At 40.8% G+C, this 72,089-nt stretch overlaps 4 protein-coding genes, 1 long non-coding RNA gene and 5 other non-coding genes across 10 annotated transcripts in view; 6 read left to right on the forward strand and 4 right to left on the reverse strand.

The window, feature by feature from the left end:
* Window positions 1–21,655: 21,655 nt before the first annotated feature.
* LOC122031768 (EPIDERMAL PATTERNING FACTOR-like protein 1) lies at window positions 21,656–22,078 on the forward strand. The gene is made up of 2 exons (XM_042590900.1): window positions 21,656–21,772; window positions 21,857–22,078. Exons 1-2 carry the CDS (start codon window positions 21,656–21,658, stop codon window positions 22,076–22,078), a joined length of 339 nt encoding a protein of 112 aa, XP_042446834.1.
* Window positions 22,079–24,605: 2,527 nt separating this feature from the next.
* Window positions 24,606–31,897, reverse strand: LOC122032181. Its single transcript, XR_006125984.1, has 3 exons — window positions 31,622–31,897; window positions 29,821–30,210; window positions 24,606–26,261 (listed from the first exon to the last, which is right to left on the reverse strand). It is a non-coding gene; the product is annotated as an uncharacterized LOC122032181 (long non-coding RNA).
* A 265-nt stretch (window positions 31,898–32,162) lies between these two features.
* Window positions 32,163–32,235, forward strand: TRNAR-ACG. The gene has a single exon. It is a non-coding gene; the product is annotated as a tRNA-Arg (tRNA).
* Window positions 32,236–32,313: 78 nt separating this feature from the next.
* Window positions 32,314–32,386, forward strand: TRNAR-ACG. The gene has a single exon. It is a non-coding gene; the product is annotated as a tRNA-Arg (tRNA).
* Window positions 32,387–32,796: 410 nt separating this feature from the next.
* Window positions 32,797–32,869, forward strand: TRNAR-ACG. The gene has a single exon. It is a non-coding gene; the product is annotated as a tRNA-Arg (tRNA).
* Window positions 32,870–32,959: 90 nt separating this feature from the next.
* TRNAR-ACG lies at window positions 32,960–33,032 on the forward strand. The gene has a single exon. It is a non-coding gene; the product is annotated as a tRNA-Arg (tRNA).
* Window positions 33,033–33,117: 85 nt separating this feature from the next.
* On the forward strand, window positions 33,118–33,190 carry TRNAR-ACG. The gene has a single exon. It is a non-coding gene; the product is annotated as a tRNA-Arg (tRNA).
* A 9,243-nt stretch (window positions 33,191–42,433) lies between these two features.
* Window positions 42,434–43,527, reverse strand: LOC122032008 (PLAT domain-containing protein 1-like). The gene is made up of 2 exons (XM_042591251.1): window positions 43,353–43,527; window positions 42,434–43,249 (listed from the first exon to the last, which is right to left on the reverse strand). The coding sequence occupies exons 1-2, from the start codon at window positions 43,452–43,454 to the stop codon at window positions 42,758–42,760; spliced, it is 594 nt and encodes a 197-aa protein (XP_042447185.1). The 5' UTR covers window positions 43,455–43,527; the 3' UTR covers window positions 42,434–42,757.
* Window positions 43,528–46,047: 2,520 nt separating this feature from the next.
* Window positions 46,048–48,391, reverse strand: LOC122032007 (probable trehalose-phosphate phosphatase 6). Its single transcript, XM_042591249.1, has 11 exons — window positions 48,004–48,391; window positions 47,781–47,921; window positions 47,609–47,680; window positions 47,433–47,528; window positions 47,284–47,340; window positions 47,113–47,214; window positions 46,916–46,993; window positions 46,749–46,818; window positions 46,564–46,634; window positions 46,382–46,474; window positions 46,048–46,263 (listed from the first exon to the last, which is right to left on the reverse strand). The coding sequence occupies exons 1-11, from the start codon at window positions 48,265–48,267 to the stop codon at window positions 46,195–46,197; spliced, it is 1,113 nt and encodes a 370-aa protein (XP_042447183.1). The 5' UTR covers window positions 48,268–48,391; the 3' UTR covers window positions 46,048–46,194.
* A 22,860-nt stretch (window positions 48,392–71,251) lies between these two features.
* The window catches only part of LOC122031559, a 1,715-nt gene continuing 877 nt past the window's right edge, over window positions 71,252–72,089 (reverse strand). The window contains exons 3-4 of the mRNA XM_042590657.1: window positions 71,647–71,874; window positions 71,252–71,389 (exon numbers count right to left, since the gene is read on the reverse strand). Coding sequence (XP_042446591.1) covers window positions 71,252–71,389; window positions 71,647–71,874 — 366 coding nt within the window. The remainder of the gene's footprint in view (window positions 71,390–71,646; window positions 71,875–72,089) is intronic.

Consider the following 72,089-nt stretch of genomic DNA (forward strand, 5'->3'; position numbering starts at 1 on the left):
GATCTGATAATCTCCCGGCAAAACAGATCTACCAATTGATCCAGGAAATCAGTCTTCCGGATCGCTAACGAGTACGCGGATTTGGTTAATCGATCAACGATTACCCAAATCGCGTCATGGCCTCGTCGTGTCCTCGGCAACCCTACCACAAGTTCATGGTAATGTGTTCTCATTTCCACTCAGAAATAGGAATCTGCTGAAGTAAGCCGACAGATCTCTGGTGCTCGGCCTTCACTTGCTAACAGACAAGACATCTAGCTACAAAATCTGCGATGTCTTCCTTCATGTCGTCCTTCATGTCGTTCCACCAATAGAAACACCTCAAATCTTGGTACATATGGGTACCGTCTAGGTGAATCGCAAATCGAGAGCGATGAGCCTCCTGAAGTAACTCCTGTAAGACCGAATGAAACTGAGGTACGCATAATCTGCCTCGGCAATGTATAACACCCTCCTCGTCTCGTGTGAACTCGGTCTGCTGCCCGGAAGCTATCTGGCTGCAAATAAATTGCAAATACTGATCAGCAGCCTAGGGCTCTCGTATCCTCGTCCTGAACAACGACTGAGCACCCATGGTAACCAGAGTATCCTGATCTGTCTGTCCTTACCCCTCAAGGCCCAAATCGGAGGAACCTTAAATCAAGTCTGTGACCACAACTCGGTGGCAAGCTAAAGTCCCTCCGGACTTCCTGCTAAGCGCATCGGCAACCACATTAGCTCTCCCCGGGTGATAGCTAATGGTACAATCATAATCCTTCAGGAACTCCATCCATCTTCTCCGTCGGAGATTAAGTTCCTTCCAAGTAAACAGATATTTGAGACTCTTATGGTCAGTGAGAATCTCAAATGTAACGCCATATAAATAATATCGCCAAATCTTCATGGCAAAAATAATGATGACTTGCTCCAGATCATGTACAGGGTAGTTCTTCTCATGTTCCTTCAATCGACGAGAAGGATAGGAGACTACCATATCGTGCTGCATCAGAACAGCGCTCAAACCCTGAATAGATGCGTCGGTGCAGAGGACATATCCGTCCTCTCCAGAAGATAAAACCAAAATCGGAGCTGACACTAGTCTCCGCTTCAACTCCTAGAAGTTGGTCTTGTCATCCTTAGTCCAAGTGAACTTCACGTCTTTCCAGGTCAGACGTGTCAGTGACATAGCTATCCAAAAGAAACCCTCAACGTATCTCCGGAAATATCGAGCCAAACAAAGGAAGTTGCGAGCCTCTTCTATAGACTCTGTCTACTTCCAACGGTAACAACCTCAATCACCTGTGAAACCACGGTATACTCCTACTGGTGACCGTGTGTCTCAAACATCTCATAGAAGACAACCAAAATACACACTACTGAACTTCACATATAGACGTTTTCATCGAAACATCTCCAGAACTATGCAAAGATAAAGTGCGTAACTCACTGTGGATCCGAAATAGATCACAACACCGTCAACAAAGACAATGGAAACCGATCCAAACATCCTGGGAATACCAAAATCATCAAGTCTCTGAAAACATCTAAGGTTTCCCAAACCCTAGTGGTAAAATCATGACCCATAATGTCCATATCACAGACATTTCTAACCATAAGATCCCTGACAATAAGTCTGAAAATGATCACCAACGATATAAAACATCTAAGCATAGATCCTCCAGTGTGAGAGCAACGCTCCATCACAGAAAATACCACATATGTGGAAGCAACGCTCTACCACAGAAATCCTCAATATGTAGGAGTAACACTTCACTACAAATAATATGAAATATGTATCGCAATAAATATAGGGGCAATGCTTCACTACAAGCAATCCGTAATATGTGGGAGCAACTCTCCACCACAAAATAATACATAAGTACCCCAAGAAACCTAACTATCCAGCTAGAGAATGTACAAGATCTCTCTACCACAAATCACTGTGGTTAGCCTAGGCTATAACAACCTAGTAAACTAATCAAATCCATCATCAACTCTATAGGATGTGGGTCATCCACTGATAGGAGAATTAGTTGATGAGTGAATCCAACAAATGATATAATGTAGACACTCCACATCCTATATTTAACATAGGTAGAATCATCATGATGCTACCCACTATACATCTGTCACAGAAGCACACACAACATATGTATGATCGACATAATCCTCCAATTAGTAACACCAAACATACTCACAACATAGGTATAAATCATCGTGATACCTCCAACAATGCACACCGAACCCGTGTGCATATACCAACATAGGTATAATCGACAAAACACCTCAAACAACACTCACATGACCTATATACACCTATGCCAAGAGTATAATCAACATAATACTTCCAACAAATCATAATCGACACAAGTATACTCTCAAAACAATCATATAATGAACAAGATACCTCAAATATTACACCCAACACATCTGCACATATCACAACTCAGATTAGATCGATAAGATACATCCAATAAAACACTCAAACATATGTGCACATTCCACAACATAGTTTTTAATTGACAAATACCTCCAATAAACAATCAGACATGTATGTCTAACCACTCGGGTATAATCTACTAGAAACCCACAATAATCATATGTATAAAGGTATACGACCCAAAAGATAAAGTCAGAATTCAAGAACACCAAAACACTCTCATTTTTTTATCCTCAAAAATATCAGATGAATAAGGCTCTATTCCCCATGAGAGCAAGTTAACATTCAAAACATCAAATCATTATTTATCAACATAGTCCAATATCAGAGGAAGTAAACATCAATTTTATCATCTTGTTAACTAACCACAACTAACCAGATTTATAAAAATCTCATAGGCACTCTAAACCATAAACTCTCTAACACCCGATTTATAATCTGATCACCAACTATAAACATCAAACCTGTGAATATCATACATGACACTCACTATGTCACCATCAACAACAACCCAAATAATATATCATCAAAATAGTTATCCACATAACATTTACTCTCATAATTCATTAAAAATCAACACATCACAATATCTGATCTCCCAATATCCCTCAACCTCAAATCATTCTCAACAATGATCAAACATGATAACTCTCCAATGACCAATTTTCATCGTATCGGATATCCTAATATCCAAAAGATACGAGTATAAAAACTCTACTGGCTAAGTCCACAGGAATATATAGGTATCATCCATTACCCAGCTAACAATAGCAGAGGCTGATATGTGCCTCCATCTCCTAATAGTAGTAACAGAAGCTAAAACTAATGGTGTTAAGATATATAAAACCACCAGAGACTATAATCCTTGATCTTTATTAGGGTCGACCAAGATCAGTGGTTAACCCATCATATGTAATATGGGCTACAACAACCAGACAGGTACTAAAGATAAAGTGCTAATACATGTCATAACTATCAAATTAAACATCATACCTATATGTCGTCTGGAGATGTTCCGTCGCTGTCGAGTCCCGAACATCTGACCTCAAAATTCCGAATGAGAAAATCGTCGGAAATCCAAATAAATCCGAAACGGAAATCCGAATATAACCACAACAGAAATCCGTATAAATCCAGAATAAATGCCCAGTTTGACTCGCAAACCTGGCTAACCAAATACCCAGAATACCAACAACAGGTATCCGATAAATCTCCAGAACACCCAAAAGCAGGTATCCATAACCTGCTCTGATACCAATAAATTGGTATCAGATAAATCTCGAAAATCCAAAATACAAAAATCCAACAAGTATCGCCAAACTTGGCGCTCTGATACCAAGTAAATAAATTGGTATCAGGTTATTCCAAACATCAAAAATATGAAAACAAAAGATCGTATACCTGTGCTCTGATACCACTAAATTGTCACGCCCCAGAGGAGTCCCTGTCCGAGAAAATTTCGGCAGCATCTCCCCTGTACGGTGGACAATCTAAAACTTTTCTACATCTCACAAATACCTCAGCCACAGGCGGCTGGAATAATAACAACAAAATAAAACATCACCACGCAGTTATATATAATCAAACAAAGTAGTAATACTCTGACTCAAAAACCACCCTACTCAACTACACTCGTAAAGCTCAAAACCGATGAACTCACCTCTTCTGCCGTCCAGGCAGGCACGTAGTAAAAAAAAACACATCAAATAAAAATCCATCATCATCACAAAAATCCATACAACAACCAAGTATCCAAACAAACCAAGTCCACACATAATCAATAAATGCAAAACAAAACTAAACGATATATAAACCATCGAGGTCTGCAGAGATCTAGCACTACGTGCTGTGGGGACTAGCGACTGGAACTCCCTCCTGATAGCATCAACCTAAAAATAACAACAATGGAGGCGGGGTGAGTCCAACACTCAGCAGGTACAATTGATATGCAAAGTAAAGAAATAACACCTAGTACTAATCATGCGTACAGTCTCCTGATAAAAATAAAGGTAAATGCAAACCGAAGAAGACAAGAGAGAATCTGTACTAACCAGGACCCGGTATAAGGACAAACAGTCCGAAAGGTATAGAAGACCTGTATGCATGTCAAACATAGGTATCCAAACAATATGCAACATATAAATGCAACAATCACAATCACAAACAATAAATGCATCATGCATATGATGCCAATGTCATGGTCACCCCTGACGCCAGTCAGCCAACTCACAACATAAGTGGGACCAAGTGGGTAGGGTTGTGACGACCGTGCACTCAGCAACACTACTCCTGATGAGTGATCGAGTGGACGGATGCTGTACATATCATTCTACCCCAAATCATAAATGGGGAGGGCAATGCTCTCATCTCCCGACACATGACGGGAGGAATCTCTAACGTGCTACACGCTGCGTCACACTACCCATGAGCGGATCAACGGAGCACCGGAAGAGTCAAACTGACGTGCTACCACGCTGTGTCACGCTACCCATGAGCGTCACAACGGAGCACCGAACAGTGATAAAAACTGGCAAAGTGCTCGACAATAATGGAGCAATCTATCGCATAGCATGCGATCATGCAAATGGTGCATGTTACTAAGCATGGTAATATACTAAACCAACCTCTGGACATATAACAATGGGCACCATAGTGAATAAATCATATCAAGATATACTGATCAACCAGGTATCAAACCTAGGTCCTGAACATGTGAAACATGGTTATATCACTACCCATGAGCATGATAGATCAGGTACAAGATCAATACGAGATGCAAACAAACAATCAATCAAACAGGTAGCATGTATTGGGCAGTGATTAACCGAAACAAATAGGAAACACAATTAATGCAACATATTATTTTCATTACTAAGCATATCAAAGACAATAAGTCAAAAGTACCCGCCTCCAAAATAAAGGTCCAATCCTATCAGGTCCAAATCTGACGTCGAGATACTCGTCTCGCGTCAAGTCCTATATCACCAACATAAATATATTTTATTTAGCTACAATTCTCACAAATAGCTAAACAAACCTCTAACTCTAAATGAGTATAAAACCTTAATCATACTATTAGATTAAAATAAAATCCTAATTCCTTTGACACAAACACTATCTGAAATAATTGAATCAAAACCATGATTCATAACATATATCAAATGTCCTACACCTTACCTTATTTCTCAGCCTTATTGATTTCTGGAACAAGGGGTGCTGTTGGTCGGAATTTTCTGCTAGAACCAAGTAAGCCCACAGAACACAAACTCCCTGCTGAAATCCTTCCCACTGATCAGATCAAGTTGAGATCAATAATAAGGAATCACAAATCAAACAACAACCCATCTTACAACCTAATCTTACCTCAGATGTGCCAATCTGTTGACAGGGGTGTGATGGCTGGAATCAAGCAGGGACAGCAACAACTATTAATGTTGTGATAGTCGGAACCAACTAGGTGCCTTCCAACAATCAAATCCAAAAATCACACTACGAATGCATCAACTACCCAATCAAATACAAGTGCACAACTAAAATTGAAACCTGATCCTTACCTTCATCCAGTAACTCACTGGAATAGAGAACGGAGGATTTAGGGCTCCGGTGTTGTTTCCAGCAAGGGGCTACTGAGGCAGTAAACTAGAGCAGAGGGCAACGACGGCATACAGATCCCAAACGGTGGCCACGGCAGAACCCTTACCGACGACGGAAGCAGAGGTTAGGGCAGAGGTTGTAAATCGACAGTGACTTTGAGCGTTGGCAGCCGGTTATCCACTAAGAGGGGCTAGGGCACGGTGGGAGCTCTCGACCGCGTCTACTGTGGGGGCGTCGTCGTTGTCCCGTGTGGTGGTGGCGGCAACGGAGCAACGCTAGGGAAGACGACAGTGGGTCGACAGTGGCTCACGCGACGCCGATGCTTGGACAAGAAGGAAGAGGAGAGGAAGTAGGTTGTCTCGATGGCTGGCGGCTAGGGCACAGGGAAAGGGGTCGGCGGCGGGCTGACGCTAGGGCACAGAGGCAGTCTCTGGAGCTCTTGTGACCGGTGCTCGGCGTCGGCTGTGGTGGTGGCAAAGGAGAGGAGAAGAGGAGATAGGAGAAGAGAGGCGTCGGCGCCGGTTAGGGCAAGGGAAGAAGTCGGGCGCGCGGGTGGTTTCGGCGTCAGGTGCACGGGAAAGAAATAAGAGAAAAAGAAAAAGCAAATGGAAAAGAAAAATAAATCTTTTCCTCATTAAAACAGGGTAACCTAAACAGGCTTTTCCGGACCCCGTTTTTTATCCCCGTCAACTCGTCCGTACGAGCTCCGAAAAATTCCCGAAAAATGTCCAAAAATTCCGATAAATTCCCTTATTCATATTCGCCTATTTCTGGTATTTTACAGTGAGAATTCATCCATTGTCAAGTCACACTTGGACTTACGTTGCCAAGACTACATGCTTGAACTTACACCGCCAAGACTTACCCTTGGACTTTCTTCCTTTGCCAAGATCATACTTGGACTTTCCTTGTTGTACATGTATCTTGCACAGTCACAATACATATCAAATACAACAATAAACTTAACTTAAATCTTTGCCCAAACATTAAAACCTATAGTATCTAGATTGCTCCAACATGTGGTGTGTGTAGGCCCGTGGGTACCATCAGTAAGCCCTATTCTGCACAAAGGTGGAGAGCCTGCATTGAATCCTCTGGCCCTAGGTCAAAATCTTCTACCCATTAGCGTTCCTACCCTTGTCACCGGCTCCCACCATTTGACTCAGCTTCCGAACGAGATCAGTTATCATTCCACATACAGTTGAAACTGTACAACTGGAAAGAGTAGTTGACCATTATATTTCCATGTCCCCTACAATTCAATTGGAAGGTACATAGACTCAAATAGAGGTATTCTCTCATAAGGTTAAGCATAACTCCCAACCACCTCAAGATCATATGTCACTAAAGAGATCCATTAGAGAATGGAGATGCACGATATCTCGTGATTATGTTATGTATATATCTAAGAACATGAATTTAACATTAGGCCGAAAGATGATCCTATATCGTTCTAAGAAGTTAAACAATGCTCTCATCCAGAAAAAATGGATCTAAGCCATGAAGGAAGAAATAAAGTCTATGGCGGACAACGATATTTGGAAACTTATATAATTGCTTGAATATGTGAAACCTATTGGTTGTAAGTAGATATTTAAAATCATACGGGATTCACATGACAATATTAAAAAGTATAAGGCATGCCTAGTCACTAAGGGATTCACTGAAAAGGAGGGCATTGATTATAAGGAGACCTTTTCACTGGTTTTGACAAAAGACTTCGTAGGGTAATCATGGAACTTGTAGCTTATTATGATCTAGAGCTACACCAAATGGATATTAAGACTACATTTATCAATAAAAATATTGAGGAAACTATATACATGGTGCAATCAAAGAACTTTGGGTCGGGAGATTCGAACTACCTAGTATGTAAACTAAAGAAATTCATTTATGGGTTAAAGCAAACATCTCGTCAATGGTACCGTAAGTTTAATCAAGTGGTTTCTTCATATGATTTTAAGGAGAATCCAGTTGATTAATGTTTATATATCAAGTTTAGTGAGAGCAAGTTTATTATATTTATTTTATATGTGGATGATATGTATTTTTTGCAAGCAATGATAAAGGTCTTTTGCTAGAAAACAAGTCATTTCTATCTAGTGAATTTGAAATGAAGGATCTTGGAGATGCATCCTTTGTCTTAGATATACAAATTGTATATGGTAATTCAAGGTACACACTTGGACTATCACAAAAGGCCCATATAAAAAAAGATGCTCATTCGGTATAGCATAGAGAATTGCACTCCCGACAACACTCACTAAGCTTGCAACAATGTCCATGCTATAAACTTGAGATTAAAGAAATACAACAATTCCCTTATGCATCAACAGAAGGGAGTTTGATGTATGTTCAAGTATGTACGTGTCCAAATCTTGAGTAGATTATGAGGATGCTGGGTAGATATTTGAGTAACTCTGAACTAGAGCATTGGAAAGCTGTAAAGAGGGTTATGCAGTATTTGCAAAGAATGAAGGATTACATGCTCACATATCGGAGATTAGGTCATCTGGAGATCATTGGATATTCAAATTTTGATTTTGTTGGATGCTTAGATAGCAAGATATTCACCTCAGGTTATGTCTACATAATAGCAAAAGAAGTTGTATCATGGAAAAATATCCAACAGATGCTAATAGTCATTTCTACTATAGAGATAGAGTTTATAGTCTGCTATGAAGCTTTCAACCACAGGATATGGATGTAACACCTTATCATAGGTTTACAGATCATTAGGAGTATTAATAGACCATTAAGGATCAACTATGATAATAAAACTATATAATTGTATTTCAAGAATAAGCCCAGTTCATCGAAGTCTAAGCACATCGACTCAAAGTTTTTGATAGTTTAAAAAAGAATTGTAAGGATAGATTCTATTGTTGGAGTGTATACTGAAAGCCTAAGCTTTGTAAACATTCATTATGAATAAAGAATCATATTTGGTCAAATTGTCTACATTTAGTTGTAGTTGTTCAATTAATTTATATTGTAGATAACATAGTATGTGGTGTCACATGCAGAAGATAATGTTATCAGTACCTTATAAATTATAAACAGTAGCTCGCGACCAAAATGGAAAGGAACAAACCATTAGAAGGTCGTAGTGTAATTAGGTATCAGTTTATCTTGACTGTATAATTACACTAGTACACTCAGAGTGTATTGAGTAGGACCATTTGAGGTCGTTTCTTTTATACTGACTTTATAAAGAAACAAAGACCTCGGTTATTATGGAAGTGTGTGCTCTTAATCCTAATATAATAACAAGCACATATATTTGATATTTATTTCTTTAATTTATCAATGGGTGAGATTTAGTTCGATGAATCAATAAGCCTGATAAATTGGGAAATTGTATCACTTATAGTGTGTGTTGTTGATTATAGAAGGAAACTGTGTCCTAGAGATACTAGGTTGATAATGTCCTCAAGAGGAGCTCATAAGGATTGTCATGTTAAACCCTGCAGGTGGACTTAGTCCGACATGACGATAAAGTTGAGTGGTACTACTCTTGGACTAAGATATTAATTAAATGAGTTGTCAGTAACTCACTTAATTAGTGGACATTCGATATCTTAAACACAGGGAGACTAACACACTCATAATAAGAAGGAGCCCAAAAATGTAATTTGGGATTGGTGCGGTAGTTCAATAATAGTTCTCTAGTGGAATGAATTATTATTGATAAAATTAAGTTGTGTGTTCAGGGCGAACACGGGATGCTTAATTTTATCGGGAGACCAAAACCAATTCCTCCTCTCGGTCCCTATAATAGCCTCTTATTTATAGAGTACTATACCCACCTATACCCACTTTCTATACCCACCAATAGGGGGCCGGCCAAGCTAGCTTGGGAACCGGCCTAGGTATAAATTGGGGTGGCCGGCCCTAGCTTAAACCCAAGCTAGAGGGGCCGACCATATTAATTTAAAAAAGGATTTTAATTTTGATTTTTATTATGTGGGAGATATAATTTATTAAAGAGAATTAAAATTAAAATATCTCTCTTGTAAAAGATCTACAAAAGATTAAAGAAAGAGATTAGATCTCTTTCCTTATTTGTAGATTGGTGAGATATTTTATTTTCTCTTTAAAAATTATTCACATGTTGTAAAATTAAAATTATAGAAATTTCCTTTTATCAACAATGAAGAGATTTTTAAAGAGAAATTTTATTTTTAAAAATTTCCGGAAACAAATTAGAAAGTTTTAATTGTTGATTAAAACTTGTCTAATTTATCTCTTTTAATGTGGCCGACCATTAGAGATTAAATTGGGAAATTTTATTTTATTTTTCTCAATTAAATCATGTCAAGGAAATTAAGGAAATTTTATTGTAATTAAATTTCCTAATTTGCCTAGGCCAAGGAATATAAAAGAAGGGGTGAGGGTGCCTTCACAAGACACAACCTCTATTATTTCTCTCCCTCTTTTATTCCTTGGAGTGGCCGGCCATCCTCTTCCTCTCTCCCTCTTTGTGGTGGCCGAAACTCTCAAAGGCTTGGAGCTCTTGTGGCGGCCAGATACTACTTGGAGAAGAAGAAGAAGAAGGAGAGAAAGCTAGCATCTCTTGGAGCCTGGTTGGTGTTTTGTTCTTCATCCTTGGTTAAGCTTTTTGTGGCCGAACCTAGCTAGGAGGAGAAGAAGGTGGTTGGTGGTTTCTCATCTCGGAAGATCGTTGCCCACACAACGTCCGAGGTTAGAAGAGGAATACGGTAGAAGATCAAGAGGTCTTTCTAAAAGGTATAACTAGTAATTTTTCTTTCCGCATCATACTAGTTATTTTTGGAAATAATACCAAATACAAGAGGCTTACGATTCTAGAATTTCGAATATGTTTTTCGATGTTGTGTTCTTTTGTTTTTTCTTTTCCTTGTGATTTGATTGTTCTTTTCGGTTAACCTAAAGTTATTTTAGGAAATTAAATATTAGCTTTCTATAAAAGGTTTTGTCTAGTCGGTGGTGGTTGCTCCATATCCAAGAAGGTCATGTGCCTCGCCACGTCAGTACTGGGAACCGATTATGGAAATTAATATTTAATGGAATTAATAACTTAAGGTGATTTGGGTCGAACGTGTTAAGTTCCGCAGGAGACCCAAGTCAAAACCTAAAAGAACAAATAGATTAAGTTTTGGATCAAACGTGTTAAGTTCCGCAGGCGATCCAAGATTTAATTTAAAAGAACACATGGTAGCTAGGAAAAGGTTCAGACCTTTGTACAAAATTTTTGTACAGTGGAACCTCTAGGTTTTCCGAGTAGCAACCAACAATTGGTATCAGAGCTAGGGTTTTGCCTCTGTGTATTTGGTATTAGTTTAATTATGCACATGTCATATATAATTTAGGCAGGTTAATAGTAGGATGTGCTAACTTTGTGGATGCAGGATCTAACTATTATGGCTTTTAGTTATTATGTGTGTGATTGGACCCTTGGACATGTCAAGGGCATTTATATGTGTGTGCATGATTGTATTAAAATACAGCAGGAGCTGTATTTAGTTTTATTAGGATTTTATTTTTGATCTAGATACATGTACATTCCTTTTATGGAATATAGGATCAAAATGTAAATTCTATTTATGTCATGGATCAAATCTTGCAAAGCGTGGAACCTTCTAAGGACCAGAGGCGCACTGGGAGCAAGATGGATGCGATACTAGACCCGGTGGCGGTGGCCAAATATGACAGAACTTGGGATGACAACACATGGAGGATAACTAGAGATAAAAGCCATAATAGTTGAAAATTAGATTTTCTATTTATTGCTTTTATATCTGGGTGTGCATGTTAGTTTACAAGTTTAGTAGGCTAGCATAGTTAAAATTCCTCATTTATAAATAACTAAGTGGGAGAGGGATTTTAAGTAAATCCCATGGTCTCCATTATTGGTTTGTAAGTGATGCAAACAAGCTTGCGCGTTGGCTCGAGTGCCTTCCTCCATAACGGATGAGCTTGTTTGTGGATCACTAGAACAGACTTCCATTTTGGATGACTATAGGAAGTTAATTAAGAGCGTGTGATCTTCCCCAACGAAGGGGCATAATCTTATCAATGGACTTAGTGTCAAGTAATGGTATACACTTAGACACATCTAATAGTATCCTCCCATCTGAGTCACTGCTATTATTTGTGTGACCAAATGATACCAACTATTAATTTTATTTGTCAAAAAGTTAGGTTGACAAGATAATAAAATTAATGGGTTAAAACCCTCCTTTTACAAATGTTGAATTTGTATACGTCCACACTAACGTGGCATACAAAATTCAAGGTGTTTGAGGTGTTGGTGAATTTAAATAATATTGTTTGAGGAATCAATATTTTTTTAAATTCAAAAGTTTTTGACCAAATATTTGATCAAAGACAGATCAACTATTAATTTTATTCGTCATAAAGTAAAGTTGACGAGATAATAAAATTAATGAATAAAATCTCTTCTTCGATTTTGTATACGTCCACACTATCGTGGCATACAAAATTCATGGGGATTTTTAAGAAGTTGATCTTGACCAAGTATTTTTTGTGATTCTTAGGATTTAAAATGTTTGTCAATCCCCTAGTAGTCATACTATATGAAAGACTTAGTAATCCCAATTGTAATGATTGGAAATAGAACTTGGACATTAAGGTAGACTGTCTTCTTAGAACTAAGAACAATATAGGTGTATTTAATGTTGGGATCGTTCGTACTCGGCTAGAGAGGGGGGGTGTGAATAGCCGCCCCAAATTCTCGCATTCTTCCTACAGTTAGGGTTAGTCGCAGCGGAAATACAAGGAAGAAACTAAGGAGAAGAAAAAAACAAACCTCAAACAAACCGATGTAACGAGGTTCGGAGATTAGGGCTCCTACTCCTCGGCGTGTCCGTAAGGTGGACGAGTCCAGTCAATCCGTCGGTGGATGAGTCCCCGGAAAATCGGCTAAAAATAACTCCTTATGGGTGGAGAAACCTCGCCACAATACTCTTGCAACAGCAAGATGAATGTACAAGAAATACAAGAACGCAGAAGACAATACAAGTGTAAAAGCAATCTTGCCTTCTCGTCGACTGGAAGAAGCAACAGCTCCAAGCACCTACAACAGCAGATGATCCAGCCGGAAGCTCACGCGAAGCTTTGGAGGAGCTCAACAAAGCTCAAGCACAGCAGCACTTAGGGACAGGAAGAAGGAGAAGGAAAAGAGGAGAGGCTCGCAGCAGCAGCCCTCCTTTTATATCCTGCGAAGAAAGCGAAGAAACACAGAAGAAATCTAGCCGTTGCGTCGCAACGGCTAGTTCCTGGATCGGTCCACAGACCGATCAGGCTCCATGTGGATCGGTCCACAGACCGATCCATTCCCTAGCCTTTGCTTCTGTTCCGTCTCTGATCGGTCCATGGACCGATCAGGGAACCTCCTGATCGGTCCACAGACCGATCAGGCGTCTTTCTCGCGGCTACTGATCACCTTCTGATCGGTCTGCAGACCGATCAGATACCGATCAGTAGCACACTGATCGGTTACTGATCGGTCACCAGACCAATTAGATAACTAGTGACTTGGTTTTTGCCCAAACCAAGTCCCAAGCCTTCCAAACCAACATTCGGTCAACCTCGACCTGTTGGTACTTCATTCCTAGCATCTGGTCACTCCCTTGACCTGCTAGAATTCCCCGCCAAGTGTCCGGTCAATCCCTTTGACCTACTTGGACTTTCCTCAACACCAGATGTCCGATCATCCCTGATCCATCTGGATTTTCCCTTGCCTGGCTTCACTCACCCGGACTTTCACCTGGCTTCACTCACCAGGATTTCCACACTGCCTAACATCTCAGTTAGGACTTTCTCACTGCCTGGCTTCACTCACCAGGACTTTCCAACTGCCTAACATCCCAGTTAGGACTTTCCCACTGCCTGGCTTCACTCACCAGGACTTTCCACACTGCCTAACATCCCAGTTAGGACTTTCCCACTGCCTGGCTTCACTCACCAGGACTTCCACTTTCACCTAGCTTCACTCACTAGGATTTTCACCTGGCTTCACTCACCAGGATTTCCCGACTGCCTGGCTTCACTCACCAGGACTTCTCCGACTGCCTAGCTTCACTCACCAGGACTTTTCCCCGTGTCAAACTCCCTGTTTGGACTTTCCCCGTGCCAAGTCTCCATACTTGGACTTTCCGCGTGCCAAGCTACCTGCTTGGACTTTTCCCCGTGCCAAGTCTCCGTACTTGGACTTTTCCCGAATCAGGTCAACCAGATCAACCTTGACCTAAGGTTGCACCTACAATCTCCCAAACACCTATTCTTGTCAAACATCAAGAATACAACTCTCTTCTCGGCAAACATCGTCAAACATCAAAACACAACTCGAGTCAGGTCAACTCGAGTCAGGTCAACCTTGACCTAAGGTTGCACCAACATTTAATTCATTAGTTAAAGCATGTTTAGTGGTGTTATCTACCAGAGCCTGGAGTGTAGATACAGATGCCATTAATCATGTCCGCAATTCATTGCAGGGTTCCAGGAAACCCGACAACTAAATGAAAATTAAAACACCGTCTACATGGGCACTACTGTAAAAATGGTAGCTGTTGCAGTGGGAGATGTTTATCTTTTGATAAGAATAAAATATGAATTTTTGAGTAATTGTCTTTACGCACCAAGTTTAGAAAGAACTAGTTTTCAGTTTCTAGACTATTCAAAGAACTGGATACTCTGCCTCTTTTAAATAACAAAGTTGTTATTAAGAAAAAGAGGGAAGTTATCTGTTCTGGTACGTTGGTTGGCAATTTATAAATCCAATAACTCTCACGATGCAACAAATGGAAATTAGTAACACATCTTCTAACTTTAAGAGAAAGTAACCTTCGAAAATGAACCAATTATATCTTTGGCTTCTAAGGCTAGGTTATATTAACTTGAGTAGGATTCATTGGTAGCTGATGAACTTTTGGGTTCATTAGTAGTGAAAATCTTTCCAACCTACGAGTCTTACTTGGAAGAAAAAATAACCAAGAAGCTTTTAAGTCTAAGGGGTAAGGAGTCAAAGATATATTGGAATTGGTTCATTCTGATTTGTGTGATCCTATGACTATCCATACAAGAGGTAGTATTGAATATTTCGACAACTATTTAAGATACAAATAAATTTACTTAATGTACCGCAAGACTAAGTACTTTGATTAGTTCAAAGAGTACAAGACTGATGCGGAAAAATGTTAAAGTAAAAGTCACTATGGTAAGATCGTAGTGGCAAGTACCTCTTGGGAGAATTTAGGAGTCACTTATCAGAAGTAGGGATTCAATCCCAACTAACTGCACCTGGTACACCCCTTCAGAATGGTGTAGTAGAAAGAAGGTATAAGACTCTTATAGAAATAAGGAGATTGATGATGAATTACCAAATTCATTTTAAGGATATGCTCTGGAAACGGAAGTGAACATAGTACCTTCCAAAGTCATAACTCTCTACTCATATAGAATTGCTGAATAAGCGTAAGCCTATTTTGAAGCATATTCGGATTCAGGTAGTCCAGCACATATGCTGAAGAGAGACAATGATAAGTTGGACAGGAATTCACTTGTTTGTGGGTTATCCTAGAGAAATGAAAGTAGGTTTACAGTCTTAAAAATCAGAAGGTCATTATTAGCATCAATGATCGATTTTTAGAAAAGGACTATGTAATAAACCATGTGCCCATAAGAAAATTTGTTCTTAAGGAAATAATAAAAGACGTGTCTAATCTAGTACCAACTGTACAAGATGAGATACCACAAGGAAACTGCAACACGTATCACAAATGATACACAATTGCAGAAAGTGCCTTGTCGTAGTGGGAGGGTTGTTAGGCAACCTAAAAGGATTCATGTTTTGGGAGAGTTTTTTGGACTCGATCCCTGGAGGACATGAACCTGATCTCCGGACATATGACGAAGCACTCCAAGATAAAGATGCAACATCTTGGAAAAGAGTAATGAATAATAGAATTAGAATATATGTATTCCAATAAAATCTGGAAGCTTGTAGAAACACCAAATGGTGTAAAAGCCTTTGGGTGTAAAAAGGTCTATAATAGGAAAAGAGGGATAGACAGGAAGGTAGAAACTTTCAAAAGCAAGGCTTGATGAAAAAGGAAACTTTTTCAGCCATGCTTAAGTCTATCCGGATTCTTTTATCTATTTGGCAAGTGGATGTCAAGACAGCATTCCTTAATGGAAGTCTTGATGAAAGCATCCATATAAAGCAACCAGAAGGGTTCATTGCAAAGGGCTAAGAGCATATTGTGTGCAAGCTCAGTCAGTCTATGGACTGAGGCAAAGCTTCAAGGTCTTGGAATATCTGGTTTATCAAAGTAATCCAGACCTATGGATTTATTGAGTAAACAGATAAGTCTTGTGTATACAAAAGGTGTGATGGAAACGTGGTGGTATTTCTTGTACTATACGTAGATAGCATTTTTGGTAGTTGGAAACAATATCAAAATGTTGTCAGAAGTAGGGGTATGGTTATCCAAATAATTCAATATAAAGGACTTGGGAGAATGTATATATTCTTGAGATCAAAGTAATAAGGGATCGCAAGAAAAGAATATTTTACTTATCCCAAGCTTCATACATCAGAAAAATCCTTGCTCGTTTTAAGCATGCAAAACTCTAAGAAAGGTTTCTTACCTTTTCAGGATGGAGTAACTTTATCTAAAGATATGTCTCTGTAGACATCAAAGGAGATAAAGGAAATAAAGGCAGTTCTTTATGCTTCGACTGTCGGAAGCCTAATGTATGCTATGCATGAGATTAGAAATCTGCTTTACCAAGGGCATAGTTAGCAGATATCAAAGTAACCCTGGACAAGGACAGTGGACTGCAGTAAAGCATATATTGAAGTACCTTAGAGGCACTAGAGATTATATGCTAGCTTACAAGGCAGTTAATTTAGTCCTTGTGGGTTGCACGGATTTTGACTTCCAATCGGATAGGGACAATAATAAGTCAACCTCGGGGTTTTGTGTTTACTTTAGGAGGTAAAGTCATAACTATGGAAGAGTGATAAGCATAGGTGTTTTTCTGGACTCCACCATAGAAGCTTAGTATATGGCAAGCCTCTGAGGTAGCCATAAAAGCTGAATGACTCAATAACCTCAAGATAGACTTAGATATGATTTCTGGTTTGTCCAAAGATTATTACAATTTATTGTAATAATGTTGGTGCAGTAGCAAACTCAAAGAAACCATAAGTTTATAAGGCAAGTAAACACAATAGAGCGCAAGTACCACCCAATACGAGAAATCGTATAAACGAGAAGAAGTTGTTGTCGCCTAGATTGCATCAGGTGATGACCTATAGATCCTTTCACTAAGGTCCTTAAGGCAAGAGCTTTTGATGGGCATGTTGAAGGGTTGGGAATCAGATGTATGGCAGCAGATATGGCAGCTTAGTCTTTTAGTATAAGTGGGAGATTGTTGGAGTGTATACTGAAAGCCTAAGCTTTGTAAACATTCATTATGAATAAAGAATCATATTTGGTCAAATTGTCTATATTTAGTTGTAGTTGTTCAATTAATTTATATTGTAGATAACATAGTATGTGGTGTCACATGCAGAAGATAATGTTATCAGTACCTTATAAATTATAAACAGTAGCTCGCGACCAAAATGGAAAGGAACAAACCATTAGAAGGTCGTAGTGTAATTAGGTATCAGTTTATCTTGACTGTATAATTACACTAGTACACTCAGAGTGTATTGAGTAGGACCATTTGAGGTCGTTTCTTTTATACTGACTTTATAAAGAAACAAAGACCTCGGTTATTATGGAAGTGTGTGCTCTTAATCCTAATATAATAACAAGCACATATATTTGATATTTATTTCTTTAATTTATCAATGGGTGAGATTTAGTTCGATGAATCAATAAGCCCGATAAATTAGGAAATGGTATCACTTATAGTGTGTGTTGTTGATTATAGAATGAAACTGTGTCCTAGAGATACTAGGTTGATAATGTCCTCAAGAGGAGCTCATAAGGATTGTCATGTTAAACCCTGCAGGTGGACTTAGTCCGACATGACGATAAAGTTGAGTGGTACTACTCTTGGACTAAGATATTAATTAAATGAGTTGTCAGTAACTCACTTAATTAGTGGACATTCGATATCTTAAACACAGGGAGACTAACACACTCATAATAAGAAGGAGCCCAAAAATGTAATTTGGGATTGGTGCGGTAGTTCAATAATAGTTCTCTAGTGGAATGAATTATTATTGATAAAATTAAGTTGTGTGTTCAGGGCGAACACGGGATGCTTAATTTTATCGGGAGACCAAAATCAATTCCTCCTCTCGGTCCCTATCATAGCCTCTTATTTATAGAGTACTATACCCACTTATACCCACTTTCTATACCCACCAATAGGGGGCCGGCCAAGCTAGCTTGGGAACCAAGCTAGGGCCGGCCTAGGTATAAATTGGGGTGGCCGGCCCTAGCTTAAACCCAAGCTAGAGGGGCCGACCATATTAATTTAAAAAAGGATTTTAATTTTGATTTTTATTATGTGGGAGATATAATTTATTAAAGAGAATTAAAATTAAAATATCTCTCTTGTAAAAGATCTACAAAAGATTAAAGAAAGAGATTAGATCTCTTTCCTTATTTGTAAATTGGTGAGATATTTTATTTTCTCTTTAAAAATTATTCACATGTTGTAAAATTAAAATTATAGAAATTTCCTTTTATCAACAATGAAGAGATTTTTAAAGAGAAATTTATTTTTAAAAATTTTCGGAAATAAATTAGGAAGTTTTAATTGTTGATTAAAACTTGTCTAATTTATCTCTTTTAATGTGGCCGACCATTAGAGATTAAATTGAGAAATTTTATTTTATTTTTCTCAATTAAATCATGTCAAGGAAATTAAGGAAATTTTATTGTAATTAAATTTCCTAATTTGCCTAGGCCAAGGAATATAAAAGAAGGGGTGAGGGTGCCTTCACAAGACACAACCTCTATTATTTCTCTCCCTCTTTTATTCCTTGGAGTGGCCGGCCATCCTCTTCCTCTCTCCCTCTTTGTGGTGGCCGAAACTCTCAAAGGCTTGGAGCTCTTGTGGCGGCCGGATACTACTTGGAGAAGAAGAAGAAGAAGAAGGAGAGAAAGCTAGCATCTCTTGGAGCTTGGTTGGTGTTTTGTTCTTCATCCTTGGTTAAGCTTTTTGTGGCCGAACCTAGCTAGGAGGAGAAGAAGGTGGTTGGTGGTTTCTCATCTCGGAAGATCGTTGCCCACACAACGTCCGAGGTTAGAAGAGGAATACGGTAGAAGATCAAGAGGTCTTTCTAAAAGGTATAACTAGTAATTTTTCTTTCCGCATCATACTAGTTATTTTTGGAAATAATACCAAATACAAGAGGCTTACGATTCTAGAATTTCGAATATGTTTTTCGATGTTGTGTTCTTTTATTTTTTCTTTTCCTTGTGATTTGATTGTTCTTTTCGGTTAACCTAAAGTTATTTTAGGAAATTAAATATTAGCTTTCTATAAAAGGTTTTATCTAGTCGGTGGTGGTTGCTCCCATATCCAAGAAGGTCATGTGCCTCGCCACGTCAGTACTGGGAACCGATTATGGTAATTAATATTTAATGGAATTAATAACTTAAGGTGATTTGGGTCGAACGTGTTAAGTTCCGCAGGAGACCCAAGTCAAAACCTAAAAGAACGAATAGATTAAGTTTTGGATCAAACGTGTTAAGTTCCGCAGGCAATCCAAAATTTAATTTAAAAGAACACATGGTAGCTAGGAAAAGGTTCAGACCTTTGTACAAAATTTTTGTACAGTGGAACCTCTAGGTTTTCCGAGTAGCAACCAACATCTATGTTAGCGGATCTACTCACCAAGGGCATGTCACCCAAGGTGTTTCATCAACATGTGTTGAGTATGAGGGTTCTTCTGTGTTCATGAAGGACCCATTATGTAGGAATATGTCTTTTGTGTAATATTTTATATTCATAAACACACATTTTGGCTCATTGTATATATTACAGATTTTCTATATATATGTATGGTTTTGACTTTCTCTAACATATGGATATCATATTTATTATTACGATTTTATATTTAGTTGTGATAAATATGATGTGGACTCTATTTAAAGTCATAAGGTTGAATTATGATTTACCACTTTAGTTTAGCATAATGTTTTGGTAAGTATGATTTGGATATGTTTTGGATCATAAGGACTTTTGAAAATGGACATGTGCAAATCACATTTCATGTCATTTTCATACTACACATATATCCACATTTGATCTATGTAAATAATGATATTAACATTGTGATTACTGTTGAATCTTAATACAGTTATAGTAACTCTGACTTCTTTAATGATGTACTAATTGATTTAATAGATTAGGTTGTTTAAAGGGGTATTTAACCCATAAAGTTTGACATGTTGAGCTCAACTAAGGGATTGTGTGATGTATAAGAAATCAAGTATAGCCCAAATGGGAGATCCAGGATTAAGTCCACATGGGCAAACTCCATATGAGTGGACTTAATATCTATAAGGTGGACTTACACTTGATTAATACATACAACTAATTGTCATTAATAAATGATCTAATGTTTAATTGTATATAAAGGAGGTTTGGATTAAATGGACGTGGAGTTAATACGTAGATCCATTAACCAGATTCATTAATATTGATGGACTTTTAACGAGGGATGAGGTTTATGGTGAATAGTCCCCATAGGTTCGGCTAAGTATATAAAAGAAGAGATATGATTCATTTAGGACAGGTTGAATTGTGCTCTTTTTCTCTTGTTTCTTCTTCCCCATTGAGAATGGCCTAAGGTTGTCGGCTCAATCCTATGGAAGACATTAATCCACTGCGTTTGCAGGATCTCCGACGACAAGTAAAAAGTAATAGTCTTGCTATAGATTCATATCAACTCTTCGCTAGTTATTGTTTCAATTTTAATATTATTTTAGAAATTGATGATAGCTCGATCCTTTTATATATGTATCCTTTAGTTTATTGTTGATGTATGACAATACTAACATCAAAATGTTTGGATTTTTTAAAAGCATAAAATACTAAATGTACTAGATTTTATTTTTGCCTGTTCAACTGGTCCTAAAATCCTAAATACTAAATGCAAGTTTAAATCTACATCACCTACTCGAAATGTCTTTTCTAGTAGGGAAGAAATCCATTGCACTCTTGAAGAAAACCATGCATGAAGTGATTGGTGGGTACTTGTACGGACATATTTAATCGGCCAACAATTGGCAGGGACTCAAAATAAGCTCGTCACTAATTACCTACGTAATCAAGATGCAGGAGGAGGTTTAACGGAGCACCGAAATATATCCTGTCAGTGTTTTGTTCATTTCGGTAAACGATGTTGTTTAAGTGGGTTTTAATCGAGGAGGCCTAGGCAGGCGGCTGCATTTACTCGGTCAAACTCCAATTCCGAAGTCGATGGATGGGGTTGTGTCCCGGCCCCCTCAATCCCTGAACTGATTTGGTGAGGCATCTGTCACCTGCTCGTACTTCTTTTTATGTGGAAACATCCCATTTGTTGCCATTCCTATGCCTTGCGCTTTACAAAAGGGCACAGAGTAGACCACGAAGTGAACTGATCAGCCCCTCCCTCTCTCCTCCATGACAAGTTCACTTCACAGCCACGGCTTCCTAATTCTCACACTGCTGAGTCTTCTTCTTGTGCTTCCCCCGCCGGCCTCCTTCCTCGATGATTCGCTGCTGACTTCTTCTTCTCAGGTACGCATTTGTGTTACGTTGATCACCGATTCATCTGCTTGTGTTTGCTAGTGTTAGATTCATGTATAATATCATTGGCAACAGGGAATGCTGGCGGATCAAGAAAAGGTTCCTCTGGGGTCTGCGCCGCCCAACTGCCGCAACCGGTGCAACCGCTGCTCGCCATGCACGGCGGTGCAGGATCCGGCGCCGCCTTCCGGGTTACGACCGGGGAACAGTGGCTGCTCGTTGTCTGTGAACCAGTACTCTAATTACAAGCCGTTGGAGTGGAAGTGCAGGTGTGGCGATCGCCTGTACAACCCTTGATTAATTTAAGGCATTGTGGTTAATTGGACAGATTTCTCCGTTATCGTACTATTCTTATTAATTTAAGTTGAAGAAACCATAAAAAGAAAAGAGCAGCTGGCAATTCTTGATTGTACTTCAAATGCAAAAAAAACAAAACCAACATATCTATTGACAAGGCAATTGCGAGAACGAGCAGCTGTCTTAGGAAACTTGGACCTTATTGCTAACAAAATCAATCACTCGATGACCAGCCTCTTCCAGAGTCAAACAAATTGTCACGTCCTAAAAAAGTATCCGTCAGAAAAAATTTCCAACGGCATCTCTCATGTACAAATGACAATCTAAAATTTATCTACATAGTCCTCAAGACTCACAATCATCAATCAACACGGCTGAAATATATATCATACAAAAATAAAACAAACCATGCAATTATAATATATCAGCCTCTAGTTGTCATCACAATACTAAAAGAGATCGAAAATAACATTCAAACTTACTTCTTTAGTCGTCCGACAGGCACGTAGTAAAACATATCAAATAGCAATCCACCAAGCAAGCAAAAGATCAACTATTTCAATGCCTTAAGAAAAATCATATAAATCCATAGTGCAAAATTAATACAAGTCCGAAACACAGCTCTAAGCAAATAAACAGAATACCAAAAGATCAATATGTAAACTCTTGTGACAAGGGGACTAGCAACTGAAATCTCCTGACAATTTTATTCTGAAAAGGGGACTAGCAACTGAAATCTCCTGACAATTTTATTCTGAAATAGGAATAAATCAACGGTGTGAGTTCAACAACTCAACGGATACCGGATAGATATGCATAATAAGATATAACTAACAATAATAATCATGCGGTATAATTTTCTAAACAAAAGTAGGAAATGCAGATCGAAAAAATTAAAGAAATTGTATTCATCATAACCTCCTATCCAAAAATAAAGATCGTCAGATCAAATATAAAATGTCACCTGTATATATGTCAGCAGCTTTTTGATTGCTCATAGTCTGGTTAAAATCTACAGGAGCAAAGTTTATAGACTCTTGCGTTACCTCTTGCGCAATCTTCTGAAAATCCAGAGAGGTCATTAATGATGAAGAGCCACAGTTGGGGCCAACCTAGCTTGTTTTAAAAATGTAATTAAACACACTAAAAATACTAGAAAGTATGAAGTGTTAAGCCGACCAGAAGATAAAACCTTGTCTTTCTTAATTAATTCACAGAGTTCAGTGAGAATTTCAATGTATAAATCCGACAGTAATTTGTAGTCGAGTGCTTCATTATTCAGTTGAGGAACATAAATCGCCCTTATAACTTTTAATAATTTGAAAGTGAAATCATAGATGGTAAAAAGAAAAGAAGAGAGAATCGATAAAAAAAAAGCTTTTCACCAAAACTATTAAAGTGAACAAAATTGAGAATTAATAAATGTCAACATCATTTAAAATGTCCTTTTTTTAATTAAAAAAAAGCATCACTAATATTCAGACGAAGAAACAAACTATATTTGTCCGATCGATTTACTTCATTCAATTTATTTAAAATGGTCTATACGTACTCTTGCTTAACTTGTGGGACACAGAAATAAAATTAAGTTGGTGACAAAATACGAAAGCATGCAAAAAAAGTGAAGAGCAAGGGCTGGAGAACTTTTACGTTGCGTGGATTCATTTAGTGCAGTGATGTCACCTCCAATATTTGTTTGTAGGTTTAGTTGGGTCTGTAAAATGACTCCATGCAATCAAACTTTGGTTTTAAACAAATTTGTAGATGAACAACTTCCTAACCTATGATTCACTCAAAGCTTCTGGGAGAGATTTTTATTTATTAAGAATAATTCTCTCTCAAATTTTTTACAAGTGCAGTCAGCAGACTTGCTCACTCAGCTGTTTCCACCAGCATGTTACTGTAATTAAACTTGCCATGGAACTAATTTCATCCATGGTTTACTTTCAACGTGGGACTTTCATAGGAGCTAATTTCATTCACTTTTCTAACAAAACAAACATAGACTCTTTTCTATTTAATTGATATGGAGATCTTTCACAAGATCAAAGTGGATGCTTTAGTAGATAGAAATGTAGAATCAGGACAGGGCATGCTCTATAAATATATTACACGTGAGAGAACTAAATTTAATTAGAACAGAATTTATCATTTATATATGTGGCACATGCATGACCTATCATTTTGACTTCCATTTCCCAGCTTAATTAAATAGTTGGTAAGAGTAGATTAGATTGTTGAGTTCCTGTAATGAACTGTTACTGTCGGCAACTATGGCCGAGTTAGCTAAACATTGCATGTCAATAGATTATAGTAAATGAAACCTTACTGGCATGCAGCACCACGTTAATTTGCATCAGATTTACTAAATATCCTCATGCACGTCAAATCATATACGAGCTTGAATAGTCATAAAGCTAAACTTAAGGTGGGTGAAAGGTGACGATATTTTCTTTGGCTTCGTGTTGTATTGCGTGCAAGGGGAAGTTTTGTGACGTTGAGAAGCTTTAGTTTTCGTCCATCGAACTGTACATGAAAAATCTTAGATTTCAGGCTCTTGAATTATCTGTCATACACGGTAACCCTCAGTAAAGTACTAGTGACTGACTACGTACGAACAAATGATTACTTGTGATCTAATTAACCATCATTTTCCTAAAGCTATATATTCAGCAGAGCCGCAGGCATGGCACGTAGCATGCTCCAGAGTCATGATGATATTTAAATACAGGAGCAACCAAACGACCGAGTGTTTATAAAGAAGCAGCTCATCTTCTGGTAGCTACTCCCCCTACCTCTCCCACCCAGCTCGATTCCATTCCTTCAATGGGGAGATCGCCCTGCTGTGACGAGAATGGCCTCAAGAAAGGTCCCTGGACTCCTGAAGAGGATCAGAAGCTGATTCAGTACATAGAAAAGCAGGGCCACGGCAGCTGGCGAGCCCTCCCTAAACTTGCTGGTGCCTTTCATTTCTTACTGATTACATGTTTATATGCATATTGGTGATCTTGCTTTCAGCCTTCTCACTAAGATTTTACACAGGTCTGAATAGATGTGGCAAGAGTTGCAGGCTGAGATGGACCAACTATTTGAGGCCAGATATTAAGAGAGGAAAATTCTCGGACGAGGAAGAGCAAACCATCCTCAATCTGCACTCCATCTTAGGCAACAAGTAATAACATTACTGATTATACTGATTCCTCTCTCTCGGCTAATGTCGTGCATGCGTTCCGATATTTGGTCCGTCTTTGATCTGAATTCAATCAGTTCAGGTGGTCTGCAATTGCCACGCACCTTCCTGGACGTACGGACAATGAGATCAAGAACTTTTGGAACACCCACCTCAAGAAGAAGCTCATCCAAATGGGGTTCGATCCCATGACTCATCAGCCAAGGACTGACTTCTTTTCAGCTCTCCCCCAGCTCATTGCCCTTGCCAATCTCTGTGAATTCGTCGATGGTTGGCCGAAGGACAACCATGCTGCACGCTTCCAAACCGAGGCAGTCCAGGCTACGAAGCTTCAGTACCTTCAGTTCCTGTTACAATCTGCAAGTACCATGACAAATAGTTCCAACAGCAGTGGCCTCGGCACCACCACAGCTGCTGACTTGGAGACCATGAGCCTGCTTAACTCTCAGATGACTTCACCCTTTCCCACAATGGCGCCTTCTGGTCGTCAAAATATCAACGGCCATGAACAAGTTAACCAGATAGCATCAGTCATGTTTGAGCCGCCTACAAGCCAGGAGAACATTGAGTGTTACACCATGACTGCGGGATTTAGCCAGGGAGACAACAGCCAAATAACAACACAGCACATTTCTCCTCCTCCATCTCTTCCTCCTCTCAATGGTGCATCAGTTGCCAACCAGGGGGATGTTTGCAGCATGTCTAGCTGCAATGAGAATGAGACTCACTCCATTTGGCCTGAGTTCTTGCTTGACGACCAATTCATAGCTGAATTTGCTTAAAGATTCATGGGAGATAATCTTCAAAGGTTCTGTCTTGTTTTCCTGGTTTTTTGGATGTTGTGGTCTGATGTTTGCATACAATGATGGCTGCTGAATTAGTTCTTCATACTTGTAAATGTATACATACATATATATATAACACTGCAAATTCTACTGCTTCTGCTCCTTCCAGTACTTGGCTTCTATCTGTACTAATGATTGATTACTTCTCCTGGAATTAAAATAGCACTAGTCATGCAACAGCAACATCATAACGTAACTACATCACAATCTTTTATTAGTATAATTGTCCAGATTGAACGAAGACTAGATAGGAGAACAATGAACATAAAAACAGACACAGAAATGCCAATAAATGCACGTACCGTGAATCCACAAGAAGATCACAATGAATTCAGCTCATATAGTAGTGGAAATATTATATTGTAGCTTGACTATACCATTGTTTTTTCTCAAAAACAATCATTTTCAGAGAAATAAAAGTTATGTATCAACATCATTAATGGAAAGTCTAATGCATCAATTACAGAAGAGTGAGTTTCGATTGTAAGCACTAAACTAGGAACAAGATCAGGTGCCTTGTGCTTTGGTTTTTCAAAAAAAATAGTAAAAAGATTTGCCGAACAAAACTGAAAGCATGCTTATATACCTAGGTATAAATTTTAAACTGGAAAAAAATTGTTTATTTCATTTACAGAGTATATATACAGCTACATCACTAAAGAGAAGTAAATCGAAGTCCTGTTCACTCTAGCAAATACCAGTTTCCTTGATAGAGAAAAAACTTAAGCAAGAAGTTCATACTAGTGTGTCCACTAACTGGCAGACAATATTCAATCAGAGTGATTAATTTTGTTCTCCCTGAAGCTGCATGCATGTAAAAGTCAAGCACACGTGAAATTCTAACCTACTATAGTGTCAACAACTCCAGTTTGGTTTGATTTTACAATCCAATGTTTAGACAGCAACTGGGAAGAATCTCTTACGCGTGCTACAGGAGGTTAGGTAGGGAACTGACCTGGGCAAATTATCCTAATGATGGATATTAACTTACAGGAGCATCCTTTTAGATTTGTATTGTTTAACTATTGAACTCAAATTAAGAACGATCCTATTACTGAGCTCAAAAGAAGGTATAATCAAAAGTTATGGGATCCTCATCTGACCTATTTCTCAGATAAATTATCACTTTCTTTAGTTACTAGTCAATAAATACTCAAATTCATTTGGGAAATTTTGACTATAGACGCAATACTACTTTTTTTGAGGTTTAATTTGTGGCTTTCAAGTTTCAAATCATAAAACTTCAAAGATCAGTGTTGATATATTTCAACTTTTTTTGCTCTCTCTCGTCTAATGGAATATAAGACAAACAAATTGTTGGTAACTTGGTATCGTCTCTGACATGGTTCTATTAATTATGTTAGATACTGAAATACATTTCATAGTCTTATTTTGCCTTTAGAGGGGCATTCTTTGACCTTGTGCTGGAGACCAAAGGTTAAGGGAAGCAAATCAATGATATAGAAATAAATAGCAAATTAGAATGGATCTTCTTCACCAATATTTTCCATCAACATGAGGAAAATTTGAGTTTAATAGGATAGACTTGTGTTTCAAAGATCTTTGATCGAATAAAACAGGGAAATTCAACAACAAGCCTTTTCCCACTAGGTGGGGTCGGCTGTATGAATCCTTTTACGTCATTAAGCTCTATCTCCTATTATATCATCATCTATATTTAAATAAATTTTATCTTGTTTTATTGTTGCTAACCAAGTCTTTTTTTTGTCTTCCTTTTCCTCGTTTGATATGCATGTTTATCATAGTTTCACATCGCCTAACTGGAACATTTATTGGTCGTCTAAGGACATGTCCATACCATCTTAAACGTGTCTCTCGGAGTTTGTCCTCAATAGATGCAACTCCGACTTTCTCTCTAATGCTCTCATTCCTTATTTTGTCCATCTTCGTATGTCCACACATCCACCTTAACATCCTCATCTCTGCAACTCTCATCTTATGCTCATGTGCTCGAGTCATAGCCCAACATTCAGCTCCATATAACATAGCAAGTCTAACAGCGGTTTTATAGAACTTACCTTTAAGTTTAAGAGGTACTTTACGGTGACATAAAACACCCGACGCTCCCCTCCATTTCACCCATCCTGCTTGTATTCTATGTAAGACGTCTCTCTCAATCCCTCCATCATTTTGTAAAAATGATCCTAAATATTTAAATCTCTCGGTTCCGGGCAACTCGTCCTCTCCTATCTTAACAATTGTTTCATTACTTCTAATATTGCTAAATTTAAATTCCATATATTCTGTCTTTAATCTACTAAGCTTAAAACATTTCCCTTCTAGTGTTTCCCTCCAAGATTCTAGCTTAGCATTTACTCCTTCACGTGTCTCATCTATCAAAATAATATCATCTGCAAACAACATGCACCACAGTACTGTGTCTTGAATGTGCGCAGTGAGTTCATCCATAATTAGTGTAAAAAGATAGGAACTTAGGGTTGATCCTTGATGTAACCCTATCTTTATTGGAAATGCTTCAGTTACTCCGCCTGAAGTCTTTACTCTGGTCATTACATCCTCATACATATCCTTAATTAGTTCAATATATGTTACGCTAACACCTCTCTTTTCTAAAATTCTCCATATAATTTCTCTTGAGACTCTATCATAAGCTTTTTCTAAGTCAATGAATACCATGTGTAGATCTTGTTTTTGCTCCCGATATTTTTCAATTAATTGTCTAAGGAGATGTATAGCTTCTATTGTCGACCTTCCAGGCATGAACCCAAATTGATTTTCTGTCACTGTGGTCTCCTTCCTTAATCTTTTTTCTATTACTTTTTCCCAAAGTTTCATAGTATGACTTATTAGTTTAATACCCCTATAGTTTGCACAATTTTGTATGTCTCCCTTGTTCTTATATAAGGGAACTAGAGTACTTATCCTCCATTGATCAGACATTTTTTTCGTTTTCAATATCATGTTAAATAATTTTGTAAGTCATTCAATACCTTGTTTCCCTAAGCACTTCCATACCTCTATCGGAATATCATCTGGTCCAACGGCTTTTCCATTGTGCATCTCATTTAAAGTTTGTTTTACTTCTGAAATTTGAATTCTACGATAAAAATTAAAATTTCTATGCTCATTTGACCTAATTAAATTACCTAAGTTAAGTTGGTCACCTAAACCTTCATTAAAAAGTTGATGAAAATACTTCTTCCACCGCTCTTTTATTTCTCCATCATTTACTAATACCCTATTACATTCATCTTTAATACATTTTATTTGGCTAAGATCTCTTGTTTTCCCTTCTCTCACTTTAGCTATTCTATAAATATCTCTTTCCCCTTCTTTTGTATCCAATTTTTGATATAACCGTTCAAAAGTTTCATTTTTTGCTTCACTCACTAATTTCTTAGCTTCTTTCTTGGCTATTGTATATTTTTTTAAGTTTTCCTCGTTCTTACAAATATATAATTCCTTATAAGCTATTCGTTTTTCCTTCACTTTCTCTTGTACTTTCTCATTCCACCACCAAGATTCTTTACTTAATGGTGCATGTCTCTTTGACTCACCGAGTACACTCTTAGCTACTATTTTCAACTTTGATACCATTGAAAATAGGGAAGTTATGATAAAAAAACCCCAACAATTATCTATCCAGTAAAAGAACCACGGAAGAAACATCACAGAACAAAATTTTAAGAACTTGCTTTTAGAAAAAAGAATAGCAATCATCATACCCGCCAAAAATGAGAGACCAAGGGAAAACAGCCAAAAAGAATTTTGCTCCTAAACATAATAATCTGAATTGATTAAATACCTGCCAGACTAATAGGTCCGCCAATCTGGAAGAAATTCATGATCACATGATTAACCTTTGTAAAGACTAGAGGTAGTTCAAGTATTGAGTTTAGCAAGCAATAAGTGAGAAACAGTATAAATATGCTTATCAATGTTGGCCTATGATGTTTCCTCTATGCAGATATTTGCTCCTCTTGCTTCCTCCTTGGACAGAAAGATAGCTTAAAAATGATATGCTTACATTGACAATCTTCTATCTATCTGTGCTCATCATATTCATCTCCTCTGTCCACATTAAGACGCTCAGAAAGTAGCTCATGGAATTGACCCTTGCAAAATAATTGTCAGGATGAGAATAATTTAATTTAATGCTTAGTCATTATTTCTTGAGAACAATAAAGAAAAAGCTTGCAGCTACTCAAATATTCAAATAATCCAGACACAAAATCTTATTTGAAACAACTACAGTAGTAATGCTCTAAAAATAAGATTGCAGCTACTCAAAAATAGATAACGGCTTTAGGGTCAGGCCACAAAAGTTTAAAAATGGAAATAGATCTTCCCCCAGTGTCATTTTTTTTTCCGGAGGATATCTGGAAAATGAAATGATTGAAGGGGGCAACTCAACAAGGGCAAAGATTCATGTCAAAACTTAAATGAGCACAGAAAAGGTATTTCTGCCTATAAGGAAGCATCTAAAAATTGAGACAAGGCCTTATTTAATTTGCCCCAACTAAATATTTTTCTTCCACCTGGACACAGTGAGGATTTGATTAGCTGTGGATAGATCATCTTGACGATTCAAATTGAGCCAAATATAGGTTGGTCAACAGAGAGGATTTGTTTGACTAGCTGTGTAAATATCATATTGATGAATCAAAATGACTTAAATAAGGGTTGGCCAACATGATTTAACTTGGATAAATAGTCATCTTTCACTAGTCAATGAAGTTAAGTTTGGCAGAAAATTGTTAGAACTCAGTTTTGAGCAAGGCATGCCAAACAAGGTACCACGGTAACTTCCTTGTATCCAAGAAGAACTACCAAATTAACATGAAGGAACCTTAGTCTGAACAAATCGAAAATTTAAAACTATGTTTGAACAATAAAAACATCAACCATTTTGAATTGGAAAGGAGACAGAAAGCCCAACACATTTCATTATAAGACCAACAAATTGGAAAGAAGATGGATTGTTTTGTGAAACAATCTATGGGGCGAAGACAAGTGGAATTTGTGCTTGTGGAATTCATGGACTGGCTCCCACCAATATAATTCTGATACATTTCAAATGGTAGGAAAGTGATCCACAAGAGGAGCTCTTCTACAAAAGCACTCAGTTTTCCAAGGAAAAGAGAAAGAGACTGATGCTCCTCCTATCTAGCACAAATTATAGAAAGGCATAGTTGAAAAATAATTACTAGATCAAGAACTTAGTAAGCCATAAATTTTATGGCATTGGAGTAGATTCATTACCATAAAATCAAATCAACAAAATTGTAACTAAGTTCATATCAAAATCCCTCAAACAAGGAAAAAATATCTAGTAGGTCATGACGACATTCTAGCTAAATGAGTTCTTATAACATTTTAGATATAAAAAAATTCAAACATGACCTAACCAGACTCCACATTCTCTCAAGGTAAAATAGAAGAACAAAAAACGATTTTGACAAAACAAGAATCAAGAGCACTACGCTTAGAGAAAAGCAAAGCGGAAACAACCATAAAAATGTTCACCATGTATGTTGGATTTGAACTCATTTCTGGAAGATTTCTAAAGCCAACGCCTGAAGACTTTCTCTTGCAGGCCGTGGACTACTTATTTCGATCTCCTCCGTCGGTTTTTGCTTGTTTCTCCTTCATCTCCTCATCTTCCCTGTCAGCTCTCGTTCATTGTTATCCGTCCGTAGGAGAGTTTCTGGGATACGACAGCGACATTGCAGCTTGTGTCCATGAATCGATTCGGATATCTGTGGGGCCGAACTCAGACCTTTTGGAATGAATCGATTCGGATATCGTGGGTTCAAACGAACGCTCCGCCGAGGCGAGAAACTGACGGATGCCGAGGAAGCCTCTAAAGGTTAATATACCTCCAGAAGATATAGAAACTAACATTGATAAAAAAATTTAATTGACTCCGTGGCCCAATGGACAAGGCGCTGGTCTACGGAACCAGAGATTCTGGGTTCGATCACAAGCGAAGTCGCCAAATTCTTTGTTATTTGGCTGGTTTTATATATCATTAGTTAAATAAAATTTCAAAGAAAACAAGAAGCTTGACTGCGTGGCCCAATGGATAAGGCGCTGGTCTACGGAACCAGAGATTCTGGGTTCGATCCCCAGAGGAGTCGCCCCGAATATTATTTTCTTAATATAATTGACTTCTTTATATATAATAGTAAAACATATTTTCAAACTACAACAAAAATGACTCCGTGGCCCAATGGATAAGGCGCTGGTCTACGGAACCAGAGATTCTGGGTTCGATCCCCAGCGGAGTCGCTCCGAATTTTTTTGCTTTTTAAAATCGATCATTTAATTGCCTTTTTATCCATAATTAGTTAAAACTATTTTAAAAATACATCAATAATGACTCCGTGGCCCAATGGATAAGTCGCTGGTCTACGGAACCAGAGGTTCTGGATTCGATTCTCAGCGGAGTCGACCCGATTATCTTTAATATCCATATCCATCATTTAATTGCCTTTTAAATATAATTAGATAAAGCTATTTTCAAAATACACCAGTAATGACTCCCTGGCCGAATGGATAAGGCGCTGGTCTACGGAACCAGAGATTCTGGGTTCTCGATCCCAGCGGAGTCGGCCCGAATTAATTTGTCTTTACCGATCATTTAATTGCCTTTTTATTAATATAATTAGTGAAAAATAATTTCAAACTACAGCAATAATGACTCCGTGGCCCAATGGATAAGGCGCTGGTCTACGGAACCAGAGATTCTGGGTTCGATCCCCAGCGGAGTCGCCCAGAAGTTTTTTGATTTATAATATCGATCATTTAATTGACTTTTTCATATATAATTAGTAAAACATATTTTCAAACTACAACAAAAATGACTCCGTGGCCCAATGGATAAGGCGCTGGTCTACGGAACCAGAGATTCTGGGTTCGATCCCCAGCGGAGTCGCCCCTAATTTTTTTTGGTTTTGTATCGTTTGTTTGCCTTTTAAAATATAATTAATTAAAAATATTTTCAAAAGATAAAATAAAATGACTCCGTGGCCCAATGGATAAGGCGCTGGTCTACGGAACCAGAGATTCTGGGTTCGATCCCCAGCGGAGTCGCCATTCTCTTGCATTCCCCTCTGTTTTAAAGCCGCTGCGAGTTTTTAGACCTTCAGTTAGATTCTGATGTTTTTGACCAAATTCATAGTTATCAGTACTTCAGTTTTCACCGGCACACCTGCCGTCTGTCCAACACACGTGCCGCTATAATTCATTATTTCTGCATTCGGCGCCCCATCATCACCTACTTCTACGGACGACGAGGGGTACTCCTGCTTGATCAGATTCGGCGATCGCTCAAGATTTTCCGGCGCACGCAAAATGCTGAAAAAAAAAAGTGAACTTGGTCTAAGAGCTTACTCGTGGACCTCGGAAGCGTTCTAGCTCGGATTCATGCCCGTCGCCATGGGCTCGACTATGAGGACTTTTCACCAGTTGACTAGTATCTTCTCAACATATTGAAAAGCATGTACTGAATTCGTTTGTGGCAGTTAACGATATGTCGCGTTGAAGCTAGATGTTGAATCAAATGGACAGATGTTTTTAATTTTCCACAAATTTTATTACAATATAGACCTGACCAAATGATAGTATCATAATTTGCATAGCTAAACAAATATACAGTATGACTGCACATCACAAGGCTAGGCAATCAAGAACTTTAACTGTTTTTTGCAAACAGAGCAAAAATTTAGCAGCAGGCAAAAACTTGAGCTGAAAATGGAACAAAATCGAGCTGAATAAAGTCTATGAAATTCCTGAGTAGTAGTGCGTGATATTGAAAGAATAGTTTGCAATCATACAACCAGTCGACCAACCAGTTAGGTGCTGGTTCTTATAATTTAAAGATCAATATCGTTCTTAATTTGAAACTAAGGTTATGTTCAGGGGCGGATCTAGGATTTTAAGTTTAGGGAGGCCATATATCAAGTGACGAAATTAAAATAATTATTAAATATATTCTATAATAATAATCCTTCCTAACTTTCATGAATAATATATATTTAATTGAAATATGGAAAAAAAAATAGTCCTCTAAGGATTCGAACTTGAGAGGTGCGTTTGAAAAATAAATTATACATACCATTAGACCAATAATGCATATTACTTTTTAAGGGTCTAAATAATATATATACTAAACTATTTTTAAAAAATTAATATAAAAATAATATTATTTAAAAATTTTGGAGGGGCCGTGGCCCCCTCGGGCCATTAGGTAAATCCGCCCCTGGTTATGTTTATTATATCTAAGATACAACCAACGAACTGCTCAGCCACAAAATTGGTTTTAGTTTTCTTAATGAGGGGGAGAAGTAGTCGAGCAAACACGCACATAAACAATAGCTTCTGGTCTGTCATAGTTCATCAATCAATCAGAGAATAGATGGATGGTTCCCTAGTATGTAGTGCAGTAGTAATTAAAATTCTTGAAAAAAAACCACAGGCAAAAATGCTGGTGGTGGGAAAGTTTTTGCTCATGATGTGGACACTGCCAACGTGGCGCACGCCTAAGGCTGTCCACGTTTTTTGTTGGGAGTACTTATTATATACAAATAAGTTCGTCCAAGTAAAAGAATGTGCAAGAGGTTGGTCTTTGTATCAGTGAAGAGAATGCTTAAAGGATTTGGTTATCAATAGGTATTTTTTATCTTTTTAAATTTGTAATTTTTTCTATATATTTTTATTATGGGATTTTAATAATATTCCTAATAATTCTCCCCCGAATGAAGAACAATATTATTCTCATAATCCGAGTCTTCTCTCAAATATTTGGTTACTTTTGACCTATTCTAGGTCTCTCCTTAAGTATTCGATCACTCTTGACCTGCTCCGACCTCATCATAAACATGCGATTACTCTTGACCTGCTCAGGGTCTCCCCGTAAGTATCCGATCATTCTTGACTTACTTTAGACCTTCCCTTACCTTCATTTAAGGTTACTTCACCTAGCATTCGGCCTTGACCATGGTTCTAATACCACTTGTTAGATCAAAAGAATTTATATATCTCCACAATGGTATGATATTATTCATTTTGGGTCTAAGCTCTTGTAGATTTATTTTTGAACTCTACCCAAAAGGTCTCATACCAATGAAGATTTCTTTTTATCTTTTTAAATTCATGATCTTTTTCATGTATTTATAATGTTGGACTTTGACTGTATTCCCAATCTGATCTGTATAGCTCTTCAAACTCATCTTTGATCCTTGAAAATAGAGACAATAATCTGCAGTCCCTTTGAAATATCTGAATATCCTTTTCACCGCTTTCCAGTATCTTGATCCTGAGTTTGACTAGAAATAGTTAACTAAGGTAACAACATAGCTAATATTGGGGCATAACATAGTGTATATTAAACTACCAATAACACTGGCATATGATATTTTTTTTATGTCGATTATTTCTTTTGGAGTCTTGAGATATATATTTTTGCTCAGAGTAGTACCTTTCACTATAGGTATTTGTTTAACGTTGCAATCTGACATATTTAAGTGTTATAGCATCTTAGTGATATACGTCTCTTGAGACAAACCTAAAAGTCTTTTTGATCGATCTTTTATAATCTTTACTCCTAAAATATACTCAACTTCTCTTATATCTATTATATTAAATTGTGATGAAAGTCATGATTTAACTTCTATCACAAACTTTATATCACTTTTAATTATTAGCATATCATCAACATAAAATGATAAGATGATAAACTTTCTTTTTTTTTCCTTTCTTATGTATATATAATGATTTTCATTGATCATTTCAAAACCATAAAATAAAATAATTTCATTAAATCTTATATTTTATTATCTTGACACTTCTTTGACCTATAAATAAGTCTACATACTTTATTCTCTTCTATTCATGAGCATTATGTTACTAGTATAGTGTTGTTAGTTGATTTTTACCCTTTATGAATTATAGATTCAAGAACAACAAATCATATAGGTTCTTGCCATAGTTATAACAAGTTAATTTACTTTTAGGTTTTTATCTATGCTTTTTCCCCATGAATTTCTTGTTTGGGCTCAGACAAACAGCAGTTCTTTTGATATCTTCTTTTTCTTTTTTTTCTTTTTCTTTTGGAACCATTTCCTCTTATTCTTGGATCCAAATATGCTAACAGAATCATCAGCTACAAAAGTCTTTATATTTTCAAATATGCTAACAGAACCATTTCCTCTTATTCTAGAAATCCTTGCATATTCTATTCTCTTTGTTTCCAGTTCCACATGGCATGAGACATCAACAAAAGTCTTTATATTTTCATCGTCTCCCAAAAATCAAAAGGGGAATAGATTACTGCCTGAATTTGTTATTCATTAGTTAACTCATGACCAGTCTTTAACTCCTGAATCGTATTAGTCATTTCCCTCAGATGTTGGGCCATGGATATATCCGGACGCTTTTTGTAGTTATCAAATTTAATTGTCAGCTGATGAAACTTGCTCAAACTTACTCTACTGTACTTTTCTTTCACAACAACTCAGATATCATAAGCCGATGGATATGACTCATACTCAAAGACCATGTTATCTACTATTGAACTAATCAACACTATAAAAATATCCCAGATTAGTGATAGAATTAACGACAGAATTTTATTCCGTCGATAATTACCGACGGAAATCATATCCTATAGGTATTATCGACAGAAGCTAGTCAGTAAGCCTAAGGATTTTGGGTTATGGCTTTCCTTCCTGATGGAAATCATATTCCATCAGTGTGTACTGACGGAATTGTTGGGGTTGCAAGGTTGCAAACATAGTCTCATATTGGAAACACATGGGAAAGATCATGGGTTTATAAGAGAAAAGATATCTCCATTGGTATGAGGCCTTTTGGGTAGAGCCCAAGAGCAAAACTATGAGGGCTTAGGCCCAAAATGGACAATATCATACCATTGTGGAGATATCTAAATTCTTTTCGATCCTAAAAGTGGTATCAAAGCCTGGACTGCCAGAAGGTTTAACCACCGACTGTGCACAAGAGCTATGGTCTGATTGAGCCATGTGGGTACAATATTGACCTCGAACAAAGAAAGTGGGGGTTCCTATGTTCGGATCAAGAGGACCAGACACCAGGCAAGAAGTCCTAGTTGCGACTAGGCAATGAAGTCCTAGTAAGTCGGGTGGACCGAGGGGCAGGAAGACCTGGTGGGTCGAGGATCGGACGTGGGAAACCTATGGTTCTTTGTTTGAGGGGGGGATTGTTGGGTTGCAAGGTTGCAAACATAGTCCCATATTGGAAACACATGGGAAAGATCATGGGTTTATAAGAGAAAAGATATCTCCATTGACATGAGGCCTTTTGGGTAGAGTCCAAGAGCAAAACCATGAGGGCTTAGGCCCAAAATGGACAATATCATACCATTGTGGAGATATCTAAATTCTTTTCGATCCTACAGGAATATGATTTATGTCGGGAAGGCATGCTATAACTCGAAAACCCTAGGCTTATCGACCAACTTCTGCCTGTAATACTTATACGATTGAGGCATGTGAGAGGAGGAATTGGGGGAGGGAGGGGGGAGGGGGGTGAATCACGTGATTAGACAAATAAGGGCATGATCAATTTTACTTGGTATGGAGCCTTCGACTACTCCTACTCCAAGACCCAGGTTCCTTGGACCTTTCCAATGGGTAATCCACTATCAATTATAAAATCAATACAGATAAAAGAAAGTGTAATAACCCTATAATTTCTTAAGTAATAAACAACGTAATTAAAATGTTACCCAACACGTAAAAATGAAGATCTGAATTGAGACCTAGTGTTGGAGTTGGTTTAACTACAATAGTCAGGTGTAGTAGTATCGCAGCACAGCAATAGGACAATGTCGAAATAATCGGACGGTCAAGGATTAGCGTAGTAGAGTTGTCTTGAGATTGTTAGTCGAGGCTCCTTTTATAGGTATTTCCGGGCACCTGGACCACCTTGGGTGCCTAGATCGAGACCTATTTGATCCTTTTTTCATCACTAAATTATCCACCTCCAAGCGCCTAGACCCGGTCCGAGCACCTAGACTGTTGACGTGGTCGTACCTCAAAGAAACTCTATCCGGGTAGCCTCTATCCACTTCCGGGCACTTAGACCACCTCCGAGCACTTGGATGTTGGCGTATGCCGGTGAATCAATGTGTGCCACCTCATCTGCGCGAATGACTGAGTTCGGGCCAATCCAGGCCCCTGGAGCCTATCCGGGCACCCGGACCTCTGAGTGCTTGGACCCTACTCGGTGCCTAGAGACCCTTTTTCCAACCAATTAATTTCCTGCATCATAAGGTTAGCACAACCATGTATAACTTGCAAAATAGAGTTATCATAATATTAAATGACATTACTAATTATATCTTGTCTTACTAAGACCACGATCTAGTCAAAGTCTCAGCTTAAACTTCTAAAATGGCTCTAAGATGGACTTGCACCTATAGTCCCATTGAAACTCGTCCTCATTTGATCATTCTTCTTCAGTGACTTACTTTCACTTACCATTTACAGTCACTTGACTTACCTCTTGACCCACTAGGTCTTCTTGCTAGTTGCTATGTCCACAAACTTAACTAGACTTCAGCTAGCTGTCAAGTCCTACAGACCCAGCTAGACTTTCTGGCAGATATTAGGTCACACCTCAACCTATCTGGAATTTGTGCTAATTATCAGGTCCTTAGACCTAATTGGCCTTCAGCCTGATGTCAGGTCTTTTAGACTCATTAATTCTTGTACACTCAATAAAAGTATCAAATAACATAGAAACTAACTTTAACTATTTGTCATTCATTAAAACTAAAGTTTAATTATTAGTACCAATTGCACTAACAGTACCAAATAGGAATTACCAACAAAATATCAATTCCATCGATAACTACCGACGGAACACAGCTTCCATCTGCAATATCATATAGGGATTACCGATGGATACGAAGTTCCGTCGGTAGTCTCTAATGGATTATGATGGAATTGTTTCCATCGGTAAGTCTACCTAAAAACCTAGGGCACGACCTCGATTTTCCTTATGCACGTGTGTTCTTCCCTAATCTCGAGCTACACGGTGAGTTCTCTCCCCCTCTCTCCCTCTTCCCAACTCCGACAGCGATTGGCGATCGGTACATCATGCAGCTGACGATTGTGTCAGCCGCTAGCACATGGTTAATCATGCTAACGGCTATGTCAGCTGTCAGCACGCGGTTGCGCCAGCTGCCAGCACTCAGCTGTACCGGTCGCTAGCACACAGTTGGTCGTGCTAGTGGTTGTGCCGCCCACCGTGCAGCTGGTCGTGCTGGCGGATGTGCCGACCGCTAGCACGCGGCTAGCGGCTATGCCGACCACCAACATGCGGTTGTGCAGGCAGCCAGCATGCGTAAATATCACATTACTATCCGTGTATTAACCTATTGACATATTGATGTTCATTATCATTTATTCATTTCTATCCGTGTATTAAAATTAGTTATACATATATGCAAAAGTTTTAATTATACATAAATTTGATATAAATCTATCATATTTGACTTTCTGTAGGATTTTCTATTACTATCTTATATATGGATGTATTATTTAGAATATTTTCTATCATGACATGTATTTAGATATTTATATTTGAATAGTTTAGTTTTCTATTATTGCGATTTGTTTAAATTTTGTTTGTTTTAGATGATTGTGATTGTTGGATATTTAGATATTTTCTATTAGTTTGTTTCCATAATTTAGTATGCTTATTTGTACGAATGTTAGTTTATTTGCATTTATGATATTATGGATTGAATGAAATGTATGTATAGATTGTTAAGATTATGAAATGTGTTTGTATGTGTGGATTATGAAATATAATTGTATGGATATATGTGATTGTTTGTATGTATGAAATGACATCGTCTATGATAACTTCTTATATATATGGAAATTGTAAACAGGATAATCCTGAATATAAATGACTATTGATTTTTTATTAAATTACCGACAGAATCAGTATTCCGTCAGTAAATATTGAAATGGTTTGCCAACAGAAATAGCGCTTCCATTGGTAAATATTGAAATGGTTTACCGATGGAAACTTTGTTTCTGCCGGTAAACCCCCCAGAAATTTTTGATGGAAATAGTATTTCCATCGAAAATTTCATATAGATATTGCTGATGGAAACAATATTTTCGTCAGTAGATACCGACAAAAATACTATTTCTATCGGGAAAACTTACTACATAAATTTAATTTTCATTAGAAAGAATTACTGTAAAATTTAGATTCTGTTGGTGTATATCGATGAAATCTAAATTCCGTTGGTAAAATCTTGTCCGACGAATTATCTCTCAACAAATGATTTTCCGTCATAATTCCATCACTAAATCACTGTACCGATGGAATTACGACGGATTATTAAGTCAATAATCTAGTTTTTTTTAGTGTAATATACCCTTAGCAGTAAAGTACTTTTTCTTCCATGTCTTATAGGCATCAAGATCACTTTTTATGTTGTGTTATAGAATCATCAGCAAGTTCTTCCATATACTAATTTACAACTTAGAACATTTTGTTCATCAAGAACATATTGTATCTTGAGATGTCATATCTTATAGTTATCTCCATATAATTTCTCTCTCTTATTATATTGAGTTCAACTATGATGTTCTTAGCAATCATAATCTATCATAAATAAACATATTATTTAGTTATTCAGTGTAATTCATTTATATGTAATTAATGTTGACTCAATATAAATTTGAGTTAGTTTATAAAATCAAATGATAATTACGTTTACACTCATTATTAGTATGACATAATATAATCAATATTGATTCATTATCTTACACACATCTCATCAAATGAATTAATCATTAAATGAACAACTCAATAAATGAACTCATCATTCATAATAAACATGTCGTTAACACATAATATTCTATTTTCAAATTTGTTGACACATAAGATACTCTTTTTTTTTTTAAGTTTATTAACACATAACATATTCAACTAACTCATAACATATATAAATCTAAGAGCCTAGATAGGTCATTACTATTCCCACTAGGACATACATTAGTGCAATTATAATCAAAACAATCCCTATCTTTCTAGGTTCAGTTAGGGAAATCGTAGGCAGACCAACTTCGAGATTTTCTGTTGGATCCACATTCGGATTCTCTTCTAAATCCTTCTCAATTTCTTCAAGATTCTCTTCTTAAGGTGGTATGCCCTAATCCACATGGTGAAGTAGGTTTATATACAACACTGGATATGAGATGCACGATTCAGAAATCCCCCATAAATGATGTGATACTTCATTGAGGTATATTGGTAGCGATCGAATCGAAGCTCAAATCCAATTATTGTCCAAAATTAAAAAATCTTGTTACTCGAGTTTCCAAAATAATATATCCAACCTTTTTATATGTCCCGTGACTCCACAAGAAGGATTATACACTATTTCCTAGATAACCTTCCTTAGTTCATTTCGTTGCACATCACGATAAGTCATAGTGTATATTATTCGTGACATCTAAAATTAAAAATAATATAATTAATACAAAATCGATAAACAAGTAACAAAACTAATTCAATTCAAAGTATACATATAACTAATATACTAAGAACATAAAAACAATTAATAGGTACAGAAAAATTCGAATACAAATAATCTTCTCTGATTTAAATTCATTTTTCACAAAGAAAAATGTAATTTAAAAAAATCCTAAATAATTCAAGAAAATATTCTAAAACAAAATCAAAATATTATTCCAAAAACCAAATTTCGAGTGGCATGAGTGGATTTGAGTGTAACCGACTTCATTCTGAGTACCCCAAGCGTCACTACGCTTCATCTGTTCAAGTCTAGTTAAGTCATACTCAAGTCGAAGCCAAGTCCGAATAGGTTCCTCTCAGTGCTGACTTGATCAGCGCACCCACTCGATAGACCCGAGTCGTGTTGTTAACCAAGTCCGATTGGTTCAGAACACCTACTCCACATACTTGAGTCACTTTATTTGAAACAATACCGATTTCGTAAGCCTCGAGTCCGGGTTGTATTCGAATGGTCAAATATCCTTATAAGAACTAATTTGATTAGATATTTGTCCAAACCCAATTATTCAAGCCCAATCCAAGCCTAATTATTTCAACATGAATTGAATTTATTGGAAAAAAAACTAACATTTATTTTTGTCAACACAGCCAAAATCAACATTTTTTTTTCTTTGCCAACATGCAATAATTTTTTTTTTTTAATTTTGTAACTATGCTTCCAACATTATCTCTCTGATAAACACAAAAAAATATCAGTTTTTCTTTAAGACAAGCATTTCGGAGAAAGCAAGATAAACTAAACATTACAATGAGCATTTGTATATCTAATAAATCTCGACATCGGTAGGATTAAACTCCATCACGACCCTTCAACAATTTATTGGCGAATACATTTAACGGACCGATCAAGCGATCGCGCATCCATGTGTAACGGATATAACAGCAGCGTCATGTGACACTCCGTCCGGTTTATTCTCGTAACCGAAACTTTAGCAGGCTTACCATACATACCGGTAACAACAACGATACCGGTTTAAATATCACAGAATCAGAAAAACAAGGCCAGGCGATGGCAAGGTCGGAAGAGGACACAGCGAAGCGGCGATCCTGATCCGCTCACTGCGCGTGCGTCACGTGGATTCCTTTGCCAGACGCAATTGCGGTATCGTCGCCGTCGGAGTCGGGGCACAGATTGTTGGTGGCGTAGAGTCGGTACGGGCTGGTGTCGAGGGCGAGCCACTGCTCGACGGTGAAGAGCTGCTGGCTGCATCTCATGTGGGGGCCGGTGGTGGTGACCTCGACGTAATTGCAGTACCATCCGTGGCCCTTTCCAGATCCGTCGGAGGTGAGGTTCATCCAGCAGGGCGGCCACGAGGAGATGCAGGGGCCGCGGCCGCTGAAGATGTCGAGGTTGCCGCGCTCGAAGTAGTCGTATCCCGGTCCCATAAGGCCGCCCCACGATTCCAGGTCCTCGATGAGCACGCCGTTGCCGTCCGCACCGGCGAACGCCACACTGATGACCGAATCCGTGCCAGCCTTCCAGATCGACCCCGTTCGGACGTAGATAGTGTACACGCAGCTGTAGTCGTCGTTGCTGCCGCGCACGACCTGTTCGATCATTTGCCCCAAACAGAAAAAACGTAGATGAAATTTAATCAGATCTGAAGGGGGAAAAAACGCAATGGTGACAGTCTGATCGAAGAACACTTACTTTGTGAAGGGAGGAGGGTGTGGTGGAGTTGGAAATGGTGATCAAACTGCAGACGAAGAGGAGGGCGATGAGGGACGAACTGTGGATCCTGCTGCTCGCCATGGTTGCCTTCTCGTTTCCAGAGTGGATCAGGATGAGAGGGACTGGGGTTGCAGGGGAAGGTGATTAAAAAAAAGTGTGATTTAGGTCAGAACGTGAGGTCCTTTACTAATTTCTGGATCACACTTGAGAGGCGCCGGGCCGGGTGAGATACTGGGCTCAAGGCCCATCCTAATTCCTTGCCTTTTTGTACGTAATTCGTTAGTTGGGTTTCGGCGGATCCTTTCAATCGTTTGCATTTTGATTTTGAAGCACATATGTTGTTTAATTTGATCGATGGTATTTTTATTATAGTTTAGAGTTTTCACTGTGTCATCTAAAAAAATAGTGTAAAAACAAAGCTAAAGAGAGGATTTAACAATTAATCTCATTTATTTACTTTAACATTGTTAATATTCGTAGTATTTTTATTATTTTTTATCTAATATATTTTGCTTATGTAAAATAGATACATTTAAAATGAAGCATTAGATTTTTTTAAAGAGCGGGCAACATGCATGACATGCAAGGTTAGAAGTTGGAGACAAGGCTATTGACCCCCTTTTCCCGCGCTTTGTTTTATCTGGTCAACCAAATCGATTGCAAAAGCTGAGCTCTTTCAGCAAAAGCCTACGTAGTACCGATTGCCATCAGACAAGTAATCAGCATATCGAAACAGAACTATGTGGCTGCCAGTTTTTTTTGGACATGTCTGCAGCGACAAGACGCACAGTCCTCCGGAGGACTGCAGGCAGCCCGGGGCACTTTAGTCGCCCAGCTAATCACCACCTTACATGGCAAGCCGTTCCTATTCCTCCACAGCAGCAGAGCAACACAAGAGACCATGCTTGCTACATGCCTATATGTCAAGGCCCCCCTCTGCCCTCTGGCCACTGCCCTCTGCCCTCTGCCCTCTGCCCCTCCTGACAGAAGTTCAGAGAGAAGAGCATTGCCATTAACCTCTCTAGCTAGCCTGGGGACCCCTGCAGCGTCAGGCCGGGGCCTCCTCCCGCACTGCCTAGTGCCTACGTACTCAATGCGACGTACGTATATATATGACGATAGTTGTTGCAATCACACTTTAAATTGTAAAGTTCTTTTTTTTGTTTTCTAATCGCGTTGCTCTTCTCCCAAGGATGCCTTCTTTAATTGTTTTTTATTCTTTTCGTTTTATCTGTGCTCCATCCTTGTATGTTGCTTGCTTTTTTTGATAGATCGAAAATGAATTAAAACTTCATATTAATTAAATTCGATATTCAATTTTGTAGATTCCTGGTCAAGGATATTCCATCACCCTCAAACTATTAAAATAAGCGGATCAGATCCCACATTCAGTAAATAAAAAAATAATGTCAGATCTATTCGTGATTGATGGAAGCCTGAACCTTCATGTAATCAATCAATCAATCATCAATGGTGACCCCCCGTCGATGCAGTGACAATTCCACTACAGGGCCAAATTGCCAACAATTATATGGCTAGCCTCGTTATCCTGTCAAAGAAAGATGGAAAACGATAGATTTCTACAACAGCTTCACCCTATAATTGCTGCGCCAAATGCCCAATTTTCAAGGATCTCGATCAATGAAGTAGTCTTTTCTTTATTATTATCAATATCATTTTACTCACTGTTGCATCGTCCTTCGTCAGGTTGATGTGACTTTGGTAATGGGTGGTGAAGAGGATAGGGATGGGACTATTTTTATTCCCTAAACTACTCCACTTCGTGCCTTCGCCCAGAAGACTTCAAATCATCGGAGGCCATGCCTTCTATGGAATGAGGTTACCATCAACAATACTTTAAGTTCCTCTCGGGGGCATTGTTTTAATGCCTGCCTTGCACCGAAAGCTTACATCCTCTAAACATGGCATATGAGAAAGGCAACTCTGACAGCTCCTCTCTCGGAGATCTATCTTATAGATTTTCTTCTCCAGCACGAGATTCTCTCATGCTGAAATGGCATCGAATCATTGGATTTCATTTACGGGGCACGTGTAAAGCTCCACAATTTAGAGTTGTTAATTAAGTTGGTAGGTGTTTTCTTTGAGTTGATCTACTGCGGTGTTACAGTTTATTCCTAAAAGAATCACATGGTTGCTTAGATTAAACGCTTGAGAAGCGGATAGAAATGGGAGTCTGCGATTGGGTAAAAGGCTTACGCATGCCTTTTGGATCCAAGGCCTGAATGAGGAGAGCAGATGTGGGACTTATCAATCATGGATGTGAGTAAGAATGGAAAACTGAAGGACCACCTGAAAACTACAGAAAGCACAAATTATTAGCTGACACACTTTTATTTTTAACCTTCCATGAATAGTTCAGAACATGGATCTCTGTTTCACTCAGGCTCAGAATCCTTCCAATTCTAGTTTCGTAGATTTAGATCACTGAAAAGAATATGTCAGCGTCAGTGACCTTGTTTGCAGCAAAGCTAGTGGAAACTCTGAAACAATGTGATCATTGATGATAGGTGAGATGGAAAAAATCGATCACACTCGGTTGCAGTCTACAGACTTCAGTTTCTGGAGAATTTAAGTCTGCTTATGACTTTACATTCTTAGCCGAGTTTGAAGTCACCAAATCCAAACTAGAAGAATATCCAACAACCAAAAGCAATTAGAAAACAATTGTTGTTCCTTGTTTCTTGAATGCCAACAGATCCAATTACAGGATTCCACCTCTCCAAGAGGTGTGCTCGGGTTCCCGAGTGATACATCGACCCTAATTCATGCCCCTTAAGTTTTCACAAGGCAACTTCTAAACCTATTTATAAAACCGAGCCTTCGTCGACAAGCGCTTCCACTCGACGAGCCTCACCAAGAAGTCCCTAACCTGCACAAACACATCATGATCAGTGATTTAAGCGATTTGGCACATCACTGTTGCTGTCGAGTGATCTCTCGAGATGAAGTGGCCCCCCATAATATCTCAAAGAACATAGAGCACTTGCCTCCGATGGCTCTAGAAGGGAATACGTGGCGTTTGTCTCCTTGGGAAATTTGGAAACCAGGATCCCAAAACCTTGTCCTCTGTCCCTCAAAACCTATTGCAGAGAAAAAGATGTTAAATGTTCACACCACTACTTATTGAAATTAGCCTGTCAACTAGTACAACTTCTTCCACGAAGCTCACTTTGAATGCATCTTCGTCGGTGCGATCATCGCCTATATAAACCGGCATTACATCCTTGCTGTCGGCATATCCTGTGAGCGAAAAGAAGATTGTTTAAAAATTAATAACGATGGTTTTGGAATTAATCTGAGACTGAACCAAATTGATGAATGTGATGTGATGTTAACGCATGATCGTGAGCATACCAAGTGACTCCAATAGAAATTCCAATGCCTTGCCTTTGTCCCACTTAATAGTGGGACGAATCTCCAATACCTACAGATGAGGCCACCGATAAATCGTGTCACAATCATAAAATAGCAAGGCGGCAACGTGCTATGCTCCCGCAGTCAATGAAGGAACAAAATCGCACCTTTCTTCCTTGCGTGAGACGCAGTTTGGGGTACTCCTTCAACACAGACCTCACTTGCTCGAATAATGCACTCCATCCCTGCACCAATAGATACGGATAAAAAATGTAAGAATTTGAAAAGCTGAAAAAGGAAATTTTTTTGTCCATTTCTTGCATGAGGTAGGATGTCGGTGCCAAATTCGACGCAAAAATCCAACCTTTTCATCCACGCATCTGAAGTGGACAGATACGCAGAACTTGTTGTTCTCCACCCTCGCGCCGGGAGTGGACTTGGTTCTCTCCATCAGTGATCTGTAAACCTGAGAAAGCGGTGTGTGTTTCGACGAGGATGGATTGATGCATGAGAAGAAGAGAGAAGGGAGACGAACCGCATCTATCATTGGGAGGAACTCGCATGCTGGTTGAAAGAGGACTGGTTTCGCAGCCTGAACCACCCAAAGTGAGATGCGAGGATAAGCACCAAGGAGAAAATTGTCTGAGAAAGAAATGTGAAGAGTTCGATGCTGAACTAGCTTACCCTCGCTTTGTTATGGCGAGGCTTTGCCGGGCCTTTGATGTCCATGCCGTGGCTACCGGCGTAGTATAGCCCGGCCACTTTCACGAAGTCGATCACCTAAACGCCGTTGTAATGACAAAGTTAAGAGAGGGAGAGAGGAAGCAAGAATAGTGGCCAGAGTGGTCATCGAAATGTACCTTGTCGAGGCGTCGCCCGCTAACGATGGCGGTGGGGAAGTACCTAGCGACGTTCTTGAGTGCCGCTCTCATCTAATATCGAAAAATCGAGAAAAACATATCAGAATCGAATCTTTTACGGGAGGAGGAAACAGGGGAAGAGTATGGATAAGAAGAAACACAAAGGGCTCACCGCGGTAGACATGAAGGCGGAATCAGGGTCGTCGACGATGGGTGAGAGCGTTCCATCATAATCCAAAAACATGACGATCCGCTTCCCCTTGGAACCTCTCATGATCTGCTCGAACTTGCTCAGCGCCGAAGGATGCCGCATCTGCCAAAACAGAGTTAGTGACGAGCAGGACGCACGGGGTGCGATAAACAGGAAGCTCGAAGGATAGCTGAACACGACTCACCACCCACGATGACTGCTCTTCATCGACGGCAGTGTCGGCGGGAGCAGCCAAGGCGACCGCCGCCTTGGCGTGAGTGGGGGAAGAGGCCTTCATGGACTCCATCCACGAGTTTATCACGCAGCCGCCGAGCTCCAGCTGGGAGAGGTACTTCATCCGGCTTGAAACGCGAGGTGGCGGGTAAGGTAACATTGGGGACGAGCCGGCCACCGCTGCCACCGCGATGGCCGCCACTTTCTCGGCCGGCACGACATTCTGCTTCGTCATCGCTAAGGTTCGATGCGACGGAGTCGAAGTGAGGATCAAAAAGGCGAAGGAAAGACGGTATCTTTCACTTCCCTATCCGATAAAAATCTAATCTTGATGCTGCGGAGGTCGGGGTGGCGGTGGCGCTGGCGGTGACGCAGAGGGGGAGGCGAAGATTTATAAGTGGAGATGGAGGGAGGAGACGAGGAGGAGGACCCAGGGCCGGACGCGCTGGAGGGAGGGGAGGGGCCCGTTGGAGACCCACACAGTACGTGAGACCTCGGCGGTCCCACCTTGCATGTGCACGTGTTAACTTCTGGGAACCTCCGCCTCACTGCGTCTGCGCTCGAACCCAAATTAACAGCTGATTGATCAGTCGCATTATTTCTAATATTTTTTCTCGTTCTTTCCGCGTATTATTATTTTTTTCTCGGTCAAATATCTTGACTAATGTTTTCAAAATAAATTAACAGATAAAAAAAACTGATAACAGACAGTTGAACACTAGATTTCGTAATCAGTATTTAAATGACATATAAATTTAAGATCTGGTGGTTCCGTATGTGGGCTATATGTTCAGCAATGATTTTGATTTGATTGGATATTGCTTTTCTCCGTGCGTTGTCCAAAATCATCAGAACTCATTTGTTCTTTTGCAAAACTTCTCCAAGTTATTATTCATTTGGACTTTGGAGTGAAGAAAAAAAGACATAATAAAAGAATTAAATCAAATCAAAACTTTGATTCCCTGAAAATGCAAGGCGTAGCCACGGATTCTCCTCAAAGAACGAGGAGAATTTGAGAAGCACATGATATTTCACTTTTTTTGAGAATTTATCATCATCATGTCTCCTCAAGTTCTTTATGTCTCCAATCATTAGCTTATTCCTACAGAGGAACAAAGCAAACCCATGTCTGTTCTGCCTCGTCAACCAACGGCTCGATGGACCGGCCCCTCGCTTTGAGATGCGCGACGGCTCCTTTCATATGCCCCTGCGGATGCTCCTCGTCGACAATGTTGACTCACACTTTTCGTTAGAGTATTGGATGCATGTATTTGACTTGGCAGGATTAGGCTGTGCCGCCGGTCCAGTGGAACTCGAGAATGGGTGGAGCTCCGATCCAACACTTGCTAGTATGGACATGAATCAATTCATGCTGCCAATGAATTAATACTGACTATATTGAAAATGTAAATTAAGAGAATTTCACAGTATGATTGATTAATTAGACTCTACTTATTGTGACAAAAATATGTTGAAGAACGAAAGCGACATGAAGTAAAAATGAAATCGATAAACTCAGTTAGTTTTACCGATCCGTTATAATGATTAATTTTGCTAGTAAAAATTTCTATAAATTTATCATATATGAAGATTGAATTATGGATATCTGAATGACAATCTGGATAATTTACTATGATGTCGTCCGGAAACTGAGTCAGAGAAGGCGGGCCACGCTGTCCTCGAGGTTGACGAAAAGTCGCTGCGGAGCCTGGTCGATCTGGCACCCGTCAAAAGGGCTTCCATGAGCGGATGACAGGGGGTGATGACGAAGATGATGAAGTAAGGACCCTGCACACACTCAGATAAACTGCCCATGCGTTAGAGACCAAGAACCAGGGAAAAAGCCCCCGGGTCAGACCCTCCGACGCTTAAGTCAGGTACTTTTTTCCCAAAAGCACAGAGAAATGACGAAAAGTAAGAGACGATAATAAAATGATAAGTGAGCCTACCTGCGTAAAGGACAAAGCTTCCTTTTTATACTGCAATGAGCGCTTCTGGAGTCTGACAGGTGTCAGAGAATGTCGGGTGTTAGGCTTTGTCTGACAATGAATGACACGTAGCGTCCTCCTATAAGTCTGAGAAGGAATCAGCGGGCGTGAGTGCCAGACCGTTAGCATATTCTCTGACAGACAGTGATTATTCCCTGACATGTTGTTACGATTCTCTGGCTTGCTTGTTGCGTAGTGTATGTCTGCCCCGATCTGTTAACCCTGGACTGGGTCCCTGTATCTGCCGGCCTCGACCTGTGGGTGTAGACCTACCTTTCCTGACCTGCGTTTGCCGCTTCACAACTCCAGACCTGTGTGTCCATCCCTGTCCTATGTGTCCTGTTCTGTGAACTCCCGACCTGCCTTACTTTGTAAGTCGTGACCTGTAAGCCTTAGTCTGGTTCCGCTTATCCTACATCCCGACCTGTAGCATCAGTCTGCTTCCGCTTATCCTGAGTCCCGACCTATACGCCTCAGTTTGCTTCCGCTTATCCCGAGTCCTGACCTGTACGCCTTAGTCTAATTCCGTCTGTCTCGCCCTGTACGCCTTAGTCTGTGTTTCCCGACCTGTACGTCCTGATTCGTATATCCCAACTTGTCAGTCCTGACCTGTATCCTTGGTTTGTATATCCCGACCTGTGCACTTTGATCCATGTGCTATATGCCGCAAGGCTGTAAGTCCTGACCTGTATCCTTGGTTGGCACATCCCGACCTGTACGCTTTGGTCCATGTGTCCGGTGCCGCAAGACTATAAGTCCTGACCTGTATCCTTGGTTGGCTCATCCCGACCTGTACACTTTGGTCCATGTGTCCGGTGCCGCAAGGCTATAAGTCCTGACCTGTATCCTTGGTTGACTCATCCTAACCTGTATGTTTCGGTCCATGTGTCATGTGCCGTAAAGTTATAAGTCCTGACCTGTATCCTTGATTTGCACCTCCCGACCTGTATGTTTCGGTTCAGGTGTCCTGTGCCGCAAGGCTATAAATCCTGACATATATCCTTGGTTTGCACATCCCGACCTGTACACTTCGGTCCAGGTGTCCTGTGCCGCAAGGCTATAAGTCCTGATCTGTATTCTTGGTTTGTACATCCCGACCTATACGCTTCGGTCCAGGTGTCCTGTGTCGCAAGACTATAAGTCCTGACCTGTATCCTTTGTTCCGTTCATCCCGCTCTGCCCCTCTATGAGTACTGACCTGCAATCCCTACTTAACTCGCGGGCCTAACCCTGGAGTATCGCTTAGGCCCGACTGGGACCCTCTCGCCCTTCGAATCTTTGACCACCACGTAAGCCAGACTTTTGACCACCACGTATGTTGAACCTCTGACCCTTACGTATGCTTGACTTCTGACCGCCACGAGGGCTTGATTTTTAACCACCCAATGGGCTTAACTCCCGACCACGTCTGCTATCCGATCTCACTATCATACATCATATCATACTACTACACCATAGTCCAGGGGCACGAAGTGAACCATAACGAAGTAACCTTGATCGAATGGATATAAATTGGGTTGATCTTTATTAGATCGGTCTTCTTTCAGGTTGACTATTCTAAAGAGGTCGACTTTCAATTAGATTGGTTGTTGTCATATTTTGACTTCTAAGGAGATTGACTATTTCAAGAGGTCGGCTTCCAATTATCAAGCACTAAAGGAATCTTTGAATGGAGATCGGAAAAGAACAAGACATTAAAAATGGATCAAGGTGAACCGGCCCATTCGAGTAAGACTTCAAAGAAAAGAAATAGAAAAATAATGAAGAAAATGAACAAAGTAGAAATTAACTGAATTGTGTGTTTTTTTTTATGTTACACCTAGTTATCTTTAAATAGGATGATCTTGGTTCCCAAATGAAGACATATCTCTTCCCTTTTGATCTACAATTGTGACCAACGCTAAGATATAAGCAAAAGTTAACTTTCAACTCAATTTAACTTTTAACCGAACCTGAACTCATCTTAATTTAACTTTCAACTCAACTTCACTTTTAACATTACTTAACTTTTAATCGAACCTGAACTCATCTTGACTTAACTTTCAACTCAACTTAACTTTTAACTTGGTCATGTCACGTGTTGTCGACTATCTTCACCCCATCCGAATATATTCAATTGGCTGTGGTGTATGAAAGGCAAATATCAGCGTGGCGGTGGAGCAAGTGGTTTGATGCAAGTAGCAAAAAAAAAAAGTCTCTTTTGATTATCCTCTGAAATTTAAGCACAAGTCAAAGTGATTCTGCGCTTACCCTCTTGTCACATTTTCTATGTGACTCAGCGGGGTCCCACTGTCATAGATATTCCGAAATTAGCATGCTTGTGTTCCACTCTCTCCTCCTTGAGATCTTGGTCTTTGTACCTAATACAAGTCGAGGTACGAGTGATAATGATGCGTCCAAGGTCTGCTCTGTCCCGATATGAGGCGTCCACTCCCCGTTCCTCCAATAAGAAGTAAATGAACCATCCCGTCTGCCTTTGCCATGGGTTAGGGTCGGCTGGGTCTCACTACTATATTGGTTCTGTGCTCTCCCCACCCCGGTCAGAGCGGATCGGATAAGTGATCCAGGGCAGATGGCCTTGAGTTGAGGGAAGGAGAACAGATGGTCATACCAACAAAGACTCAAGTTAGTTGACTCGGAATTTCTCTCCTCATAAGTGGGGACTTGATCCTCTTTCTTTTAATGTCCCCGCTCCTTCTAACATCTCGAGATCTTCCTCACTTGGATTATCTACGATAAAAAGGAAATATATATCGACGCTTGCTGTGTATCCATGAACAAAATCTGACATGGACGAAACAACTTTTCTCTCTTTTCACTTAAATTAAAATAAATAACTTTTCTTTTTTTCCTTAAATTAAAATAAAATTCTTGTTTCTCTGTTCTATGATTGCATATAACAATCACTCTAGTGCTTATTTTTAAAGGTGATGTAGCTATTATAACGAGTAGCAGCTACTACACAGTAGTTGCTATAACGTTATAGTAGCTATTACATAATAACTGCTATATATTTTAGCAGCTACTGCACAATAACTACTACAGCATAGCAGCTATTGCACCGTTATATTATCTACTTCATAGTTGTAACAACTACTATACAATAACAACAACATGTAACTGCTGCACCATTGTAGCAGTTATTGCATAGTTATAGCAGCTATTGCACAGTTATAGCAGCTACTGCGCAGTTATAGCAGTTACTGCACAATTGTAGCAGCTACTGTGCAGTTGTAGCAGCTACTGCGTAGTTGTAAGAGCTACTGTACCACTGTAGTAGCTACTGCACCGTTGTAGTACCTACTGTGTAAAATACAGCACCTAAATATAACCTTTAGGGAATTTATAGGATTTTTTAGAAATTTTCTGAGAATTTTCGGAGCTCTTATGACGAGTTTAAGGGGGATCAATTATTGGGTCACGGGAAAGTCTGTTTAAGCTACCCATTTAAACGAGGAAAAGTTTTATTTTTATTTTTTATTTTTCCTTTTTCCTTTTCTTTTTCTTCTCCCGTCGCCGTGTCGTGCCCCATTTCTTCTCCCCTCTTCTCTTCCTCTTCGTCGTCGCCCCTTTCTCTCCCTCTCCCTCTCGCGGCGCCGAGCAATGTGGCGCCGGCCACCCTTTGCCTTCCCCAATCGGCGCCGCCGCCACACCTCTTCTCCTCCACTTGTCGAAGCTTGATCCATCGTCAGTCGGGAGTCGCAGCTTTTCTTCTTCCTTCTGCCCTAGCGTCGGCGGCCCAATTTCTCTTTTCTTCCTCGGCCATCTCCTCACAGACGCACTCCCTCTGTCTCTGCATATTCACCGCGAGTCACCAACCGAACCCTACATCCGTCCGACTCGCGTCATCGCCACTGTGTGCTGACAGCCAGCATCGCCGTTCATCCACGCGAGCAGTCGACGCCAAGGGAATTGTTCACAGCCACGCTGTGAACTAGCCCCCAACCACCGCCAACCATTCCTAGTCTTTCCTATTAGAAGCGTCACCTCTGCACGAGGCAACCTTCGGCCAAAAGAGGAGGGTCCGAGCCCTAGTTGATCTTCCTCCCGTGCGCTGGTGTTGAGGTATTACCATCGACCTTTCCTTGTTTTCCTGCGTCGACTGAAGCTACACGAGCTATTTTGGCTGATTTGTCAGCATCCCTGACTATAGTTTAGCTTGCTTATTTTTGTTGGATATTCTATCTGTAGTACTTATATGAGTGTTGTGGAGGTAAGGAAGTCAGTGTACAGGGTTTAGGAGTTAAACATGTTTCGTGTTAGATGGGTAGAGGTTTGATTTCCTTCCAGAAATTAATGAGTGGTTGGAGGTCAATTCATTGTTCTATCTTAACACTATAAATTGAATCCAAGGATAGTTGGGTTTAATTCGAATGAAGGAATTGATGTTAACAAGAGGATTAGCTAATCGAGTTACATAGTTTCTAATCGGATTAGGATTTTGTTTAGCTATTTTGTTATAATGAAACTTAGCTAAAACTGCACGATTTATTACAGGACTTTGATTCGGGACGAGTACTTTGACATAATGATTGTTTAGCTAAATTATATGTTTGTTGTTACAGGATTTTGATTTGAGACGTGCGTCTCAACGTGGGATTTATTTCGGATACGATCTTCATTTTTGAGGCAGGTACCTTGACTTATCTTTTAGATATTGTTATTTGATATGCATAGTAGATTTTAATGAGTAGTAATAATTATGTTATATTTACATCGGTATGTCATTGCTTGGTTTCTTCATAATGCTTATTTATTACCTGTTTTGCATCCATTACCCTCTTGATTATTTATGCTCATAGAGGGAGTGACATATCATGCCTTATGATATACCAGACTAGACATTTACCATATCTGATATGTGTACCTAGATCTTCTTATTTGAGCAATTTTTGGTACATGTTTTATGGAGATAGATATGGTCAGGATTTTCATGCTTAGTGTCATGCATCATCTCGCATGGTTGCATGCTGAGCGATTGACAGCCCCATTATTGTTGAGCTCATCGCTAGTTATATGGATCTGCACACACAACCAATCATGGGTTAGTGGTATATCAGGCAGGGTGAGTGGCAGTTTGCTCTGTCAGTGCTATGCTGGTCCTCTCATGGGTAGCGTGACGTAGCGTGGTAGCTCGATAGGGATCCCTTCTCTAAATTGTCTCAGGGAGATGAGAGCATTGATCTCCCCCACTTATGATTTGGGGTAGGAGGATAGGTGTACTCCGACAACATCATGTCCACTCGGTCACTCATCAGGAGCAGTGATGGCAGAATGCATAGTTGTCACAGCCCTACCCACTCGGTCTCACCATCGTGTGTGAGATGGATGACTGGCGTCAGGGGTGACCAGGACATGTCATTTGCATCATATGCATGATTACATTTATTGCTTGTGTTTACTGCATTTTGTCTGTTGCATATTTAGTAGATGTATATAGTTGACATGCATACAGAAGATATGATATTTTTGGTCTGACGACCTTATTATCCTGATAGGAGGTCCTGGTGAGTACAGCTTCTCCCATTTCTTTTAGTTTTCATTTTCCATTATTATTCCAGGAGACTGTACACATAATTGTTATTGATCCTGTCCGAGAGTCGAGTCGACGGATGCTGGGGGCGTGACGCTAGCTGCTGTCTTCGGGTGAGCTTCGAGGTGATGTGGACCTCCGGTGAACCTGCAACAAAGGCGAGCCGGGAAGGGGTTCCCAGCGACGACCCTTCAACGCTCAAGTCAGGCAATGACGAGATGAAACAGAAGCAGAGTAACGAGACTGTAGCTACAGTGATGAATAGCCAATCCCTCCGTCGAAGTCTAGGGGGTCTTATATAGGGTCCCAGGGAGGCACGTGCATGCTTCTCGAGATGTATACGCTTCCCAAAGCGTACCTCAGAATATCCGTGTCAGAAAAGTGTGTCCGACGTCATACCGCAACTGTCCGAGCATATCTTTGACATGATAGTGGAAACTTTCACTGTACAATTTGTTGTCTGGTCCAGCCGCCGACCATGCTATCCATCGGCGGCACCTGGCTCGAGAAGGATATCACTAGCTGTCCGGCTCCTTTGTCCTCTTTTGCGCCTTTTGTCTGTTTCTGGGCTGAGCGAGAGGGCCACTCGACCACCCCGGCGGTCGGGCGTAAAGGCGTGTCGGACCGAGTGGGAAGGCCCCTCGGGCATATACTCAGACGGGAATGCGTCCTTAGTTGATCTGCAGCTCAGCCGAGCAGACGAGCCATTCGGCGCAGCAACTCCTCTATACGGGCAAATCATGAGCGTTGGAAGCCCGACCCGTGGTCGAGCTATCTTCGCGTCGGCCCTGGCGCTATCCTAGCCAAGCGGCCATGGGACGCCTCCGATCAACAAGACCCTTAGGTTGACCCTCTTGACTTTGACCCCACGTGTCGTTGACCACTGCCCATGTGGGTCCCCCTATGCTTACCACCGGATCACGTGCCTCCCTTCAAGTCTAGTCGAAGGAGGCCGCAAGTCTGACTGACTGGAATATTAGCATGGTGATGTGACAACCGCTCTGCCACTGACAAAAATGTCTCTCTGCTCGGGCACCATGGAGGTGAACACTGCCGCTCGGCAGACTATCCCCTGGAATTTCAAAAGTTTTTGTTTGTCGTTGATTGCCTTGCCGATCCAATGGCGGTCAATGCTGACGTCTTTATGATTCCCTCGGAATTCGTGCAAATTCTCGCCATTAAGGCTGAGCACGCGGCCACGGCTGCGTAATAGGGCTCATTAAATGTGATCCTGTGAGTGGGCGACGCGTGGTGAGGCCGCCGTCATCGCATGATCGGACGATGTGACCTCTGGCTTTTTGAATTTGACGGTGAGATCTGGTCCTCGATTCTTGTGACCTGAATCCAATGGCTCGGAGGAATTGAGCCCCGTTTGTATAAAGCCTTCATCACCTTCCTCCGCCGCCTATCTTCGTGCTCGTGCGTCCGAATGCCTTCGTCTGCGTTCGGTACTCCAATGAACCCGTTCCTCAACATTCCGGCAACTCGTCTTCTTCTTCGATCACCCTTTTCCTTGTAAGGCTTCTCTGCCCCTTGTCTCTTTGTTCTTTCGCGTTTTTCTTTACACTCTAGCGGTGTTTGTGCCCCTCAGACACTGTTCTGATCATCTCCTCCATCGACCCCTCCGTTTCTCTTTGGCTTTTGCCTTTCCTACTGTTCCGGCGATGGCTAGTCCTTCTCAACCTTCGGAACTTGCTCCTAGCCCATGGTACACGACCATGAAGTCACGGTTCGACGTGAGCGACGCGGAGAGCCTGACCAATGCCCTCGACCTTCCTTCTGATTTTGAATTGGTTTACGCTTTGCCTTCCGACCGGCCACACATGCCGCTGAGCGGCACGATCTGCTTCTTCCGAGAGCAGTTTGTGGCCGGGCTGCGATTTCCTATCCACCCCTTTATCATCGAAGTCTGTAACTTCTTTCGCATTCCGCTCGCCCAGCTCGTCCCTAATTCCTTTCGCCTCTTGTGTGGGGTCGTGGTGTTATTCAAAATCCACGACATATCTCTCCGTCCTGAGGTTTTTTACTACTTTTATTATCCCAAGCAGTCCGAGCTAGGTACTTATTTGTTCCAATCTCGGATCGGCTTAGTCTTTTTCGATAAGATGTCTTCCTCTAATAAACACTGGAAAGATTACTTCTTCTTCCTGCGACTCCCTGAACTGTCTCCCTTCCGAACAAAGTAGCAGGTCGGGCTTCCTACTCCTCCCATGCCGAAGAGATATAAGACCCGACCGAACTATCTCCAAGCAGCAAATATGTTGGCCAGCCTGAAGCTCTATATCCACAAGCTGCTACCAGAAGGGGTGATGTACATGTTTGGTCTGAGTCCGATCCGAACGAAACTCCCGAACAGCTTTGGTAAGGAATTTACTTGTGTCTTTACTTTGAGTCTAACTGATTTTTTTCCTTTTCTTTCACAGCGAACATCGTGATGGAGTCTGTGCTATTCGGCATCTTGAAGAAGAAAGCTGCAGATCGAGGCGGCAGCGGCCAAAGAAATGGAGCGACTTGACATTGCTCCGGTCGGCTCTCGTGAGGGTGAGAGAGAGGCGGATGTTGGAGAGTCCGCCGCTCAGACCTCTCCTGTGGAGGTGGTGGGCGAAGCAACTTCAAGCTGACAGCCTGCCGCTCGGGGCGGCGACTCTGAGCCAGAGGACAATCTTCCCCTTTCTGGACGAAAGCGACGTAGGACGGGGACGCCTCTGCTCTCAGCCACTTCAGCGGTACAAGCGTCCGAACAGGCGGGTGCGCTCTCCCCCAAAGAAAATGCACCATTTGTCGAGGCCCTCTCTTCCGATCAGACACCCTCCCAACTGGATCTGCCAACTGACCCCATCACGGCGCAACCGGTCAGTTCTTTACCTCTAGCACGTCAAAGGATTCGTCGCTCGGGCATACTTTCTGCGTCGTCCGACCAGCCATCTGGTCCCTCAGCGCCCGCTCATACAATGCAGGCGGGCGCCGCACGATAAAGGTCATTCTGCACCTTCCAACGGAGGCCTATATGGCAGAATCTGAACGGCCTACGTCCCCTAAACACATTATCACCATCAGAAGGCTGCTCGCCAAAGTATGAGAGGATGCCCGTGCCCGTGTCGCCGCAATGCCCCCAGTCTGCTGGCCAATAGCTACATGCAGCACACCACCGGTGTAAGTTTCATGTCCATACTCATTAGCGTGTCTTTTACGATCGGCACTGAACAACTCTTTATTTGTTAGAACTAGGTGGAAAGCATGGTCGTCGCTAGTCGTATGGCGATGTTAGAGGAAGAGCTGCAGAAGCTCAAAATTTCTGGCAGGTCGTCCTCCTCTGAGGCACCATCATACGCCGAGCTACAGAAGGAGCTGACCAAAACTAAGGCACTTCTGGAGGCCGAGCGTAAGAAATCGGATGACCAGGCGTACATGCTCGGCCAGTTCGAGAAGCAGGTCAAAACCTTTGACCACAAGATAGAGCTAGCGACTACTCGGAAGAATCGTGCCATCGCCGATCTGGACGCCAAGAACATGGTGTTAATACAGTCTGACCTGGCTGTTGTTTTGGTGTTGACACTGATTTAAGTTTGCATCAGATATTAATTAGACTCAGACTAATTAATGATCAAGGTTGATCATGTGGAGAGGAAAAGTCCAAGTACGGATACTTGGCACGCAAAGTCGGAGAGGGTTCGGTAGCTCGTTCTCTGGACCGGACTAGGTCAGAGAGGGCTTGGTAGCTCGTTCTCTAGACCGGACGAAGTCGGAGAGGGCTCGGTAGCTCGTTCTCCGGACTAGGTCAGAGAGGGCTCGGTAGCTCGTTCTCTAGACCGGACTAGGTCAGAGAGGGCTTGGTAGCTCGTTCTCTGGACCGGACGAAGTCGGAGAGGACTCGGTAGCTCGTTCTCTGGACCGGATGTGGAAGTCAGAGAGGGCTCGGTAGCTCGTTCTCTGGACCAGGAAGAAGTTAGGGTTTAGGGCTGGGAAGCTCTAAAACAAACAAAAGCATTGGATCGGTCTATTGACCGATCCAGTGATGCTTTTGTAATCTGGATCGGTCGACAGACCGATCCAGTGATACATTAGTCATCTGATCGGTCTCGTGACCGATCAGTAACCACACAGAAGCTTTCAGTGGGTTATCTGATCGGTCTACAGACCGATCAGAAGGAAGCGATGGATTCTGGAAAACTATAGGGGATCGGTCTGTGGACCGATCCACCTATAGGCTGATCGGTCCACAGACCGATCAGAATCATCCCGGACCGATCAGGATGTGTCCTGATCGGTCCAGAGGGCTATGGATCGGTCTGATGACCGATCCACAACGATGTCGTTTGTTTCTCTGCGATTTCTGATTCACCTGATCAAATCATCTGCTGTGAGATTTTTAAGTTGCAGGTTGCAGGTGTCGTGCCAATGGTTAATTTCAAATTAAGCTCCATCAGAAGAAAAGGACCAAATGCTCTTTCTACTGTATTTCGCTGCAAATGGTGCAAATGGAGCGTCAACGTTCACTGGCTGCGATCAGTTGGCAACAACTTGACCCTTGCTTATTGGTTCGAGCTCAGAGACACCAGTAAAGACCATGGATGGTAATGGTGTGAGTTCAGAGAACCAGATGAGGAGGAAGAGTGATTGGCGACGCCTGAGTTGGTCGTAGTGATTCGATACAGGTGATAGTGATTCGGCTCTGGCTGAAGACAGTGAGAAAGAAGCAGAATAAGAAGAAGGCAGAAGAGAGGTTTGGTAAGATTTTTTTTAAAACTCTCTGTCGACCGAAGCAAGGGTGCTATGTTGTTAAGCTCTTGGCTGAGGAATCCCTTCTGTCTTTGCGTTCTGCTTCGTGGCTGTAAGTTTCATTGTTCATTTCTTTTGGCCACTGAATTCTGTAAGTCCTGTGCTTCATTTCAAATCTTTTCTGTGACTTTGTGGAGAGGTTACTCCACCGAGAAGAAGAAATACTTAGCCGGAATTTGTCCGGGGTGTGATCTACCGAAAGATCAAGGGATCGTCCACCTTACGTACACGCCGAGAAGTAGGGGCAAGTTATCCCCGAACCTCGTACATACTTGTGTAAGTTGTGGGTTGTGTTTCTTTCCTTGCATCAGTTTTCTTTTTGTTTATTTCCGCTGTGCTAACAAGCTTTTGTGAGGAATTGATTGAGTTTTAGTGGAGGCTATTCACCCCCCCCCCTTTCTAGCCATCCGAAGGTCCTAACAAGTGGTATCAGAGCTTGGTGCTCTTCATCCGGAGTAACACCCTAAAGAGCAAGAAGATGACTATGAAGGAAGGTTTTAGCACCAATCGTCCACCCTACTTCGATGGAGCGGACTTCCAATATTGGAAGAGCCGTATGGAGTACTACCTCAAGACCGACATCTCCATGTGGTTCTCGGTCAAGGAAGGGTTCACACCTCCGAAGGACGAAGAAGGTAAGGAACTAGAATCGTCAAGGTGGTCCACCGAGCAAACTCGCAAAGGACAAGCCGATGCCAAGGCGGTGGTCACTCTACAATGTGGGATAGCCAAAGATCAACTAGTCAAGGTAGGTCCATTTGTGAGTGCAAAAGATTTGTGGAACAAGCTCATCGAGCTCCAAGAAGGAACCCGTGACTCTCGGATCGCCAAGAGAGACTTGTTCCTAAACCAACTACAAAATCTCACCATGAAGGAGAACGAAACGGTAAGTGAACTACAAGGAAGGTTCAAAGAGATCATCAATGGTCTTCATTCCGTAGATGAACGCGTAGAGAATCGTGATCTTGTAAGGTACGCTCTAAAAGCCTTTCCGAGGAATGCCTTGTGGTCATCTATGGTAGATGCCTACAAGGTCTCCAAGGACCTTTCAATTGTTAAATTAGATGAATTCTTTTGTGAAATGGAACTTCATGAACTTGTTAACAAGGGTCAAAAAGAGAAAGGTATTGCCTTAGTTGCAGGAGAAAAGAGCAAGGATGGAAGAAGGAAGAAAGAAAAGAAGAAGGAGAAAGAAATTCCTACATCCTCATCCTCCTCCGAGTCCGATGATGAAGGTGGATCATCATCAAGCGAGATGGCCAACTTCGTGAGAAGAATCATGAGAAGGAGACGGAGATACAAAGGGAAAGGTAAGTCTATTGATCAAAATGTTGATAAGACTAATGTTACATGTTATGAGTGTAGCAAGAAAGGACACTATCGGAGCGAGTTTCCAAAACTAAAGAAGAAGGAGGAAAGTGCCAAGAAGAAGAAAGCTCTCAAAGTTACTTGGGATGAATCCTCCTCAAGCTCATCGGAGGAAGAAAAGAAAGAGAAAAGCACTCGCCAATTAGCGCTCATGGCAAGGGAGGAATCGGACTCCGGAAGTGATACATCAACCGCGACTTCATCATCTTCGGATGATGAAGAGGTAACTTCTCCTCACTTAGAAAAATGCTATAAAGCTATTGCACATTTATCTACTTTGCTTAAGAAATCAAAAACTGAAATTAAATCATTAAAAGATGAAGTAGAACACTTGAAGACTCTTAGGGAAGATGAGGTTGATGACCTACATCAAGGGCTTCTTGAGGATGAAAACAAAGCCCTAAAGAGTGAAGTTGAGAAACTCAAGAAAATGCTTGAGAAATTCTCAACTAGCTCTAAAACCTTAGATATGATTCTAAATGCCCAAAGGGCGGTCTACAACAAGGCTGGGTTAGGATATCAACCTAAGGAGTCTAGTTTCATTTCCTTAGTGTCTAGAACCCAATTTCATAGATCACATGCTTCTAGGGTTCATGAGACTAGGAAGGGTGTGACCAAGGCATGGGTTCCTAGGTCTTTCATTGTAGATGCATTAGGTCCCAAGATTTGGGTACCTAAAACATCTATCTTTCGTGTCTTGTAGGCATTTGTCAAGGGGGAGCATCTATCAACTTGGTTTGTTGATAGTGGATGCTCCAAGCACATGACCGGGGACAAGTCACTCTTTACTACCCTTCAAAACAAAAATAGAGTTTATGTGTCCTTTGGTAATAATGGTAGTCTTAAGGTGATAGGAGTTGGAGATATTCATATATCCGAATGTCTCCAAATAAAAAATGTCCTTCTAGTCAAGGGGATAACCTTTAATCTCCTAAGTGTCAGCCAATTGTGTAATACGGGTTACACAATTGAGTTTCATTCAAGTCAATGTCTGGTCAAACACATTGACACACTTGACACGGTACTAGTAGGCACAAGGGTAGACAACATTTATCAAGTATTTTTTAAAAGTGCTACTAATTTCTCTGCTAAGTGTTTCATGTCAAAAGAAGAAGAATCATGACTGTGGCATAGAAGGTTGGCCCATGTGAACATGAAGAATATTCGAAAGCTGGCCAACAAAGGATTAGTGCGAGATTTACCAAGCATCAAGTACCAAAAGACAAAATTGTGTGATGCATGTCAAAAGGGTAAGCAAACAAAAGCGTCTCATAAAGGTAAAAGCACTGTAAGTACATCTACTGCTTTAGATTTATTGCATATGGATTTGTTTGATTGCAGTAATGTTATTTCATTGAATGGAAGTAGATACTGCTTAGTGATCATTGATGATTTTACTAGATATACATGGACTTTCTTTTTGAAAAATAAGGATCAAACCATAGATGTTTTTGTTTCTTTTTGTAGAAGAACTGAAAATGAAAAATCAACAACAATTAAAACAATTAGGAGTGATCATGGTGGAGAATTTCAAAACCATAGATTTTTAGAATTTTGTCAAGAAAAAGGATATATGCATGAGTTCTCTACTCCAAGGACCCCACAACAAAATGGGGTTGTGGAGAGAAAGAACCGAGTTTTGCAAGAGGCTGCACGAAGCATGCTCAATGAGTACTCACTACCAAGCTACTTATGGGCTGAAGTTGTGAATACCGCTTGCTATGTGCAAAACCGAGTCTTGATACATAGGTTTTTAGGAAAGACTCCCCATGAACTTTGGTTTGGGAAACCCCCTACAATTAAACATCTTAGGGTGTTTGGTTGTAAGGTGTTTATCTTGAACACCAAGGATCATCTTGGAAAGTTCACGGCTAAGGCTGATGAAGGGATACTAGTCGGGTACTCTCTCATCAGCAAAGCCTATCGAGTCTACAACAATAGGACTAAATTGATTGAAGAGTCCTCGGATGTAGCATTTGAAAAAATTCCTAAATCAAATGATCAATCAAGGGATGTAGAAGAAATTCAATTTGAACTTAGAAATCTAAGTTTAAATGATCAAAACATAGAGAGAGTCGAAATTGACTCCGATGATGATGAGTAAAGGCAAGAGAGGGCTCAGTCTGATCCTTTACCTGATACTGAGCCCTTGCCTGCTTCTAGCGAGACCACTCATGAGGCACCGCCAACACCAAGGCAATCTAGGATAGTCTCTAGTCATCCCCAAGACCAGATTGTGGGAGACATTCAACAAGGGGTTAGGACTAGATCATTCTTTAGAAATGAGTCTAATGAGGTCGCCTTGATCTCAGAAATCGAACCAAAATTAGTTGATGAGGCATTGCACGATCCTGATTGGATCATAGCTATGCAAGATGAGTTAGGTCAATTTGAAAGGAGCCAAGTGTGGGACTTTGTTCTTAGACCTAAGAAGACCACCATTATTGGAACCAAATGGGTCTTCAAAAATAAGTTAAACCAAAAGGGAGAAGTCGTAAGAAACAAGGCAAGACTTGTAGCCAAGGGCTATAGTCAAGTCGAAGGCCTCGATTATGATGAGACTTATGCTCCCGTGGCCCGATTAGAGTCCATTCGTTTGATGCTAGCTTTTGCTGCACATAGAGGCTTCAAGCTCTATCAAATGGACGTTAAATCGGCCTTCTTAAACGGTTTCATTAAAGAAGAGGTCTATGTTGAACAACCACCGGGGTTTGTGAATACCGAAGTTCCAAACCACGTGTACAAGCTCAAGAAAGCTTTTTATGGGCTTAAACAAGCACCTCGAGCTTGGTACGAAAGGTTGTCAACTTACTTACTAGAAAAGGACTTTGTAAGAGGTCAAATAGATCCAACACTATTTCTGCGTAGAGATGGTGAAAACATATTTGTAGCTCAGGTGTATGTCGATGACATAATTTGTGGCTCAAATAACAAGGGCTACTTGAATGAATTTATCACTCACATGGAAAGTGAGTTTGAGATAAGTCTGGTCGGAGATTTGACATTCTTCCTTGGACTTGAAATTAAACAAACTCGAGATGGCATTTATGTCCATCAAACGAAGTACACTCAAGAGATGCTCAAGAAATTCAAAATGAGTGACTCTAAGGAAGTATCCACTCCAATGGCGACGAACACTCGCCTTGACAATGATGAGAATGGAAAACCAGTTGATCTAACGCAATATAGAAGCATGATTGGTAGTCTTCTATATCTCACAGCTAGTCGACCGGACATACTTTTTACTGTGGGCATGTGCGCTAGATATCAAGTATGTGCCAAGGAATCTCATTTAATTGCAGTTAAGAGGATTCTGAGATATCTTAAGGGCACAATTAGTGTAGGTCTCTGGTACCCTCGTACTGAGTCTTTTGATTTGATAGGTTATACCGACTCCGATTATGCTGGGTGCAAATTAGATCAGAAAAGCACTAGTGGGGGTTGCCAATTTTTAGGTTCATCATTAGTTAGTTGGTCAAGTCGGAAGCAACATTGCGTTGCTCTCTCCACGACCGAGGCTGAATATATTGCCATGGGAGAGAGTGTATCACAATTGTTGTGGATGATCCACACTCTAGAAGATTATGGACTTTCGTATAAGGGAGTGCAAGTGTTGTGTGACAACATCAGCACAATAAACCTAACGAAAAATCTAGTTCATCATTCAAGGACCAAACATATTGAAGTGCGTCATCACTTCATTAGAGATCACGTAGCTAGGGGAGACATTGCACTCACATATGTTGAGTCAAAGTCAAACCTAGCCCATATTTTCACCAAACCTCTTCCGGAAAATGAATTTAGTCATTTGAGGAGAGAATTGGGAATGTGTTTGGCTCAATAGGCCATTAGGACCCCATTATGATCAATTAGGACAATTAAAACAACAAGAGAAATTGGGAAATTAATTTGGGCAACTTGGGAACATCTCACACAAACTATAAGGTTTAACAAATGATTTTTGTTTGCTAGAAATGGGGTGAGATGCTAGGATCAGCTGAATTATTCAAAATGTATTATGCATCCCTTGAATGATTAGGTTGAAGAGACATAAATTGAGTATGGGGAAGACCATTACATAATTCATGTGTATTTGATTCCCAGATCTTACTCATATATTCCAACCAAGGAAACTTGGTTGGGCCTTACCTAGATCTTATCTAACTTTGGTTAATGTGTTGATTGATATTTTTGATCGATACCTTTCATGATTTTGATTGAAAATAAGACCAGCTATTGAGGTACTGATAGCAATTTAGTTGTATTTTGACAAACTTGAAACTGAACATAACAAGGTCGAAAATTTCAATTCTCAAGCTTTGAGTTGTCTGTGTTTCGAAATGTCTGGAACTTTCGGGCTATAAACAATCTCAGACCATAATCTTTAAGAAATAGTTATGCATGTAGATTCTTCAGGGACTAGGTACTAAATTTGGAAGTTTTACTGGAGAAACTTCTACGAATTATTGAACACCTCTATGAATTTCAGTTACTGAAATTACTGGAGAAATTTCAGTATCAGACACTGATCGGTCTACAGACCGATCAGGAGAAGGTGGATCAGTCTGTCGACCGATCCAAAAATTAATCTGGTACGCAGAAAATGCTACTGATCACCTTCTGATCGGTCTACAGACCGATCAGAAGGTTCCCTGATCGGTCCAGGGATCGATCAGCGACTACTGATCGTCTCCTGATCGGTCTACAAACCGATCAGGAGGTTCCCGGATTGGTCTAGGGATCGATCAAGAGGCTCCTGATGTCTCCTGATCGGACAGCCGCCCGATCATTTCGACACTTGGACACCCATTTCCCTTAAAGCTTCCCGTTCCTTTCTTTTCTCCCTTCACGCTGAAGCCCTAGCCGACACTTTCCTACACCTCACCTCTTCTCTTCTCTTTGCACGCCGGAACCCTAGCCAACGATACTTCAATGGCACCAAGGTAACTCCATACTTCTCTAGAACTTGGCATTTCGGTTTCATTTCTCACTATATCTGTGCTTTTTGTTTCGGGTGTTGGTGGCTCCGGTGCTCACTTACTTGCCCCATTGTATCACATTGTTAACCCTTAGGAAAAAACTAGTGGGTGAAGGAACCTCTAAGTCTAAGTCACCTGAGAAGTCGAAGTCTAAGGCTCCTTCCCGACCTCAACCATCTGTCTCTGGGAGATTTCCAAACCACCATTTTGAGGAAGCCTTTAAACAAAGAACCATTAAATTACTCCCTTGTAGGTCTGTGGATCGAAAATTCATGGACAAATTTTGTCCAACTGTGTCAGAAATCATTGTCTACTACAAACTTGATACACTTGTCTATTTAGAACGAGATATCAATTATGACTTAGTATCTGAGTTTTATAACAATCTTCATCAAACTAGTGATGTAAGTTATAAAACAAAAGTTGCTAAGCAGACTCTTGATTTCAGTTTCTCAGCCTTCTTTGACTATCTAGGTTGCCGGATATGTTCCGGAAATGTCTTTTCGATATATCCTGACTTACCAGACCCTTTACCTTCACCTTTTGATGTCACATCTGACTCTATTTATGAGTACTTCTTCAGACATCTGAGACCAGATGGGCTAGATGAATTAGATGTTGATTTTCCTACTTTTGCAGCTTTGAGATTATCTACCCAAGATTACATCCTCTTTAAGATTGTTACAAACAGCCTTCTACCTATCACATCTAAACCCTTGTCTGAAATCCGACCATATCATTGCCTGATGCTTTATGGACTGCATCGGCGTCTCGACTTTGACATCATGTCTAGCATCTATTCTTCGATCATCTCCTATAGCGAGCTAAACAACTTCACTGTTTATATGCCTTATGAGCATATAATTACAGATTGGCTCGAGACCCTTCAGATTGATATCTCCAAGGGTAGAATAGTCAAGATGGTAAGCCAGGACTGCAGACTTGGGAAATGGGCATTTTCCAAGTCTGGCATCATAGGACAGAATGGGGGCGTTCGGTGGAAGGATGGGAGAGCTCTAGGTGAGTTACCACGGGGACCTCCACGACAGGTTGCGGCTGCGCCAGTTGCTGCTCCTCCTGCTGCTGCTGACGATGGAGAGGCAGATCGCCGAGCTGGAGAGTCGCATTGATCGGCACGATGAGCTGCTGGTTGCTGAGCTCCACGGGTTGCGCGTCCGGATTGACCAGCGCTACGATGATTTACGCAGTCAGCAGCTAGCGACACATCAGGCGATTATGGGATGGATGGCCAGATACCTACCTCCGCAGGATTTTCCAGGCTATCCATCCTCGAGTAGCGGCATGCCACCTCAGGGACCCACTCCTTTCGTTGATGATGTTGATGCTCCTCATGATGAGGAGGCTGATTGATACACATTGTTCTATGATGTCATTTTGATTATCTGTGTTTCGGATGTTGTTTGTTGGATACTTTTGTCTGACCTGGATACTTGCTGATTTCATATATATATGCTGCTTTTTCTTTACGTTTCACTTCTTATTTGCTATTAATTTGTTGTTCATATGTCATGTCTTGTATGTTTCCTATTTCTTTATTACTGTCTTATAATACACTTAGAGGACAATATAGGAGATTAAGAAAAAGACAGTATGGGTTAAGGGGGAGTCATCTAACGTTTTCTTACCTAATTCGTACCTTTTCGGTGTTTGACAAAGGGAGAGAAGATAACTAAGTTTAGAGATAAATGAAAGTTTGGTTTTAGGGGGAGGATCATGATTCCCCTATTCGGCTTTAGGGGGAGGATCATGATTCCCCTATCCTTACATGGTGTTGTATCTGTCTTAGGGGGAGGATCTTGATTCCCCTAAAATTACAGAAATATGAACATTTCTGATCTAAACTTAAATCGTGTTGTCAAACAACAAAAAGGGGGAGATTGTTAATATAGTCTGACCTGACTGTTGTTTTGATGTTGACACTGATTTAAATTTGTATCAGATATTAATTAGACTCATACTGATTAATGATCAAGGTTGATCATGTGGAGAGGAAAAGTCCAAGTACAGATACTTGGCACGCAAAGTCGGAGAGGGCTCGGTAGCTCGTTCTCTGGACCGGACTAGGTCAGAGAAGGCTTGGTAGCTCGTTCTCTGGACCGGACGAAGTCGGAGAGGGCTTGGTAGCTCGTTCTCCGGACTAGGTCAGAGAGGGCTCGGTAGCTCGTTCTCTGGACCGGACTAGGTCAAAGAGGGCTTGGTAGCTCGTTCTCTGGACCGGACGAAGTCAGAGAGGGCTCGGTAGCTCGTTCTCTGGACCGGACGAAGTCAGAGAGGGCTCGGTAGCTCGTTCTCCGGACTAGGTCAGAGAGAGGGCTTGGTAGCTCGTTCTCTGGACCGGATGTGGAAGTCAGAGAGGGCTCGGTAGCTCATTCTCTGGACCAGGAAGAAGTTAGGGTTTAGGGCTGGGAAGCTCTAAAACAAACAGAAGCATTGGATCAGTCTATTGACCGATCCAGTGATACTTTTGTTGTCTGGATCGGTCGACAGACCGATCCAGTGATACATTAGTCATCTGATCGGTCTCGTGATCGATCAGTAACCACACAGAAGCTTTCTGTGGGTTATCTGATCGGCCTACAGACCGATCAGAAGGAAGCGATGGATTCTGGAAAACTATAGGGGATCGGTCTGTGGACCGATCCACCTATAGGCTGATCGGTCCACAGACCGATCAGAATCATCCCGGACCGATCAGGATGTGTCTTGATCGGTCCAGAGGGCTATGGATCGGTCTGATGACCGATCCACAACGATGTCGTTTGTTTCTCTGCGATATCTGATTCACCTGATCAAATCATCTGCTGTGAGATTTTTAAATTGCAGGTTGCAGGTGTCGTGCCAATGGTTAATTTCAAATTAAGCTCCATCAGAAGAAAAAGACCAAATGCTCTTTCTACTGTATTTCGCTGCAAATGGTGGAAATGGAGCGTCAACGTTCACTGGCTGCGATCAGTTGGCAACAGCTTGACCCTTGCTTATTGGTTCGAGCTCAGAGACACCAGTAAAGACCATGGATGGTATTGGTGTGAGTTCAGAGAACCAGATGAGGAGGAAGAGTGATTGGCGACGCCTGAGTTGGTCGCAGTGATTCGATACAGGTGACAGTGATTCGACTCTGGCTGAAGACAGTGAGAAAGAAGCAGAATAAGAAGAAGGCAGAAGAGAGGTTTGGTAAGATTTTTTTTGAAACTCTCTGTCGACCGAAGCAAGGGTGCTGTGTTGTTGAGCTCTTGGCTGAGGAATCCCTTCTGTCTTTGCGTTCTGCTTCGTGGCTGTAAGTTTCATTGTTCATTTCTTTTGGCCACTGAATTCTGTAAGTCCTGTGCTTCATTTCAAATCTTTTCTGTGACTTTGTGGAGAGGTTACTCCACCGAGAAGGAGAAACACTTAGCCGGAATTTGTCCGGGGTGTGATCTACCAAAAGATCAAGGGATCGTCCACCTTACGGACACGCCGAGGAGTAGGGGCAAGTTATCCCCGAACCTCGTACATACTTGTGTAAGCTGTGGGTTGTGTTTCTTTCCTTGCATCAGTTTTCTTTTTGTTTATTTCTGCTGTGCTAACAAGCTTTTGTGAGGAATTGATTGAGTTTTAGTGGAGGTTATTCACACCCCCCCTCTCTAGCCATCCGAAGGTCCTAACACATAGAAGCTCGAGCTCTGGAGCAACGGGTGAAGGAATTGGCCGACCTGCTGGACGCTAAGATAAAAGGCCACTCGGCGGAGGTGATAGCTCTCAAGGATGAAATGAAGGCCCTTCAGGAGGCTCTCGAGGCCTCTCGTGCTGCTTTCAAAGAGTACTAAGAGGCCGAGCTGAGCCGCTTCGCTATAATGAGGCAGAACTACATTCATTCGGACGAATTCGTTCAGAAGGTTTGCGATCGACTCGTCCTCGCCACAACGGATCATCTGAAGGTCAAGGTCATCTCCCAGAGTCATTTACTATCCCTGCCCGGGAACACGCTGCGCTTGTCACCACCATACCAAAACATGTTTTTAACTAACTTGAGTGAAGTGTCTTTGTAATTCTGTCGCTCGGTCGGAAAACCCTATTTTGAATGGAACTTTGCTTTTTGCTCTATTAGCTCGTTTTCCCTGGTCGGCGCAAAAAACCGTGTGGCCCGAGCGGGTGTCATGCTAGAGGGTCATTGTTTCCTCCCTTTGGGATTTATGGTCGCGCTTGACGGTCTTCAGGTCAGGGAGTTTATAGTCGCTGGTTCGACTCTAGAGTTTAACGTCGCCGCTCGATGGTCTTCAGGCTGGGGGGTTTATAGCCGCCGGTTCGACTCTAGAGTATAACATCGCCGCTCGATGGTCTTTAGGCCGGGGGGTTTAACGTCGCCGGTTCAATTCTAGAGTTTAACGTCGCCGCTCGACGGTTTGATGAAGCGTAGCCGTTCAGCGTAAATTTGTTATACTTTTATGTTTCATGGTTTCATTTCTACAGTTAAAGGGTACCGAAGAATGAAAATACACATAATGAATTATATTAGCGCACCGTTCACCCAGCTCGGTATGGCTGAAAATGGTTGGCGCTCCATGGTCGTTTTAGCTATCGCCCATCTTCATCTTCAAGGTAATAGGCGCTCGATCGGAGCTTCTTGATGATCTTGAAGGGCTCAGCCCAGGGAGCCTTCAACTTGCTTACGTCGCCGATCGGCGTCACCTTCTTCCATACTAGGTCGTCGACCTGGAACGCTCTGGGAATTACTCACCTGTTGTAATTCTGCTTCATTCTTTGCTGGTACACCAATAACCGGACGGATGCTTTGGCTTGCGCCTCATCTATCAAGTCCAGCTCCAGTTGCCTCCGCTCGGCGTTATCCGCGTCGTACTGTTACACCCGATCGGATCCTATTCCGACCTCCACGGGAACGACAACCTCCCCTCCGTACACCAAGTGGAAAAGAGTGACCCTGTTCCCTCCTTAGGGGTCGTGCGGATCACCCATAATATGCCTGGGAGCTCGTCCACACAGCTGCCTCCGACATGGTCGAGCCGAACTCGAAGAATCCGAAGGATCTCCCGATTAGCGACTTCGACTTGTCTGTTGCTTTGCGGGTAGGCCACGGAGGTGAAGTGCTGCTGAATGCCGTACCCCTCGCACCATTCTCGGAGATGCTGGCCGACAAACTGCCGCCCATTGTCGGACACGAGCCGACGTGGAATGCCGAACTGACATATTATGTGTTGCCAGATGAACTTCTTGACCATCTGCTCAGTTATTTTTGCCAGTGGCTCGGCCTCGACCCATTTGGAGAACTATTCCACTGCCACGAGTAAAAACTTTCGCTGCCTGGTCGCCATAGGGAACAGTCCCACAATGTCCATGCCCTACTGGTCGAACGGGCAGGATACTGTAGACGCCTTCATTTCCTCCGTTGACCGAT

The sequence above is a fragment of the Zingiber officinale genome, chromosome 11A (genome assembly GCF_018446385.1).
Source record: "Zingiber officinale cultivar Zhangliang chromosome 11A, Zo_v1.1, whole genome shotgun sequence".
NCBI lineage: Eukaryota > Viridiplantae > Streptophyta > Magnoliopsida > Zingiberales > Zingiberaceae > Zingiber > Zingiber officinale.

Coding starts and splice junctions, on each gene's coding strand:
- LOC122031768 (XM_042590900.1), top strand. CDS start 21,656: ATGACAAGTTCACTTCACAGCCACGGCTTCCTAATTCTCACACTGCTG. Junction 21,773..21,856: donor TGCTGACTTCTTCTTCTCAG/GTACGCATTTGT, acceptor CATTGGCAACAG/GGAATGCTGGCGGATCAAGA.
- LOC122032008 (XM_042591251.1), bottom strand. CDS start 43,454: ATGGCGAGCAGCAGGATCCACAGTTCGTCCCTCATCGCCCTCCTCTTC. Junction 43,250..43,352: donor CACCCTCCTCCCTTCACAAA/GTAAGTGTTCTT, acceptor ATGATCGAACAG/GTCGTGCGCGGCAGCAACGA.
- LOC122032007 (XM_042591249.1), bottom strand. CDS start 48,267: ATGACGAAGCAGAATGTCGTGCCGGCCGAGAAAGTGGCGGCCATCGCG. Junction 47,529..47,608: donor GCGGGCGACGCCTCGACAAG/GTACATTTCGAT, acceptor AACGGCGTTTAG/GTGATCGACTTCGTGAAAGT. Junction 46,264..46,381: donor CCCTTCTAGAGCCATCGGAG/GCAAGTGCTCTA, acceptor GTGTTTGTGCAG/GTTAGGGACTTCTTGGTGAG.